General features: G+C 40.3%; 2 protein-coding genes and 1 long non-coding RNA gene across 5 annotated transcripts in view; 1 reads left to right on the top strand and 2 right to left on the bottom strand.

Annotated features, from left to right (window-relative positions):
* cUnh11orf24 (chromosome Un C11orf24 homolog) overlaps nt 1–14,069 on the bottom strand; it is a 20,862-nt gene extending 6,793 nt beyond the window's left edge. The window contains exons 1-4 of one of the 3 annotated variants that reach the window (XM_084061120.1): nt 13,910–14,069; nt 13,267–13,348; nt 11,882–12,320; nt 998–1,066 (exon numbers count right to left, since the gene is read on the bottom strand). In XM_084061120.1, coding sequence (XP_083917246.1) covers nt 998–1,066; nt 11,882–12,062 — 250 coding nt within the window. In that variant the 5' untranslated portion in view covers nt 12,063–12,320; nt 13,267–13,348; nt 13,910–14,069. The remainder of the gene's footprint in view (nt 1–997; nt 1,067–11,881; nt 12,321–13,266; nt 13,349–13,909) is intronic. The other 2 variants (XM_084061121.1, XM_084061122.1) reach the window with 2 other exon arrangements.
* A 9,814-nt stretch (nt 14,070–23,883) lies between these two features.
* Nucleotides 23,884–25,875, top strand: LOC311047685. The gene is made up of 2 exons (XR_014601032.1): nt 23,884–24,289; nt 25,556–25,875. It is a non-coding gene; the product is annotated as an uncharacterized lncRNA (long non-coding RNA).
* Nucleotides 25,876–29,934: 4,059 nt separating this feature from the next.
* On the bottom strand, nt 29,935–49,175 carry ric8a (RIC8 guanine nucleotide exchange factor A; the record flags this gene model as incomplete). The annotated part of the gene is made up of 15 exons (XM_084059504.1): nt 29,935–30,076; nt 30,494–30,613; nt 31,620–31,764; nt 31,984–32,128; nt 32,631–32,726; nt 33,617–33,767; nt 33,983–34,077; nt 34,732–34,919; nt 35,158–35,257; nt 35,630–35,710; nt 35,854–35,969; nt 39,881–40,091; nt 45,827–45,844; nt 46,459–46,506; nt 49,086–49,175. 15 exons carry the CDS (start codon nt 49,173–49,175, stop codon nt 29,935–29,937), a joined length of 1,746 nt encoding a protein of 581 aa, XP_083915630.1.
* Between the last annotated feature and the right edge of the window lie 22,914 nt (nt 49,176–72,089).

Here is a 72,089-nt window from a genome sequence, read left to right as displayed (position 1 = left end):
GCAGGGGTGGGTAGGTACTGGAACTCTTTTAAATGACACTTATGGGCAGCTGGGACAGGTTATATTCTTGTTCAATTGAGTGAATCATTTTCTTAAACATTTAACAAACATAAATAAATTATGGTTGTACTAACTGATCTTTCAATACTGAGTTTAATCTATGATTACCAAAAACATTTCTGTAACCATTAGAATGTATTACATTGGCAGTGAATAGACTCCAGACCTACAAATGATTGGCTATCTTTCGAATTAATTGTATATTTTTAGCACAAACATTTACAAAAGTATGCAAAACTTCACTTCTTGAAAGATCACCAAAATTGGAAGTAAGGAATATTTAAACAACAATAGAATGATTAAAGAGTTAACCCCACATATTTGCCAGTAAGCAGTGGTGCAGCGCTCATTGCACGCGGTACCACGGCGTCCCGCCAGTCTTTTGAGCAGGAGCACACGCACACACATGTACAGATGTGCACGTGCATACCCGTGAGAGTGCGTCTACCTCGCGCATGGATCAAAAACAACCCTTCATTTCACACCTCTTACCAAAGCTTACAAAAGCTGCCGAGTGTCAACAGCGTGAAATAACATAGGAATGACCCTGGCTGGGTGCATATCAATGGTCTATTGTGTGACCTATGTACTGTCGGTGTAGGCATACTGTCAGATGTTCTGAGGCAGTCCAAAGAGAACGTTTGGATAACAATGGCTGATGGATTCATTAACTAAATTACAGAGGTGATGTCTGCAAGGTAAAAACTAGTCATTACTATACAAACATGTTTCCTACTATTTATGCACTCGTACAGTAAAATTAATGACACATTAATAAAGTAAAATGCATGCGCGTGCGATGTGCGTGTGACATCATTAAAATAGCGTCCCGCCAGTTTAAAAAAAAGTCACCACAACACTACCAGTAAGTAGTATAGTACAACCATAGTATGCACTTTAGAAAACGCATGTGTTCCTCTCCTCATCGTCCACTTACCTGGCTGTGCGGGGATGTCTGTCACAGGAATGTCTTGACATGGATCTTTGCACCCTTCTTTGGTTTTACCTGTGGTGAGGAAGGGAAAGTAAAGATATCAAAAGGTGGTTCCCATAATTATTTGTGATTTATGACACGTACCCTCTATATGGAACCAAGTTTTACTCACTATTTCACAACTATTCTGAATACATTTGAATCATTTAGCAAAATAAGTGGTCTGAAAACACATGCAGCCAATGCTGCTGACACTTGATTTTCTAATTACTAGCAAACATTTCCTGCTACTACTCTAAACAGGGTTTTCTTTTTCTTTTTTTAATCAACATCTGCCAATGTAACGCTGCGTGAAAGCTACTTGTTTAAACCCGGTTTACTGTTCCAAAACCTGCAGTGGGAAAGGAGTACATCCAACAGCAAAATTATAACGTTTCCTTGACAACAGCATATAATTTACGCAACAGGATCAACACCGAGAGGATGCTGGTCTCATGTCAGCCCGCAACTTCAGATTCAAATGTATATGTACTGTATGTAATATATTGAGATTCACAAAAGAATCTGTATTGTCAATTTATTTTCTGCATGCTCTGAAGAAGGCCATAAAGGCCAAAACATGTTGGCTTGTTTCTATAATTATTCAAAGATGAGCTAGCCTTTTAAACTTTTTTTTTTGCAAGATGTGCTTTATTTATTTTATTTTTTTAACACATTTTGAGACCTATTCATATTTTGTATGTGACAATATGTTCTTTACGCAGACAAACAGGCCTCTTTATGATCCCTTTTATATACAGTATATACTGTAGGGGTGCAACAGTTAATTGAACGAATCAATTTAATCAATTATGAAAAATGATCAATAATCAAACATTTACTAAAATAATCTATATCCATTTTAGTCATCAGGCTATAGGGCGAAAAGTAAATAGCCTTTTACTTTTCGCCTTAAAAAAAAGTAAATAGCCGAACTACAGGTTCACAACGTGTCGCTTGTGATCATATTATTGCATGACACAGTTGTACGACAAAGTATAAAATAACGCTTAAGTGGTTCATCCATTCGTTGATATATAAAACATTTTACAATACGTGTACACACACACACACACACACAAGTAGACGTTCTCACTCATGTATACGGCAGCGTGAATGGGCCAAAGGGAGGCATCTTGAAGCAGCAAACGAAACCTCACTCATAACATCCGGATCTGAACGCTTCATGATGTCTGCCTTGCTCTCCTTTATTTTGCTAGTATCTCTCAGTTAAGCCCTCCAGCTCTCCCTCATGCTTTCTGATGAGGAGACCAGGTGTGGTAAAAAAAACAGCAGAGGAGAGCAGATCTTCTCTGGAGACCAAGATGCTTAGAAAATCAGCATCCAAGTGAATAATTTACACTAGCGTTAGATACTTCTCTCTCTTAAACCTCACACTGACACTAGTCCTACTCTGCAGTCTGCACAAGGTTATGTTTGGTGTAGCTCCTATGTCTGCACAAAGGTTAAGGGAACACTTACTGTATAACTGAAATGATACCTTTGAATAATTATTAGATATTGGGATCTAATCAAGGGGACAGATAAAGGCCAATGCAGTCCTTATTTTATGTACAGTATTACATTTACAACTAGAAAAAGTGCTCCTCGGAGCACAAGTCTCCGCCAGGTAGGTTATTATGGCCTCCTGGTGGCGCTATAATAGGCCAATGTGAAAAGGATGCCATTTCTTCTTAGGCTTTTCACAGCAATCGGACACTGCATTGATGATTTTGTTCCCAAAATGTGGTTTGCTAAATTAGACCTGCTGGTGGCGCTATAACAGGCCAATGTGAAAAGGGGGGCATTTCTTCCTCGGCCTAGTGGGAATGTGCGTACAAAATTTCACGGAAATCGCACACTGCGTTCATGATTTGAGGATTTTTTTCAAAACGGACCTATTCTGCAAACTTTGAAAGCCAATGTTAGGCAAATAGGATGGAATATGAAATATCGGACAAATCCATCTTGATCACATGACTATAGAGACACTGTGTACCGATTTGCGTGTTTTTTGGATTGAATCTGAAGGAGTAAGAGGAAAACATTTGTTTTACAAAAGTCAGCCTCATGGTGGCGCTCTAACAGGCAGATGTGAAAAAGGCAGGGCAAAGGTTTTACCTTGGCCTCCAGGGAGTGTGCGTGCAAAGTTTCACGCAGATCGGTGCAGTTATAGGTAAAAAACGTGAATCGGCCTGTTATAGCGCCACCATGAGGCTGATGTGAACGTTTTCAAGTGGCATTTCTTCCTGGGCCAAGTGGGAATCTACGTGGATAATTTCACGGAAATCGCATGCTGCGTTCATGATTTGAGGCATTTTGTTCAAAACAAACCAATCCTGCAAACTTTAGAAGCCAATCTTAGCCAATCAGGATGGAATATGGAAAATCGGACAGATCCGTGTTGATCACATGACTATAGAGATACTGTGTACTGATGTGTGTGTTGTTTGGACAAGATCTGTAGGAGTAATATCCAAAAATGTGTTTTGCAAAAGTCGGCCTCATGGTGGCGCTATGACAGGCTGATCTGAAAAATCTGGGGAAAAAAACTTTTTTTTTTTTACATTAATAATAATCAGGCATGCAAACAGCCCCGAGGTGAAAAGGGTGACAACATGTTGGTTTTTCTTCGGGTCAGGTGTCACACTAGCCTGGCACCAGCCCGTGAATCGCTAGCCACGCCCATTAAAAAAATATGTTCAGGCGATTCTGGTCTGGTGACGCTCTCATAGGAGGTCTCAGCCTCGGTTGAAAATCTGTACGACGAATCGGGATCGGGATAATCCAGTATGAACCAATCGCCAAAGAGTCTTTGAAAAAAAAAACTTTGGCCATGCCCCCATCTCAGCAATCGGCTGCATTGAGAGGGCTTTCAGACTGAATAATGGAGTGAAACGAAATGAAAATTCAGGCTGAGTGTCAGGCTAGTGTCACACTATTGCCCTATTTGGATTCAAAACGGCTATTGTAGCTGAAAAGCTACAAGTTTGCATGTCTGAATAATGCAAAACATAAATATTTGTTTGCATTTGCTCCCTCCCGACCCCATATATTTTCATAATAAAAAAGTGCCATATATCGTATCGTATCGATGTCGTGAGCCCAATATCGTATCGTATCGTTTCATGAAATGAGTGTATCGGCATACCCCTACAAACCATGCATTGAAATCTAATGCTGGAGAAATGTTACATTATCCCGTTTTAGCATGGCGTTGGCCTAACGTCCACTACCAGAAGTCACATGGGAATATTGCTCATGCCTGCCACATCTGTATTGCAGCACATTTTCAAGGGTTCGTTTAAATGGCATGATTCATAAGCAGGGATTTCAGGTTTAACTCGACAGCCAATTTAACTAGATTTTTTTTAAGCATAACTTTCCCTGGTGTTAATCTCCCATATCAGATGATCCCACTGGTCCCATAAATTAGCTTGAGCCGCCTTGCTTTCTGCTCCCAGCCTTGTTCAGCAAAACTGAAAAGAGCCCTGCTGAGGTGAACTGAGCTTTCCCGGAATACAGCGAGGTTATGAGGTTATTTCACACAATACTGAAGAAACTAAACCCAGCGAAGGAAAACTGATAACAAGGACTTGGTTGTTACATTTACAAGCACATGATTATTAGAATCCTTAGAGTAAGATCATAATTGTTGTATATGCCTGGTGACTAGCTCTGTGCTCGCTCCTTCAACCATTTGGCCGTGTAAACTTAATTTAGTCAATTTAGTCTGGTTTTACTCGGGTTTTCAAAAGCCTCACATCTTCAATAAAAGTCACATCGGCAGTAGACCTGGAAGCAATGGTGTGGCCTGTCTGTTTATATAAATGAAACGATTGTCACTGGTGGTGTGAACAGCTGATGAAATTATGCAGAGGGAAAGAAACAACACTAAACTCAAAACTGCACCAAGGTTATTATAGTTAACTAAAACTGAAAATATAATTTGAAAATAAATAACTATAATGGACAATCCAAAACCATGTAAAATCTGCTCAGTTTTAGTTTCTCCCCTCAATTTGCACTGTGGTCGCTATACCTGGCTTTTCTCAATATGGGACCTTTAACCTAGATAACACGTCTTGTAAATCATCTCATGTCATGCATTCTTTCATCCTGCACCTTTCAGCTTCTATAGATCAAGGCTTTCCTCATGATACCTGAAAAACTGAAACTAAGAATAAAACGAAATAAAAAAACGATGCTAAAACTATTCAATTTCTAAAACGAATGAATATTTCAAAAACTATAACAACTCGGCAATGCACTAATGGATAGTGAGACCAAATTTAATACAGAGAGGATGCAATCTGAATCAGTCGTTTTCGGCAAGTGACACCGCTGTGCAACAAACGTATAAATTAGGCTTAATACCGAGAAGAAGCTGTATAGTACTAAATGGAGTGTGAGAAATAAATAGCTCATCTGCAAGCTCACAACACGTCGTGAGGTTGTAAATCGGCTCATTTCGAAGTGCAACACCATTGTACGACGAAATATAAATCAGGTTTTATAGCCTCATGCTGGTTAGGAGGAGGAGGAAGCACCGCTGATGAAGAGGAGGACAGAAATTACAGTAAGTTACACCATGTCTGTTTGTCTCTCTCAACCGGTATCTCTTTCGCACTTCCTCTCTTTGGGTCTCCCTTTCCCCGTCTGTCTCTGTATTTCCCATCCCCTCTCCCCCCATCTGCCTGTTTCTCTGTCTGTGTGTCCTATCGCTCTATTCCTAGTGAGCTGTCGTGGGCTAATTAGACAGACAGCTGGCTGGTTTAACTGTTTCTGCAGCTGCTCTCTGCTAATGGGCCTGAGAGAGAGAGAGAGAGAGAGAGAGAGAGAGAGAGAGAGAGAGAGAGAGAGAGCGAGCAAGAGCGAGAGAGAGACAGAGAGACAGAGAGACAGAGAGAGAGAGAGAGAGACAGAGAGAGAGAGAGACAGAGAGACAGAGAGACAGAGACAGAGAGACAAGGAGGGAGAAAGTGAGACAGAGAGATGGGTTTAAACTACTCAGAAAGAGACAGTAGGGGGTTGAAGGCCTGGGGTTAACACATAGTAAGACTTTGCCATATCATTGTTTCATCCTCTACTGCACAACTTAGCCTGGCTGTCTCCATGTTGTCACTCATAAACACACGCACGCGCGCACACACACGGCCAAGTTCTCTTCACCAACCCTCCATCTCTAAACTTACCTCGGCTGTCACTCACTCTCACAGTCTCTTTCTCACATCCTCTCTACGCACGCACACACACACACACACACACACACACACACACACACACACACACACACACACACACACACACACACACACACACACACACACACACACACACACACACACACACACACACACACACACACACACACACACACACACACACACACACACACACACACACACACAGGAATGCCAAATGAGATAGTATTTATAGCTGCGTCATACCACACATATGACAGATGGCTAAATCAACCTATGGAAGTGGTTTTCTCATAATAACTATATTGCTATAAATAAAGAGTGTTAGGACTGCATAATGATAGAACTGCTTGTGTAACCTGCTTAATCATGCTGCAGATGTGCGTATGAGAATGCTAAACACACATATTGTACAGAGTGATATACGAAAGGCCCAACAACCCTTGATACTGTCTGACTTGATGACTACACTCATTTTGGGTGTATTATTGAATCATCAGTGCCTTGAAAATGAAATTGACCTGAAATTCTCTGAAACCTGAATGAGTTGACATAGTCCAGTTCGAACCACGGGATTAGTTTGTAGTTTTACATGGATAAAGGAATCAAGAAAGCCACCATAAGACAGAATTAAAAGGGGAAAAACAGATATTGTTAGAGAGACGGACGAGAGACAGAGAGAGAGAGAGAGAGGGGGGGAGGCCTGGCCAGCGAAAGCACCGCCTGGATCATGGATCATAAACACACACAAACACACACGCGCGTGCACACACACCAGCGGCACCCTTTCATCCTCAATTAGAAACACATGGCTGCTTTGAAATTATACCTCCACCAAGAGGGAGATGCGATTTAGGAAACAGACCAACAGGGACATATGGCTTTAGTTCTTCTTAAAAGAGCGTGATACTAAGCCGCCAGACAACTCCCATATCTTCTAACATCTCTTCACTTTCTCCCCCATCTGCCCCACTCTCACCATCTCCCACCTTCTGTCATTTTAAGGTCCATCTCTGCCTGTAGCGTGTAGCCCCCCCACCACACAGAGGAAAACCAAACATGCAGGTATGCACATTCCCAAAAGTTGTGGTCCAGTGCGTTACACCCAAGTTTCCAATAAAACGATTTTGGTGCTCATCGGTAGAGGACAGTATATCGTTGTCATCGGACAGAAACCTTGTATGTCCAAAACTGTAAAGTTTCAGGATATACAAAAAACTAGAAAAAGCACAGAAGGAGCACAGGTCTCCGCCAGGTCAGGAAGGTTATTGTGCCTCCTGGTGGCGCTATAATAGGCAGATGTGAAAAGGGTGCCATTTCTTCTTATACCTTTCACGGCAATCGGACACTGCATTCATGATTTGAGGCATTTTGTTCCAAAAATGTGGTTTGCTAAATTAGCCCAGCTGGTGGCGCTATAACAGGCCAATGTGAGAAGGGTGGCATTTCTTCCTCGGGCCAAGTGGGAATGTACAGTACGTGTACAATTTCACGGAAATCGCACGCTGCGTTCATGATTTGAGGCATTTTGTTCAAAACTAACCAATCCTGCACACTTTGGAAGCCAATCAGGATGGAATATGGAAAATCGGACAGATCCACGTTGATCACATGACTATAGAGATACTGTGTACCGATTTGCGTGTTTTTTGGAGAAAATCTGTAGGAGTAATATCAAAAAATTGTTTTGCAAAAGTTGGCCTCATGGTGGCGCTATGACAGGCTGATCTGAAAAAGGTGGGGCAGAGGTTTTGCTGTGGCATCCAGGGAGTGTGTGTGCGCAGTTTGACACAGACCGGGCCAACGGTTGCGGAGATGACGGTCGCAGACAGAAGGACGGACGGGCGGACGGACGGACAGGGGGCAAAACATACTCTCTCGCCATGCCTTTCGGCCTGGCGGAGACAATAACCTGTGTTCCAATGGATCCAATGAGGTTATTTAGTCACAAGCTGTTGTTAATACTGTTCATTGGTTCAATATTGATAATACCCACACACACTAAACGACTTTCACTCACTTCAAAGCTTTTGTACCTGGGCACTTCAAACAACTACGTGAAGCCTAGGCTGGCTCAGGGTGGAAGACAGGGTTAAACAACTAAAAATGGGACTGGTCTTCTAAATCGTAAATGTAGATTTGCCCGAAATGCCCCCTATACCCGCATATCTGTCTAAATACCTCCAAAAAGTTAGTGACACCCAAAGTCACGAAACTAGAGGGAGCGTAAACAACAATCTGGTACCACCCACCCATAAAACAAACATGGGCAAATTCTCCTTCTACAGCAAGGCCACCAAGGTATGGAATAGTCTAACCCCATCCCTAAAAAAATGCAGTTCGCTGGGCTCATTTAAAACAGCCCTAAAAACTGTTCTGGAGGCCATAAGAGGAGGTAGTACCAGTTTCCCGGTAGACAGACGACCCCCCTCCCCTTTTTTTTTGTACATATTTTTTAATTTTTCATGCTTTTTTTTTGTACATAGTGGTATTTTTTCTCTGTATTTTTATGTTGATTTTTAAACTGTTTGGTTGCTACTATATGTCTATGAAATTAATTCAAGGACCCCAACGGAAACAAGTCCGCAAGGACTTTTTTGGTCGGACCTTTTAGACAAAAGTATTATAAATATAACTGTGTTGTTTTACATTCTTTTGCCGGATACAAATTTCAATCAATCAATCAAAGTAAAACACTGGAGCACCCTTTCAACAGTAAGATTTCGCAGTTAATTTATCCATGTGTAACTGAAAGAGTGCACACATTTATAATGGTTACATTATGTTTGGTTAAATTAACCACTTAAACCCCAGTAATCGCATTCTGGGGAAAACCTTTGTAGAAAATAGCCGATGTACGAGCTCACAACTTGTTGCGCTGAGGGACTTGGTCAACCAAGTAAGGTTTAAGTGGTTAACACTCAGGATGTTGCAGTGTAAAATCTACATTAGTTTATTGCAGAGGATGACTGACATTTTGTCAAGCGATTTTAGGACAATAAATGTGCACACTTGATGAGTACTCCAATATTCTACTCCAGAGTTTTAATTCGGGTAGTCTATTTGAAGTGCTCAGGTTAAAAGCTTTGCCTATATGTGCAGGTATGCAGGTTCCAGTAAATCAAAGTTTACTGGAGTACCTTAAGCTTAAATGATGTGATGATCTCTGAAATGCAAAGACATCACTTTGGCTTTCACTTGGAATTTTGTGTAAGGGCTACTTCATCAGCATGTAAGCATGCTTATCAACCACAAAGGATTACATTGGCCAAGAGTGACTTCATTCTTGAATTACATTATTTCATGATAACGTGGTGGTAATAAATTAATCGCTATGGGAGCATTGCTGTGTGGATTTACTTCTTGCTTTTCATGATAAGCCAACAAAATGTATTACAGAAAGGTATGTAAAGGTTATTCTGTCCACTCAAGATGTGCATGGATTTGTCTTGCTCTCCTAAAGTAATATGTTACATAAGCACATGAACTGGCAACTGCATTTTATCCTGCACACCAGCTAAATCCGAGACTGGGTTTGCATGTTCAAATTGTGTACCCTAGGTAATAATTTCCATATTAAACCTTTGTTATAAAAACAACAGGTATTAGCAACTATTTTATAAAGCCTGCCACAGTGTAAAATTGTTAAGTATAGCATCGTAATGAAGCAGAACTGACAATTCCTGTAAAAGTACTATGCATTTACCAACACCTCAATATTAACCCATTTAAACCTGTTGCAACCTATACGTCTTTATGCCTTTCAATTCAGGAAAGCATCTGTGTCATTTCATGTTTCCATCTGCTACAGAGGCTGAGAAATGATTTCTTTAGTGAACATTGACAATTCTGTTTTTCAGGAAAAAAATGGGATTTAGAAGGAGTTTTTAGAAATCGGCCTCAGGTCTATTTTTGAAAGATTTAAATGAACACTTAAAGAGTTTTACTGAGTACCACTCAGAATGCTGGCAGACATGTGATGAGGGAAAATGAGTTCTGTATTTCATTAAAGACCGTCACCAAGTCCTCCTTTTGAAAGCCAATATGGTGAAAATGGAGTTCCAAGAAAAACTCCTAATCAAATCTGAATGACTGCAATATGTCAGATCTTTTTAGAAGTGTGAAAAACGATCAGCAGCAGCCTTTGTATTGTAGAGAGACGCAACAGTATGAAGTCCTCAAGCCTGCCATAGAGTCTGCCGTTTTCGCCAATAGATTAGTCTGCCCAGGGTTAACCTTTAAAATAAACTTCACAACTGAAATGAATTTATAGGTGGAAGCGTTTTTGGGAAAGCGTCAACCATTTCAACCAGCCACTGGTAGTTATCTAGCCAAGATCTTCTCCATTGTAAAATACAATTTTTCTGATAAGTTATGACATTTGGAATCCAGTAGGCATTTCTAGTTTCTTTCCCTTGTTCTGTCCTGGTTCAAACCACCTCACTTGTCGCTGCATTCATGTGTGCATTTAGATTGGATATTCTCTGTGAAGAGATATGGTGTGTAGAGGGGGGGAAAGTTTCAGACCAAATATAGTCCCTGGGGGTCAACTAAGTATAGGGTTTAAGTGCTTAAGCTCTATTTTGTACTTTACTGAACCTTGATTGTCGTGTGGCGAAAATAGCCAATCTACAAGCTCACAGCGCACTGCATGTGAGATTTAGATGTGCTTGTTTTCAACGTTTTTTCCTGTAATAATGACATAGTCTCTCTGTCAACTGATAAGTCTGTTGAAATCTAAAATCAATGTATCGGCTAGCGTAGAAAACCTACGCTGACAAACCTACTCTAACGGCTTTGAAAACAAATCATATCACCACCCCAATATGAAGAACCGCCCTAACGTTTTTTATTTAATTTAATTTTTAGGGGCTAAAACTACTGTTTCTACGTAGTTTTAGCCCCGACAGTGAATTTAGATATCACCAGGCATTATCAGTAGGCAGAGATCTGATCGTCTGGCTACATGAGACTAAAGTTAGCTCTCCACCAAACAGACTACTACAGATTACTACAGACTGGTGTCAAAGAGGAATCTGTACTGGGTGCTCAAAAACATAAATACATAATGAGGCAAAGACAACAGATCAGGCGGTTGGAAGGTGTGAATTATTTTTGCTGAATGCACCTGAGCTCTCAGGCAACACTGACAGACGGCTACTATGGTAGTAAAAATAGCTTATGGCTTGATGTCTTTTTCAACAACAAGCCCACTGCTATACGACAGTTCCCTACAACTTGCGACCCGACACGACAGTGAACCGACAGTGAAATTCAACAGCAGATTTTCGGCGACAGACGCTTTCCAAAACGTAATGCTGCCAACACCGGTGCGGTGGAGAGCTACCTTAAAAAGGGATAGTTCACCCCAAAAAATACTTTTTTTGCATTCCTAAGCCAATAATTTGACCAGTAGGCAGCGGTTCCGGTAGGAAACACAAAGGAGACTCTTTGTGTCTCCTACCGGAACTGCTGTCGGTCATCAAATTATTGGCTTAAGAAAAACTAAAATATATCCATTAATTCAAGTCTCCATGGGGTGACTAATCAATACAAAAAATAACATTTTGGGGTGTGCCCAAAATAGGGATGCCAGGTTTGAAGTGGTTTAAATGCACAAGTGAATGCCATTCCATGAACTTACATGCATTGGGACAATCAACGTCCCCTGTTACGTTGACTCCGCCTGTGATGCCGAGGTTGCCTGGGTCTTTCTTGGACACAGTCAGGCACAGTGAGGTGTCTGGGAGCAGCATCAGCGTCAGGAAGAGGAGGTGGAGACCAAACAAGGGACACAGCCGGAGCCAGGAGGGACACAGATACATGGTGGGCAGGGGGACGGCATGCACACAAACTCTCACAAAGACGACCTTGCAGGCACGCACACTCACATACGCACTGATCCACGCGTATTCAGATGGTCCACCACAGACATCACACACTCACAAGCATGTACACTGGCAGGCAACATACACAGATGCATACACGCATCCAATCAACACACACTTATGTGAGGCTGAGATGGAGGATCAAGGAAGAATGAAGACCAGTGAAGTGGCAGGGAGGTCAGCCCAGTTCTGGTCCTGCACAAAACAAAGGAGACACACAATGGATGACATTTACAATGAGAAAGTACTGAAGATTTAATGATACTACTTTTTGAGGTCCATTTACTTTAACTGGACATTACAGGCATATTTAGCGGTACCAAGATTAAAGTTACAGAGCTATATCATCCGGAACAAGTGATGTGCAGTTGTGTCTGTGATTGTGGGTCTAAATACTATGAGTCATTCAGTAGTTCAGGGATGCTGAAAATGGACCTAATTGAACCACACATTTAATAGGCAGCGACACTTGATAACATCAATGGCATACTCTCCAGTCCATGCTTACTAGAGCAGATCATCATTAAGAAAAGTAACCCAACAAGAAGCCAAATATGTCTCACCATCACCCTCTACTGTCTTTACCACATAACTGCAACAGATGGGGACTGTGCTGAGTTGTAGTAGCACACAGTGGGTGTTGTGTTCATACTATAAGTAACTTAGTTTGTTCAAAATGTCCTGTCAGTGTTGTTTTGGTGTCAAACATGATCATTACTGACTTACAAATCAAGAGTTCATCTACCACCATTCCTCCAGTTAGTCAGTTCAGCAGTGATGCATCATGCACCTCCAATCGCTTATTCATGTGTTCTTGGCAACACATTTTTATAAGCCTTGGTCCACATTTCTAATGATAAATCTCCACAAGCCATTGCAACTTCCAAGCTACAGTATTATTATTCTGGTTGATTTTGTCTTATTTGCCAACACTGATTGTCTCAAAGTGTTAAAGGCCAGACAGCACCAATGCAACTAGTCACAACTGCTTGCAACAAAACAGTTTTAAGGCCAGTCCACACCAATGCAAATCCTTGCAACTGCCATGGGGATAATGGTTGCAAGTAGTTGCATGTTGCAAGGAGTTGCATTGGTGTGGACTGGCCTTTAACCTCAGATTTAGACAGACAGACAGACAAACCTTTATTGATCCCAAGGGGAATTCAGTTGCCAGACCAGTACATTTCATATTGTGGTACGTTTATCCAGATGCCATTGAGGTCCTGTAAGCAGAAGTCGTTGTCAATAGAAGGGAGGTGATAGTCATGTGTGCACAACCGATCGTTAAGTGACCTGCCTCAAAGGTAAACAGGATTCTAAAGGTAGTAAATGCCACATGCCAACGTGGAGAACTTGAGCGTAACACAAAAAAACGTTACATTAGCTCGCATTGTCTATAACGGACCTGGGAGTAAACCAGCCTAGTATTGTCTGGTTTATCTATCCTTTTATAACAGTAATGTTAACTGGTCAGGTCAGGTGACCTTTCACCTTACCAGTGACAAGCTAAGGAAGTATGAAACAAGACCATAGTGATTCCATGCTAAGCTAATAATGAAGGCTAGCCGTGCGAAGCTAAACTGAAAGTGGTGAAAGCATACTTTCTTGTAACGGTAACTAAGCCACAGACGATGACATTTAACTTCGTCTGGCCAAGGCCACTGAAGCGGTCTTGTGAGGATGGGATAGTTGGGATAGTTTGTTAACCGTAGCCACTGCTAACAGTTACCGTTACAATTACATACAAATGCTAGCTAAAGCTTTCTAATATTCTGATTACTTACCACCAGTAGTCCTCAATTGGCTGTCTCGGTCACAACAAACGCTGGTTGCCCCGTTGGTATCTCTAAACACTTTATTATGCTACTGTTATCTTGGCTGGGCTTGTGACCACTATGTGTTCAGTTATTGCAGAGCCACTGTCAGAGACTGAGTAATGATGAGAGCCCTGCCTGACTGCGACTTCACGTGATTACGCTGCAGTTACTCTAAACTCCACCAGGTGGCACCATCAGTCCACGCTTTCAACTCCATCGTGCAATACGCATTTGAATTCATTATGCTAATCATGACAACATTTCTCACACATGTCTAATAGGGTACAATGATGACATTTTATATCTCAAAGGTCATTAGGTCATCTTTATGGCCATTATTTAGCACCATCAACAGAAGGGGAGATTGCAGTGGTGGAAAGTAACTAGGTAAGTACTGTATTTAAGTACAATTCTTAGGTACTTTTACTTAACTGGAGTATTACACATTTTTTTATACTTTTACTTTTACTCTACTACATCTCAGAGTCAAATATTATACTTTTTACTCCGCTACAATTATTAGAAAACTTTGGTTACCAGTACTTTTGATTATTATTACAAAACATACATTAACCACTTCAGCCCTATTTAAACTTTAAACGTTTTAAGATTGTTACCTGTGAAATGGAATATTCTGCATAATGGGTACTTTTACTTTTGGTACTTTAAGTATATTTTGATGCCAATACTTTTGTATTTTTACTCAAGTACATTTTGAATCTTGGACTTTTACTTAACAGAGTATTTCTACATTGCAGTATTGATACTGATATCTGTACTTTACGTGTATTTTATAAATTTCACCTCACTACATTTTAAAGACAAAGTATATTATGATTATTATTTACCACTTAAGCTCTATTTAAAATATAGTGAAAATAGTAGATATACAAGCTCATAATGTGTTGCAACATGACACTTTGGTGAGTTGCTATTTTCACTATTGATATTATTGAATATGTCTGGAAAACCTTTTTTTGGGAATATACACACATTTAAATTCAGCAGTGCATTGATATTAAAAAGAAATGTAGGCCTACTTTGTTTTTTGTACTTTTCAATAGCTTGTGCATTGCATTTTAAAAAGCATGTGCTTTTGAATAGCCTATTACATATTTTCAAAAGCAAGTACTCCAAAATTGTAACTCAAGTACAATCTTGGCAATGGCAGAGCAACTTTCACTTGGAGTTGAGTAATTTGTAATCCCTAGTATCTATACTTTGACACAAGTAGCCAACTGCAGTTGAGCACTTTGTCCACAACAGGTTATTTCCATTGTCGTGAAAATAAATGTCGTCGTCCCTGGGTGGACTCGAACCACCAACCTTTCGGTTAACAGCCGAACGCGCTAACCGGTTGCGCCACAGAGACTTGCAATATTGAATAATGGGTTTGTATTTAATGATCTGACCGTCACCTTCAGACAATGACATTTGATAGGTTTTTTATGACATTTGTCTGTAGGCTACTGTCTGTGTTGTGCAAAAATAATAATTTCACACGTCAGCTCATTCATGACATAATATGTATTTTATTATAATCATGATTGTTGTTATTATGTTATTCTGGCTGGGGCAATGTCTGAGGAGAGGTACACATTTTTGTATTTATCTGTAGTACACAAGAGTATAAACAAACCCCTGCACAAGACGTTGCATTGGACCGTGTCAATTTAATTTAGGCCTGCATATATATGCCCCAGAGGCTCTGAGTGATATGCCCTGTATGAATCAAAATTGTGCCTCTTACCTTGGAGAAACATTGTTTACTACTACTGTTATGGGTTAATTCTAGTGTCAATGGCATGAAAATGGGGCCTTCCAGGTAAGTTTTCAATAAACATATTGTCCATCTGATCTGTCTGTCTGGACATTTTGGACAACCCGCCAGCCAGAGGCATAAAAATGTATGTGTATAGGCTACGTATGTGTGTCTGATTGATTGAATACTTAAAGGCATTGTAGGGAACATTAAGCCTAAATTTAAAAAATATTTATATATATATTTTTTGCATTTTTTCCCCTCTATCAGCCACTATATAATGATGCTGGGGTGTTTTCCTGCACTGAAACACAGGCCTCTTTCTGAAAACCCTATTTTCCCTATTGTTGTTGTTGTTGTTATATTTGTCCGGTACGTAAGGAAGTCTATGGAAGTCTATGGAGGCATCACCCCCTGGTGGCCGGGAAACAAACTGCACAAACAATAACAATGAGGGAAAATAGGGTTTTCAGAAAGAGTACTGTGTTTCAAAACACCCCAGCATCATTATATAGTGGCTGATAGAGGGGAAAAAATGCCAAAAATATATATATAAATATTTTTTAAATTTAGGCTTAATGTTCCCTACAATGCCTTTAATAAGCAGTTCCTGTGCTAAAAAATAGCACAGGAAAGTACAGTTCAATTACAAGGTCTGCTAAGAGGATTTTAAACCCAAGAAAGCTTATGGCTTGTTTCCATTGGGGTCCTCAATTCATCGAAACATTAATGACACAAATATACACTTCTATTCAAAACATCATATAAACAGTTTGAAAATAAAAACAAAAATATGTAGGCTACAGTTAACAGTTCAAGGGGGGGGGGTGCTAGGCTTTGACTTTTACAGGGGAATTGCAGGCACCTGTAGGTGGTTTTGCGGGAGAGTCGGAATTCGCACTCCTTTACAACTGCCACATTTTTGTGGCATAGCAGGAGAATGAATGTAACCCTTTGTTAGAGCCAAATCTGGGTTGGACGTGATTAGTGGAGCTCCCTCTGGTGTTGTGATTGTGGACTTGATTGACGTTTTTGAAGAAGTTTGACAGGTACATGGGTGTCTTTGTGGTGTAGTGTGGTGTAATCTTGTAGACCAGGCCCATTGCAAGTTGCTGTACTCTGTCCTCTACCCTGAGCCATCCGACCCGAGCAGGGGTTAGATGAGTTGTAGATGTAAGGTCAAGAAGTAGCCTTAACAGTTTGTTTTGGGATGTCTGGAGCCTTGTTTTTAAGGCCTTTGTGGTGTTGTGGTACCATGAGGTGCAAGCATGCATAGTCGAAGTAACCTTGGATGAGTGCTCCTGTTAGAGTCCTCAGACTATTCTTACTGACCAGATTTTACTGAGTTCAGAGCTAAGTGGTTTTTCAACCTTGTCCCTGTCTGAGACCAGCAGAGCCGAGTCATCCGTGAACAGGAACAAGTTGCAGTCACAAGCTGATGTCATGTCGTTTACATATATTAGGAACAGTAGTATGCTTCCTTGCGGAACGCCACAGCTCACTGGCAGGGGGCAGGGTTCCGTTCACCTCCACCACCTGTTCTCTCCCCTCCAGATAGGATTGCATTCAGCTCACTGATGTGCTATAAAAAACGATTGCTTTTAGTTTGTGTGTGGTTGTTTTTTTGTCAGATTTTGCCTGCACTGGCCAATTTATACTACGTGACAGTTATTGTGATGATAGGCTACAAGCTGTTTAGTGAAATAAAATAAAATGTGGTCCAGTCAATGTCAAGTCCTAGTCAAGATTGAGTCAAAATCAAGACAAATTAGATTACATACGACAATGAGACACAGGACAAATTGATATAAATAAACAAACAAACAAACAATCTTATATGAGAGATGTGTGAGACTGAAATTAGACTCCATTCATGGGATGGGTCAACTACTTTACCTTTCTATAAATCTTTGTTGCCAAATAAAGCCCCCCTTTTTTAACTTCGGTTTTCGGAATCAGTGGGGTCAAATAGTGCTGGCATCAGTGGCATGTCTTTGGGGCTGTTTGAAGTTACCATAGCCAATTTCATGCATGCAACTCACCTGGTCCGGGCATTTCCTGGCAGGGAAATCTGTAGGTTTTTTTGTGGAAACGTGAAATCCAGACGTTCCAGCCTGGCGACTGGGTTGTCACAATACATGGTTGACGATACGATACATGGACAATGTTCGTTCATTTATGGCGATACAATACGATTCAATGATTTAAAATAGATCAACTATTTAGCCAAAACATTAAATCTGTGTGAAACATGTGTGGATATTGCTGGACTTTCTTTTAAGGGAAAAATGTATTATTATGGATATAAAGAAGTAAACAGTGCATTCTATGGCAAATAGACATGGTTTTTGAACACATACTGTATGGACTTGCAACTTGACATGAACACAGAGATTACACAGATGTATCGATAGAATGGAATGGAAAATAATGAAACCCCTCTTTCTTTACAAAGGGTAAGTTCTTAGTATCGATACAATCGATTATTTGCATTGCAAAACGATGTTCGGTTGATACAAGTCACATGATACGCTATGTTGCTGTGTACATATTGATGTACTGTAGTTGTATCGTTGGAATTCAAAATCGATACAACTACTGATGTAAATGGTGAATTGTGGTTATTACAGTTTATGTGAAATTTCAATGAGTTTCCATGATTAATTCTAGCAAGAATGAAAAATGTAGCTGCAGCTACTGTATTTTGTCTGGAGATAAAACAAAACCTTTAAAAATGTATCCGACGTCCAATCTCCCTTTTTTGTTATTTCACATTTGGAAGACAAATTTAATTAACGTTACAATGATGACTGTATGACGGTCATACTACCAGTCAGTGAGATTAATCAGAAGTTGTTATTAAATGAGCAGTGCACTGATGCCATATGATAAAAATATTTTGATTATTAATCATAATTTGTCTAATGTCCTAAACCTGCTTTAAATGTCAAATTAATGTAATAGCTGTCATATTGGCCTAAATTCCATCATGTCTATTCTCCCTATTTTCTCATGTCTCTGTCTATGCAAGGTCAAATTAGTTACAGGCCTTTCTGTGGTTATCTATTGTTTTAAGAACACCATATCTCGGTGTTCTCCTCCAATGCATAACCCTTCTCACAGTTTCACGAAGTTACCTCTGACCAGTGACAGGTCAGAGCCGAGGCCAACGTGTTGTTCGAGACATGTGGACGCTGTTTGTTCAAAGATAAACTGTCACACCATCATCATCATCTACCATCATCATCCTCATCTGACGATGACGTACTCATACTATCCACCAATGGCAGGACTACACCTCCGAGGGCTGGACGCTTGATGTATCTTCAATGATGTCATATGTTTATGTTACTGGACGCTGTTAAAGACCAGTGCTTTCTCTGTTTAATGGGAGAGAGACGACGACCGATGATGCCTACCATACCTGTGATACTGTAACCTTCCACTCTCTCTGTCTGAATACAAGATCTTTCATTACATCCAATGGCTGCCTGTGTTCTGAGTCTGGTTTTTCTTTATCGCCTTTTATGAAAATGTTCTAATACTTATATGAATATCGATGTGATGTTTCGCCCTGCATCGATATTTATACATGGTTGATAGGGAAAATACCTACTTTATCACCATAGGTAGCAGTTCTCATGATTCAAGATAAGACATTAAAGAAAATGAACACCCTTCTCCTGGGCCCATTCCCTGTCACAGACCATGGGAACCGCTATCATCACAATGGATTACTTCACTAAGTGGCCAGAGGCGGCCGTCCAGATGAGAGCATGGTGACCATGGCGGATAAACTGGTCACAGAGGTATTCTGCAGGTTCAGGCCCCCGAAGAGCTCCACAGTGACCAGGGGTGCAACTTCAAATTCAAGATGTTCCAGGAAGTCTGCCTGTGGCTCTGATTGAGGACAATGAGGACCACACCCGTACATCCCCAGAATAAACATTTCAACCGGATTGGCTCATTGGCTCTTATGTTTAGTAGAGAGCTGCAAACCCCAGTGGACCTAATGTTCAGACCACCACCTCAGCTGGACCTAAGGGCGGAGGCATGGTTGGATTACTTTGCACAGCTGTGAGAGAGGTTGCAAGCAATACACAAATTGACCCAGGGATCGCTTGCCAAGGCTGGGGCTCGTCAGAAGTGGGCCTACAATCCCCAATGTGCGTAATTCGACTTTGCTCAAGAGGCCCGGGGCCCGTGTGTGGGTGTTCAACCACTCCAGGGAAAAGGGTGTGTCACCAAAACTTTGCAGTAAGTGGACTGCCACGTGTTGGCGTGTACTGTGGACAAACTGTTGGATGTGGTCTACCTGGTGCAGATAGTGGTCCTCCACCAGGACATGCTTTACACACCAACAATCCTACTCCTTTGTCCTGTTCTCTGACACCCCAAACATGGAAACAACTTTTTTGGTGTTATCCTTTTAGACAAAGTGTTTGACTGTACTCGTGCTGTTTTACATTTCTGTCTAACAAAATATTCAATCAATCAATCAATAGAGCCAAAAAGCAAAAAGACCAGATACTTTTTGTAGCACACAGGGCTGCTAAACTGCCCTTAAATGGTCATATTCTATATGTAGGCATGTTACACTAATAGACATTATAACAGGAGTCAAACTGAGAGGTTAAGTTGAGAATAGAAATTATTTCTTTGCACCAAATCAGCTTTCCACACAATGGGGGAGTCTGTTACTGGCCCCATGCAAAGGGACATTCATTTTACATTAAAAGTAGGGCTGCAACAGTTAATCGAACTATCAATTTAACCGATTATTTTGTGTTGATAATCAATGATTTAATCAAATAATAGATTATTAATCGATCCCTATTTTGGGCATGTCATTGTAGGCTACTTCTTTTGCTTGTAAAAATAGATGATCAACAAGCTATAAGCTTGTAGAATTCCATTAAGTACAAACCACTATTGAAAGAGGTCTGACATTTGCCACATTTGGGAACTATGGAACAGCAGTAGGCAGCATATTGTATCCCTCGCAAACTGAAAGTTGACCTACAGAGTGTCAAAGATATTTGTGTACAGACATGCATGAACACACACAAGCCTACTTCTGGCCCATATTCCTTTGTTAGGGGTTAAATGAGGTATAGGCCTATATTTAGTGCTGTACCATACATTTCCATGCAGGCAAGCTTTCACCCGTATACTTTGTGGATGACCCTGTATGTCCTGAGTCAATGACCTGGGTTAAACTTGACAACTCAGTAATATGCACACTGTACTACTACTGTACAGTCTATAGTGATTCTCAAACTGTGGGCCACCAAATGCAAAATAACTTTAATATAATTTAAATGTTTATAAAAATGTCATGGTATTTTTTCTTTCAAACAGTGGGAAAAAAAGTTTTCATTGTGATACAGACAAGTAAGACGCGCGAACGCTGGAAGCGAACGCAGCTCGAAAATAACAATAAGAAGAATAGAAAGGAATGAGCAATTACTTGCCATCCGGCCTGAAATATGCACAAATGACATGGAATTCTTAGATATCCCAATAGATGAACTCGTGTAGATGCTTGTAGATGTGTTATTTTTGACTGTCGCTGCTATATTTTTCTCAGAGGAGTGCAATTAGTCGCCCAGGGGCACAGGCGAATTTCAGCCACACGTAGTGCATGCAGACAATGAGAGCGTGACTCACATGGGGGCAGCCAATGAGAGCGTGAGTGACATGGGGGCGCGGCTGCACACATACTGCACACAGACAGACACACAAGCCGAGCCGAGTGTCATAGTATGCTCTATGAGTATGCTCCACTTGGTCGGAGGCGCCTCCTTCCGCGTTCGCAATAAATAGGAACTTAAAGTATACTATGTTAGTTCCATTAATCTAGGCCGGAAATCAATCTATTGATTGATCATTAAAATAACATGCTCTGAAAATGCATGCAGCCCACCTTCGAGATTTTCAAGTGTGTCCTGATCCAGGTTGAGAACCACTGGTCTAGACTCTATATGATATTGGCAAGTGCTGTTCCAATAACTACACTCCTAAACCACCAACTGCACTAATGGCCATTGTCAAGTCAATTAAATTAAGCCAAACCTTTAAAATAAAATTATGACACTACAAAGATTATTCGTTCACATACTTGGAATAGCATATTGATCTGTACAGTTGTGGAAAAGGAGTTAGAATCAACTCGTGGTAGGGGGAAAAGGGTAAGTGCAATAGTATGGATGACACCCAATGGATATAGATATCCACATTATACAAACCACAGTGATGGGAGGTAGCTGACACATAACAAGCTATTTTCACTATTTGTGCATGGCACCATTGTGTGACGAAGTATAAAATAATGCTTAAGCAATCGATTCATATACAAAATTAAATATATATATATAGAAAACGTGCATATTGATTATTTAATCCATTACAAAAAATATCGACAGAATAATCCCTAATAAAATAATCGATAGTTGCAGCCCTATATCTCTTATTAAGAGAGTAGTAGAGTAGTAGTCGTAATTTCTTATCTATCACAGAAGTGATGGAGATGTCCTGTATGTTGTCATGTATTCTTACCATTTTTGTGTTACACACTTAGGCCTATAAATGATAGGGCATGATAGGGATATGTTTGTGGTGGGGCTCACCCATCCATTGTTTTACCCAGCCAAGTGAGTCACAGTGGTGTGTAAACAAAAGTGTTCCTATAAAAAGTAGTTATGGTTTTGATTGAGTGATTGATTGATTTAATTGATTGAATACTTTATTAACAGTTTGCAAATAGTACAGTGGTACGAGATTATACAATGATGCTAAAAAGATAACACAAAAAGCCCTGAGGGCTTGTTTCCATTGTGGTTCTATAGGCTATTCAATTCATCAAGACATTTAAAGAAATACAATAACATACAAGAAATCATCAACACTAGTAGCAATGAAAGTATGTACAGAAAATATGGGGGAGGGGGGGGCAAGCAGGCAGGTGCTCTGTTATGGCAGTTTTGAAGGAGGGTAAGGAGAGGAGACACACTTTGATGGCTGTTGGTAGGTTACTGCTACGGCTACCTGGTATGGTTCTTCCTTCAAAGAAACAACCCACCGACGGCGACCGGTCATTGCAATATATTGCGCCAGAGCTTGCTTCTTGTCCGACTCCTACAACTAAAGGCAGAAACGTGACGACCCTGGCTTGGAACTTCAACGATTTGCTATACGTTTCGTTTCGTGTATTTTCATGATGAATATAACAGTAGCTAAAACCAGACGGTCCAACATTCCTCTGTGTGTGCAGCGCAGTCGAGTGTGACTGTGCACTAGTGTGCACTGCAGTGCAGGCGCCGCCACACGACGGTCGTCAGGGGATGAACTTCAACCTGTTTTTTTTTGCACTTTCTTCATTTTTGGACTGTACATTTACATAAACGTTCAAATTTCAAATATAAAGTAGTAACCCCATGGCCATGGATGTTAAAAATATGTACGGGGTCTCAAAAAGTACCCGTATTTTCCGTATTGTTGAATACAAATACATTGAATCCGATTGGTGGCCATTTTCTCATAGAGTTATAATGCATCAGAGTGAGGTACACCTCCCAACCGATAGGGTCGCGTAGTTGAAAGCAAGGAAATATGGAGAAAATGGCCATCGATCAGATTATAATGCTTTTTATTGAACTATGCGGAAGATACGGGTACTTCTGAGGGCCCGTACATCATTTTAACATCCGTGGCCATGAGGTAAGCACTTTATATTTGAAATCTGAACGTTTGTGTAGATGTACGAGTCAGAAAGGGGAAAATTGCACCTGGTTGAAGTCATACAATATATGACAGTCATGTTTCAGGACTAGCGCCGCCTGCAGCCTGCAGAAGGTAGTGGGGGTGAAGTGAGGACACGCGCCAGGGAGGATGTCTCAGCACTTGTGTGTTTGTGTCGGGCGGATCACGTCGGCGTGTCACGGAGAGAGACGGCCAATTAAATTCCGACATGGTGTAACAGTGACGGGTCGGGGAGGTTTTGTACATAATTCTGACCAGGGATCAGTTCCGTGTTTAAACCGTTTGTGGGAAGTGTAGTAGGCTAACAGCCGAGATAGGCTGGTCTTGAGCTCACCCCCCCCCTTCATTTTGTATTTATTTATCCTACTCACACACACACACACACACACACACACACACACACACACACACACACACACACACTGTCAGTCACAGACACTCTTTGAATTGGATGCATATCACGTCTCTCTCTCTCTCTCTAACCCACACCCCCTCCACACACACAAACACAGCTCTATCTCTCTCTCTCCTCCCCCTCTCTCTCCCCGCCGCTTTATAGGTTGTCCCTGGATGACCTCATGCGCTGCTCTCAAATAAGTAGGTAGTCATTACAATCCTACGGCTGCTCTAGAAGGACACTCTCCATTGTCTTGCAGAGGAATTTCTGTCGTCTTCGACTCCTTTTTGTGTTTTTGAGTGTGAATACCTGCATCATGTCTGCTCTGTCTGCTTCTGCTCGGCTGCTGAGGACCGCAGTGAGGACCCAGATGGTCTCCAGGGCCAACCTAACCTCCAAACCTGCCAAACACCCAGTGTCTCCTGCAGTAAGTTCACTTTCTGTCTGTCTTTGTTGTTGGCAACAATTTAACATTACGTTAAGTATGGCGCACGTTTGGCATAATATTCCTTATCTTGATAGAAAGCATTTTAAGTTTAAGTTCATTGTATGTGGCGTCGAATGTTTAAATGACTTGTGGAAGTAGTGCTTAATTTGGTCGGAAATAATACTACCTACGCCATTAGGCAAACTGCAGGGTTGCGCGGCCACAATGCCAATGCGCCATTAATCCGCTCGATGCCAGACTGAGAAGCAGTCAATAAATAACACATTCACATAGTAGGGTAGGGCTTGTTCATTCCATACCACTTACCACAGACTCTCCTGCCCACATACTGTAGGCTAAACATATTTTACACAAAATGTACTGGAAGTTGTAAGGAGTAAGATAAGATTTTTCATCATGGTCGCTTTCCTCACTGTTGCCCATCTGGACATCTGCCAAATCTCTATGACCTTGTTTTTCACTAGACACTAGCAGAGCAACCCATACACATGCATACTGAGCTCAATTAGTTTTTTACATGAAGCATTGGTTATTGGGGATATAATTGTGATCGGCCTACATAGACCTTAACATTTATAGCTCACCTAATTCCCCCTCTGTATGTATCAATGGCCAGTTCATAATTTAGTTGCCGGGGAGTAGTGGAGGCATGACAAGGCATGATTTTAAAACGACAGTTGCGTCTCTGCTATCACAATACCTTTTGGACACTTAAAGCATTTGTCCTGTTTTACATTACAGTCCCTCTTGCTTTCTCAATGTATATATTGTTTGTATGCCAACTTCACTAAACTGTTATTTGAGTGATAAACAGAGTGAGAAATAGAGCAGGTCATGAGGAAACAAGACAGCAAGGACTTTCATGAACGACCTGTTAAAAGGAATTATCCTATAGACAAAGCTTGTCGAAAAGTGCAGGCAGGTAATCTGTGCCTAGGTGTGATTTAAAACACCTGAGTTGTCCTAATTGGTCTGAAACAACTAGGGTCTACATGAGTAATGCAAGATTGCCCCATATTCTTTTTTTTTTGGCACAAAATAACTAAATTATTATTATCAGACACATTATATAGAAATATACTGTATGTGTCCTACATGCCATTCAGACTGCATGGTCTAGTAGTGCTATATCCCATAGAGCAGCTTTGGGTTCAGAGACATACCAGACATACCATGGCATCTCATTCTCCTCATCTCCCTGGTTTAATTTTAATTATTTTATATTCATATTATTTTCTCTTCCAGGAACAGGCGTTTGTGTTGGGAGTCATGTTCGTCACCATCCTTGGTCCCTCTGGCTACATATTGGCCAACCTGGAGAATTACAAGAAGAAACAGTAACCTGGACAGATACGAGAGGATGGGGTCGGGTTAGATGGAAGACGAGAGAGACTGGAGCATCATGGGGAACTAAAAGCTGTTTAAGATCAAGAATAACTTACCCCCCTAACTTTTAAATGTGAGGAGAAGACCAGTTCCACAGCACTGTTTTTTTTTCCTGTTCAGATGTACACTTGTACAACTATCAACCACTTTCCAATAAACAAATGTACAGTACCAACTTTGCTGTTGTTAAAAGTAGAACTTTGTTTTACTGCATGCTTACAGATACAATTCTTTCAAAGAATTGCATTTTAATCCCAATTCCAGTGAGTACAAACTACTATTAAAAGAGGTCTTGGTATTTTGACATGTGCCACATTTGGGAGCTACAGCATCGAACAGTTGTGAGCAACATTCTATCCCATGCGGACTGAATGGTGACCTACAGAGTGTCAAAGATATAAACACACACACAAGCCTACCTCTGGCCCATATTCCTTCGTAAGGGGTTAGGTGAGGCATAAGCCTATATTTAGTGCTGTATCATACATTTGCATGAAGACATGCATGCACACTTTATGAATGACCCTGTATGTATGTGCTGAGTCAATGACCTCGGCTAAACTTGTCAAGTCAGTGTCATGCAACATATAGTACACACAGTCTATATGATATTAAAAGTGGCATGTGCTGTTCCCATAACTACAAATGTCAGGTCAATCAAATAAGCCAAAACATTGAAATGTATGACACTACAAAAAAATCGTTTTTCACACACTGATCCTGAATGCTGTGGAAGGGAGTTCAACTCCTGGTAGGTGTAAAAAAGGCATGCCGTAGTATGGATGACAATGATGGGAGTTAACTGACATTACTTAGTATATTGGATCCATTTTAAGGTTTATTTAATTTAAAGGCAACTATTTTATGCTAGGGTTAAACTACTTTAAATGATGTGGGCTACTTTAAATGATAGAAAGAAGAAGAAGCTACTTTAAATGAACATTATACTAACACGTACAAAACAATCCTATCTTCTAAGTTAACATGGTTTCAATATACAAACAGCAGGCATTTAAGGCCAAGTTCTGGCCTTAAATGCCTCGCCTTTCCCTTTGCTGTACAGGAATGTGTTCTGGCCTTATATGCCTCCTTGTTTTGTGTGTGTGTGTGAAAGAGAGAAACTGTTTTGGTTTACCAATGAACTGGATCTCTGATAAGATCCTCTGGGTCCTGGCCAAAACACATCTTAAGACTAGATGACTCCCCAGTGAGTCTACTGTAAATGACCATTTGAAGCTATTTTAGTCCTGATACAGTTTGCAGGCAGCACATTGCAATATGTGTTGAGTAGTCTTAACAAGTCTACGCTGTCCACCACAAGTTGCTGAATTAAGATTAGGCTTCAGGGGGATTTCATTAGTGCTTGTGAGCCCATTCCAGAGGCACAGTATTCTCCAGTCAAATCCTGATGTTTCCCATCAGTACATGACATGTATTAAAACACATTTATAAAAGAATAGAGTAAATAAGTCAAATTAAAAACTTGATTACTTTTATTCAAAATAAAATGCCCAGTTAACTATTTTCGTGTTGCACCCTGCTGTAGGAAATAACTGAACAAGTGACTGAATGAAAACCAAAATGACCCCAACAACCACTGCAAAAAAAATAGGTATATTTTCAAATAAATGTTTAAGAAACCACCCAAAATCATATTTAGTGTGGTTGTTTTTGAAGCGTAAAGGGCAAGGCCACTTTGTAGAGGTTTGGGTTGTGTAGTTACCTTGCCATGATGTAACTCTAAAAAATAATTGCTCCATTGATTAGAAATTGATAATTCCAAATATGCTATTCATTGACTTACATTGTACAGTGAAACAGCTCTCAAAGTCACTCTTTTAGCCCGTAAACGAACACAAAACAAAGCTGATTCAGACAATATAGAACAACACCAAACCCTGTTATTTTTTTAAATAAAAATGTCAACTTCCTGTTGATTTTACTATTTGAAGATCCGGATCCAGTAAAAATTCTAATAAAAATAGCAAAATCAACAGGAAGTTAACATTTTTATTTTAGCAGTACTGGGGTTTTCAACAGTACTGGGTTTGGTGATGTTCTATATTGTTACATTCAAGTTTACATGCTAAAAGAGTGACTTTGAGAGCTGTTTGACTGCACAATGTAAGTCAATGAGGAGCATATTTGGAATTATAATCTAATATATGCAATTATTTTTTATTTCTTGTCCACCTTTGGAGTTACATCATGGCAAGGTAACTTCACAACCCAAACCTCTACCAAAGTGGTCTTGCCCTTAAACCACAAAAACCCATTATTTCTTGGACTCTGCATGTCTAAAGCATGTTTTCTTCTTTTTTTTTACAACCAAAATCTAATGCATGACAGGTGTATTATGCTTATCTTTGATGAGGCTTTGCTTGTGTGACATCACAAACTCCCTCTGTTTTGTGTGCCCTGAGACGTTTTTTTTAGTGCCCATCTGAAAACACAATTTTGTTTGTAAAAAAACACCAGGGTTTTCATGGTTAAGCTTCAAGAACACTTTAACCACATAAAAATATGATTTTTGGTGGAGTGGGTCTTTAACCCTGTCCATCATTTGAGCCGTTAAAGGTAGGGCAACAGATAAGGGACAACTTCTGATATTTAACTACTAGTCAACATCAATATCATTTTCATATAATTATAGTTAGGTATAGCAGAATGGAACTGCACAGTGATGACATCACGGGTGGAGGAAGTTGCAACTTGTGCACAGTTGTATTTACTGTGCTTGGTAAAATATTGGCTTTTAAATTAACATTGTAAATGTCTAGCATTCAAAACCAGATATATTTGCAATGCTCTGGAAGCCTCTCTACCGTATAAGGTTAACTTGAATGTCTATTGATGAGAAGTATCCTTGTATTTGTTTATAGGGAGTTTAAGTTAGTTTACCAGGGGAGACTGTTTTTGAACTTAGCCGTTCAAAACCACTTTTTTTCTCCAACATTTATAAAACATATTGTTTAAGAGAATGCCAAATGATACACATTTTTTTCACATTATTTGAATATCCAGCATTTTAAATTGTCTGTTGCCCTGCTTATGCACTTGATGACCTATTTGAATCCCACCTGAAAACCACAGTTTCCCTCTCAGCCTTTCCACTATTTACCTCAATAAAGTTTATTAAGAGGAGCGCACATCCCAGTCCCATTTTTCAAGAACATTTACTTACCTGTCATTCAGGAAATTATTTCAGAGCTGCCACTGGTACATAAATGAAGACAAAGACAAGTATATTTTGGATCAGTTTAACTTTTGAGTTCACATCAGAACTAGTACGTATATACATTCATTATATAAATATTGATACATTAAATATACTGCAAACTCTGTTTTCATACCTGATGACAGCATTTGTGCTGCACAGTTTAAAATATAACATCTCTCCACTGCACTCTTTCATTTCACATAGTCAAGTGTACTGTATCTTCACATCACATTAGCTTAATATATTAACATACAACTGATTCCACCCTTACAAATGTAAGAGACCGTAAGATATTTTCACCTTCGTAATAATAACAATCCATAATTAGTATTCCATCTTCAGGAACCACTTTTATTAGGACATCAGATGAAAAATCCACTGCCAAACTATTAATAAAATATCTCTGTTGGTGTGCCACCAAAATGGAGTTTTTTTTCTCTCATTAAGACTCAATTGGATAAACAAGGGATACACATTACAAGCTCATCATGCTTCGGGTGAGGTATACATGTACTGGGCAGACCCAACTGCCCAATATTTTAACTATTATAACTCAACATTGCCTGAAGGAAAGACATCAACCTGTCAGATCCTTCTCCTAGCTCCTTCACTCCTTCAGCAGTGTCCCTCAGGGAGACCTTATAGGGTCCTCGATTGTAAACGCAACAAATGTGACTCTTTCATTTCCCTGGCCACCCTATCCCTCAACAAGATGTAGCTTTGAACAAGTTGGACCTTGAAAAGTGTTACAAGTCAGACCGTAGCTTATGGAGTTAATGCCACAGCTGCTATTCACAGGACAGCCAACTACAGTGGGTGCTGCCATTTGTTGTACTTTTAAAAAAATATCACAAGGTATCATGTCTAAGCAGTACTCTACTACGGTGTCTAAAACAAATTTCCCCTGTGAGGACAATAAGAGAAGTGTTGAGTCTAACTGAGTTTGCGTATTTTCCCGCACACAGTAAGATCCTGAGTGTTATTTTTAACTCAGAACATTCCGTTTTTTACTGTGCATCTAAAGCTCCTCCTCGCTGTCCGAATGTGGGGGTTCTTCGCGGTTGACAACAGGATTGTGAATCAATTTCTTCAGGTCCTCTGGCTTAAACTCTCTCATCTTTCCATCCATACCAAGCTGCATCGGCTGAATCACATGGTTCCTACAGAGAGAGAGAGAAGGAGAGAGAGGGGGAGAGAGTTTATGATTTTGTTTATTATATCATCATCATTGAATCATTTTATTTATTTCTATTATTACACTCACACATTTTGTAAAGTACGTTCAGTTTGTCTGTGCATCACATGTACTACAGAAATATGATTTGACTTGACCTATTCTTTGACTCCAATATTTGTGTGTGGGAGAAAATAACATTCACTTACTGAAGTGAATAACTTGCATGAGCTTAAAGAAAATATGTTTGTTTGTTTGTTTGTTTGAATAATTGATTGTCACCTGCCTATTTGTCTATCTCTTAGATATGCACATATTATTTGAAGAGTTACTGTGTATACGCTATGTTGCACTCCTTCTGCTAAACACTGTGTGTGTGTGTGTGTGTGTGTGTGTTGTTAACCTGGAGAGTTTGTCAAACATGTTGACCAGCTTCATGGCTTCCAGTTCTTTCTGTTCATCTGTCATTCCCTCCATGGGATTGGGCTGGTCCTCTTCTACAACACCTGTTACTGGGTTTATACTGCAGAGGAACAGTCACACAGAGAGAGAGAGAGAGAGAGAGAGAGAGAGAGAGAGAGAGAGAGAGAAATGGGGGTACTGCAGTACTATTCGAGAGAGCAACTATTCTCAGCCTTTTGAATTTCAAGGATTCTAGTTTGATATACATTAGGCCACAGACCCCCATTTGATAAAAAAAAAAGATCTCTGGGATTCTGGGACCCCAATCTACACTGTAAAATCCTCAGTGTTGGGTCCCGTAAGAGTCAATTTGGTTCCATTTGTACACTCAGAGTTAAGCCAACGCATACTACACCAGAACAACCTGGTCACTTCGGGAGGGCTGCCCGACCCGAAAAAAAAACTGGGGACAGACAAATGTTATTTCATACTTCTGTGTTCTGGAAGATGGGTTCTAGCGATAGGTTGTGTTTCTGAATGGTAACTAGACAGAGATTTCAGAGGTGTTTGTATCTCCTAGAAGTTGGCTCATGCTGAGTGTCTTCCAAACTACCGCTGCTTTTCACTTGCTTCATTACTGACAGAATGAAGCTGGAGTCTAGACAGAATATGGAAACAATGCAGGACGCCTGACCAACGTCTGACCAATCACAGTAACAGAACTAGCTCGGGTAGTCACAGCATCTCGGAGGCACCGAACACCCGGGATTTTCTCATCCTCCTGCCCACCCGAACCTCTGAATGACGTCATATTGCAGTCTGTAGCCAGCTGAACGGAATAAACGTCTGTTGTTGTTCTGGTGTGGTATGCATTGGGCTTTACAGACACATAAAGCCCAACACATACTACACCAGAACAACCGACGTCTGATCGGTTGGGCTGGTCCAAAACTACAATATGACGTCATTATTTAGCCGCGAGCCAAATAAAATCAGCCCTCGTGCCACGATTGGGCTCTGGACCGTACTTTGGACTTCTCTGCTGTATGTATACATTCTCTATGTAACTTTTTTGTGTTTAGTGTGTGTACGCAAGCATGCACGCACACACACACACACACACTTACTGTGGCTTTGCCTCTCTGTACTCTTCAGTCTCTGAGTCTTCATCCTCAGAGTAGATCCCAGTGTGTCTGGCTCCCCCCAGCAGTCCCCTGGCAGCCAACAGGCCTGCAGCGTTCCCATAACCTGTGTACTTAATGAACCTCGAGACTGGAGAGGAGACCAGATCCGAGTTATTATTGTAATGAAACATTAGCAGTTCAATCTCTGGACAATTTTCAATGTAGTTCAACTTGTCACATAATAGTTAGTTCATTTTCCTATTCATAAAAAAAGACTCCAGGAAGAAAAGATGAACAGACAGGCATGCAGGCAGACATACTGTAAATACAGACAGACAGATGGATAGCTAGAAGCTCTTCTTCTCACCACTTTCTTTGCAGAGAACAAAAAGGAATTCAGCTGCACAGTTCTTGACATCAGTGTCAATGTGTGTCATCAGACGGACCAGCTTGTTCCTCAAAGTGTTTCCAATCTCTGGCCTGTTAATTACATCTCGCAGTGGAGGCAAGACCTACAGACACACGCGCACACACATGCGCACACACACGCGCACACACACACACACACACACACACACACACACACACACACACACACACACACACACACACACACACACACACACACACACACACACACACACACACACACACACACACACACACACACACACACACGATCAGCTTTGAATCACCTTGTTCCAGACAGTTTCAACATGGCCATGGATGACTTCATTTGTTAGAATTCTGTCTGCTCACGCTAAATATCTTACAAATATCTAACTATCCCACTGCTGTTGCAGTCGGTTTAAAGAGCATTGTTTTTTATTATTATTGTTGGCTAAAATGCTGATATTGATGATAGCTGATATCATCAATATTTAAAATTGGAGGAGGTTATGAAGTAGCATGTATTTAAGACTTTGTTCTGTCAAACTATATGTTAATATAGCATTTGTTGGGTGCCTGCACTATTGTGAACCAAGTCAACCTTTCGCCTCAACATCAACTGACCTTTGACCGGAGGAACTTCCTGGTTTCTCTGTGGATTCGAGCACTCTCAGTTAACAGGTTCAGAGATGTGAGGATGGTCTCTTTCACTTTGTTCCCCTGGGAGACACAGATTAGGAATATTAAATAGGGAGAGGAGAGAACTCTGTCACCACATTGAGAAAGTACAGTATGTTTGTTGTTCTGTATCATATCATTATGTTGAGACACACAGACACCAGGACATTGTACTGTGTATCTCACTAGAGGGGATATTCAGTGGGCAAATTCTCTGGTTAGGAAATATAGCTGGGTGGGAAAAATCGCTCATCATGAGCAAAGGTTCTTCAGCGGAGCTGCTCAGTGGCCACCAGATGGCAGTAGTTACTCAGGTGATAGTCCAGGTATGAGTGTGTGTAATTAATTATATGAATGTGTCTTTCTTACATAAAATAAAGCATGTAAAGTATCTTTAAAGAAAATCCCTTTCAAAACAACGAGAAGAGAAGAGAAGAGAAGAGAAGAGAAGAGATGAGAAGAGAGAGGTGTCTCAGCTGTGATATTGTTTGTCCTCTGCTGTCCTCCGGAGGCTTGTCTCTGCCTTCATAACAACTGTTCTACAAACAACACCCACAGCACATTAGGCAGAAGCAACCTCTAGAGTAGACCATGGGTCTTCAACAGGGGGTCCGGGACCCCTAGGTGTTCTCAGAGTTACTACAGGGGGCCGCCAAATGTTTATGTGAGAACGTTTTATTTTTTAAATTAAACAATCAGCTAAATATGGTGAGCTAGCTATGAAGGCCTCGCTGAAAAAAACTAAATAAAAAGTTTGATATGGAACATATTTTTTTTTACAATATATGTAGCGGGGGTCCCAGCATCTCACAGCTAAGGGATCCTTGGCCTCAAAAACATAGAAGACATAGACAATAAGTTTGGAGGTGGGCGAAATAGTAGCAGAATCATTGTAATGATAATAATATGGGGTTATACTGTACATCTCTCACCCGGTCAAGTCTTTTCTCCATAAATTCCAACAGCATGTCGACGGCATCCATGTTGACTCCCATGTACTCAATGGAGCCCTGTTGGACCTTGGGCATCAGCAGCACATCCAAACAGACGAGAGGAAGGTTACCTAGCAAGTTGCATGTGTGACTGACAAGAGAGAGAGACATATGAGAGAGTCAGAGAGCTGGACTGGAGCCGGTCAACAATGAATAAATGACTGAAGGAATAGTGTGTGTGTGCGTGTGCGTGTGCGTGTGCGCGCGCGCGCGTGCGTGCGTGCGTGCGTGCGTGTGTGTGTGTGCGTGTATTTGTTTGTGTGCGTGTGTGCGTGTGTGTGTTTGTGTGCGTGTGGGCTCTCCAACCTATGAAATTCTTCCGTACGTTCTTCTCCATCTGCTCTGCTCATCAGACAGTGTCTCAGAATGGCACCCAAATGTCTGTACTCGGCTGCCTCTTCCTGCACGCACACACACACACCTGATTCAGCATATTATAACTTATAGTTATAGTAATATAACTTATAGTTATATTACTATAAGTTAATATTACAGAGAACTTCAGAGCTACAAGGAGCATCTTCTTCTCCACACAACGTGGTTAACTGTTGCCATCTTGGGTCTTTTCCACTATGAAGGGAATACCCTTCCATACCTTCCGTAACCTGATACTTTCAGTTCTTAGTTTTCTCCCCTGAAGGGAGAACAAAAAGCTGATCTACAAGCTTGTAGCTTGTCCAGTATATTGGCTATTTTCGCTATAATTATATATATAATATGAACCTTATCTGAAACGGAGCCGTAACGGGTGGAAATAAATGCAGAACCCGGGAAATACTTTACACAGCAAAGCACGGTTCACTTAGTTCTTGTGGTCAAAAAGAGCCAAGAGATTGAGAATGTTCTTGCAATTGACCTGACTGGCCTTCTCCTTTGAAAGGCCAGCTATTTTCAGCCACTAAGTTTATGGACACCTCCAAGACAGCCAAATAGAATATCAGACAGTACTTTTATAACCACCAAAATATAATACTAATAAATGTATTACTAATATAGTAACGTCCACAGGCAATACTAATAAAATGTAGGAACATTTATGTTATCACAGACAGCACCTCGTCCACTTTGCGTCTGGTTGTGTCGAATGTAATATTGAACAATATTTTGAGTATTTCCATGGCTCGTTCCGTCTGCTGCCTGCTGAGTGGGGGTAGCTCTTCAGGGGACAAACCCTCAGACCCTGCTCTGGCCGTCTCCAGGGTATCAGGCCAACATAGACCCAATGTGGCTTCCAGTTGGTTACCTAGGAGGAAATGGACAGAACATGAAGTGCCACTTTGAAATCTGTTTTTATTTTCTAGCTTGTGAAAAGTTTACTTCACAAAACTGAGCCTGGTTTTTAAGCTGCAAACCTTTTCTTGCAGCCCTTTAAGATTACATTGTACATTCTTATGCTCTTGTAATTTGTTTATTTCTACTAATGATTGCTCAAGTTTATTTTTCAATAATTAGATGTCATCCAGGAGATTGATATTGATTACCTAGGAGATTGATGCCGTGGAGCTCACGGGCCAACTTAGCCCTGACGTCAACTCTCAGAGCGGTCAGTAGAAAGGTGAGACGCAAGTCAAAGAAACGTACCTAGAGAGAGAGAGAGGGGAGGGTGTTGAATATTGTAGTGGCCTTTGGTATGGTCACCATCTTACTGTCTCTTTTGTTAGTTTGTAAACATGACAATTCCTCAATTTAGCATGCGTTGGGTGACCAACTTTCATTGAAATGAATGGCCGGAGATTGTCCATCTGTCCTCTAGATCAGTGGTTCTCAAACCTTTTCATTTCAAAGACCTCCATAACTCTAGTTACAGTTTACAGTATTTGGAACCCCCTCAAGGAACCCTGAGGGCCCTTGGACCCCACTTTCAGAACCACTGCTCTAGATATTACATAGCTCTATGGTCTCTACATCCATCCATCCATCCTTCCACATATCTACCTGTCTCTACATCCATACCTCATGGTTCCATGTGGGGTCATGACACTGTTTCAGCCTCTCTGCCACACCACTCATCAACTGCAGCTCTGCTGCCACCACCTGGAAAACAGTCAGTCAGTCAGTCAGTCAGTCAGTCAATCAAACCATTGATCAGTTATAAGCTAAAAAACTTTCTTTCTATGACATAAATCTTTAGCAGAGCCAGAGCGCGTCCTTCTGGGTGAAATGCTCAGCAGACCAACCTGGCCTGTCTCATTGTGTAGCAGGATGTTACAGATGGACTTTAAGGCCTCCACAATCACTTCCAGGTCAGGGTTTTCCTCCTTCATGTCCTCCCCTTGTCCTTCTTCTCCTTCCCCTAGGAGCAGAAAATAAGAATGGATCAAGAAGCAATCTCCTACTCCTAAAACATTCTGATCTGGGCCATTGATTAATACGGCCCATTGCAGTTTTCAGTGGCAAATATGCATGTAACCACAATTCTGCTTCACAGCCATTACTAAGAAAAGTAATTCTGTACCTCTAGAATTTTGGGTGTATAAATACAGTATGTTTGATATGTTATATAGGGCATTCAATTTGATAACAGTCCTTAGTTCTAGAGACGGGGTGTCAATAGATAGCTCAGAAAGAGTGTCAAAACCTGTTCCATTAATAGCTCCGGATGGGACCAGGCAGCGCAATAGATGATACTTTTGAATATAAAAAGATTGGATTTATGTACAATATGTATATTTAATACAGGCCTAGTTGTTGTTAGTTATTTTACTTTATTCATCCAGGGTATGTTCACTGAGCACAAATATTTTTTTTTTAGCAATGCACTGGTTCACACTCACACAGATACAATTAGGAGATGCCTAGTACAACCAGTTATACTGTTGTGTTGACCACAGAGCAGCTCCACAGTAGCAGTTGGGGGTTAAGTGCCTTAAGGCAGTGGTTCTCAAACTTTTTCATGTCAAGGACCCCCTAATTGACACTTATTACCCCGCGGAACCCCACTTGAAAAGATAAGCCAGGGACCCCCATACGAGAAGGTTTTCACGGCTCTCTAGCAGTGATTCTCAACCATTTTAATTTCAAGGACCCCCAGTTTGACATGCATTAGGCTACGGACCCCCATTTAATGGCATTTATACCTCTGGGACCCCAATTCACATTGTAAAATCATCAATGTTTATGTAACTCTGAGAGTGTACAAATGGAACCAAATGGACCCGTTAGGGTCCATTTGGTTCCATTTGTACACTCTCAGAGTTACAGACCCATAAGGGTCCATTTGGTTCCTGTCCATCATCTAGCTGGGGACCCCCTGGAACCCCCTCAAGTACCCCTGGGGGTCCCCGGACCCCACTTTGAGAACCAATGGCCTAGTATAACCAGTTAATCTGTTGTGTTGACCACAGAGCAGCTCCACTGTAGCATTTGGGGGTTAAGTGCCTTATGGTGGCTCTCCACAAAACAGTAATCAGTCATTTCAAAGGCAGTGTTAGTACAGATTATAGATTAGATTATGCACCTGGTATCCAAGGTAATGGTATCTTGAGTTTAATTAACAGGTTTGATATTTACCTGGTATCCTAGTTTCTTTGAAGCACTTCATTGTTCTCTTTGCACTCTATTATAGTATGTGACTATTTATTTACCCTGTCATTTGTTCAGTAGGGTTCATGCCATTTACTCTGATTTCACACCTAAATCACTCTGGATAAAAGCATCTGCTAAATGCCTAAATTGTGAATTGTAAATGATCTAAATCATAAATTATCTATAACTTGAAAACCACAAACCAAGCCAGAAATCTTGGTGTAGTCATATAATTTATTCCTGCATCACCTGAGCGCCTAATCTTATTTTTATTTTCTCTTTAATAACATTTTCAAATTTGTATTTCAGTCTGGTGGATTTAACCAGCGACCATCCGGCCAAATACACCTCCTCTAACATTTAAGCCACACTAACCTATCATTTATATCTGGCCTTGAATTTGATCCCATGTAGACAATGCTTTCCGAGGAAAACACAAACCACACTTAAAACCTCTCAACCCTATGTACTTTGTTGTACGTCAAATAGTGAAAATATTGCTTTGAGTACTTGTAGATCTGCTATTTTCGCCAAATGTTTGCATATCTTTGCCTAATGTTTATTATGATATGCCCAGAAGAGGGATTTTAGGATTCATGTAGTGAAAACAGTTGGTCAGCTGTGGCTTTATGAGCATTAGCATCAGCATCAAAACCAGTTATTTTTGGTGAGTAACGCCATTGTTTGACTTTAATTATATCATTATTATTACAAGACAATATTGCATAATTATACGAACTAGAGGTTGACAGATTATCTGAAGCTGTCAATCCTTGTCCCTTTTATGCCAATATGGTGATTCCTGATGTCATCAGTACAGTGATGTTGCTAGGTTTTCAATGTAATGGGTCCTGGGATGCAAGGGTGGTCTTTTAGATGGGTCCAGTGGCGTACCCACCATAGAGGCAGGGCAGGCGGCCGCCTGCCCAACTAAAATCTAGCCTCCCCTAGAAAATAAAGTAAAAGACTGAAAAACAGGCAGTGAAAAAAATCCAAAGAGAATAGTGGCCGTCAGACCTCGTCCATTCACGCGGGCAGGCAGCTAATCACTACCGTATCCAAACAGCAGAGCGACGTCGCCATATACTATAGTGATGCAAATGTTTGCCTTTATCTTCATGGGGTGCCAGGAGTGCCAGGTGTGGGGGTCTCTGGGCCATCACCTGTACTCACCAGGCATAAAAGGGGCTCTGAGTATGAGAGCAGCTTGAACCATTAAACTACAACATGAAGAGACCACTGCTGAATAATTGATTGATTGATTATGCATATTGTTTTTTATTAACGTTTTTCAGTTTTGTAGTCAGTGTGTTGCGTAGTTAACTTGTTTCCCCCGAGATTTTTTCCCCGAGTACCCCCCCCCGCCCCTTCGGAGGGGGGGGGGGGGGTAGGTAGAGAAAAAAATCTTGCCTGCCCTAAATGTAATTTCTGGGAACGCCACTGGATGGGTCCCAGGGACATTTTATGGGTCCCACAAAAATGCACAGCGTTTAACTCGTGTTTCATCTTATATGGTTATATTCATGTACATGTATCTGAAAGAAAAGTACACAATTCCAAATCCGACAACTAGTACTTGTAGTACTTGTAGTACTTGATTTTTTTTTTACATTAACCACTTGAATCCTAGTATCCCTTTTCTGAGGAGAACTTTAGCCAAAAATAGCAGATCTACAAGCTCACACTTGTGAGCTTGTAGATCGGCTATTTTTGGAGTTATAGGTGTGTAAAGGGAAAAAAGAGCAGCAAAAGTTTATCTGAAACACAATTTTATACAATATAGAGGGGGTCCCTGCTTCATCTCTCTCTCAACTAGGGGGTCCTTGGCCTGAAAACACTGAAGACCCCTGCTCTACAGGGAATTATTTGATATCTGGCTGCACGGAAAGACACAAGAATCACAGCTGCCATTAATTAGTGCTGTTCAGTGTTGATTGCCTAGTGGTCAAATTGGGGTCAACGAGCCATCGTTAACTTGCTTTGAAGTTGAGCTGTAAGTTGCGCAGCACTCTGACTCTCTCTCTCTAGCAGCACTCGCACTGCCCTGAGACAGAGAGAGAATACTTTTCCATACGGCGGTGTTTTACCGAGATTTTTCTTGTTTTCTGCACTATGTCTTGTAATCCGCGGACGGCTTTGAAATCCACGGATGGCCTTCAAATCCGCGGTAATTTCCGCTAAATTGTAGTGCGTCCCATGGACGCAAGACGGTGCCATGAATGCGTCCTTTTTCAATATGGTGCGTCAGAGACGCAGGACGCAGGCCTATGAGCATCTCTGTCAGTATATACCCATATTTGGGCATGCACCCTTTTGTGCCCATATGGAACTGACTGATTTGTTTGCACCTGATGCCATGACGACACAATGAGGTTAGACAACACACTCCATATGTGGCCGTAGCTGCATTGGGAACTCCTTATAATATGGTTATGGCTGAGTCATAGTGACATGACGACCGTTGTTAGACTGTGGATCGGCTATTTTCGCTATTTGCATGCCACCATTGTCGAAGCATATAAGTGTTAAGTGTTTAATCAGACTAACCAATTTAGTCGATTATAAAAAATCTATAAATGTTTTCATGTCGATTCGTTGATATGTGAGAAATAAAAAAATATTCAGTTAATCTACACACGCCAGATTTAAGTTGGTTAGAGGTTCTAAATGTCGTTTTACCTTGTACTTCTTCTGGCTGATTGTGTGTGGGTAGAGTATTGACCACCGCAATACCAGCGTAGCGGGCAAGGGTGGCCATGGCAGAGCGGGTGATGAATGGATCCAGGGAGTGTTTGTCTCTGGAGAGGATGCGTATAGTCTCTAAACAGGCCAGCTGACAGGAAGGCTGCAGCTCCCTGTTCAGGAAGCCAAGTACCAACTCCCCCAGATGCTGCACAGGATGACAATATCTGATTAGACTCATTAGCACTAGTACAATTAGATATGATCTGAGACACACACACACACACACACACACACACACACACACACACACACACACACACACACACACACACACACACACACACACACACACACACACACACACACACACACACACACACACACACACACACACACACACACACACACACACACACCGCATTTGCAAATGTCCAGCTGTTTAGTAATTTTCACAGAATTTGAGAGGCTTAGAATGGAATGCCATAGTAAACCATCAATAAATACCCTCATCGGGCTATGCAAAATCCTAGACAATTCATTATTATCAATCCAATTAAAAATAAATGGATTGATATAATTAATTAATAAATACATAATATAATCAAAATACAATTAATTTTTGACCAACTGGACCCTAAAGGGTAATCTTAATAATGTTACATATTACTAACACTATTTTCAATTAAAAATAATGCCTGGCATTTATTGCCAGCAGGTATTACTATTTTGGGATAAAACCCTTCTTCAGAGTGCAGTTTACATACGGAGATAGATATGTTGTAAATTCATAAATGTTAATTTAACTCTGAGAATGCAAATTAAACCAAATGGGTAATTTCTTTTTACATTTTGTCTCGATGTGTAGGATTTGAACACTACTGACAAATTAATTCCTGCTTTCTAGTATATGGTTGGATCCTAGGGGGAGCGTGTGTGTGTGTGTGTGTGTGTGTGTGTGTGTGTGTGTGTGTGTGTGTGTGTGTGTGTATATCGGCAGCTAATTTGCAAACCACTGGACTGATCAGCGATGAATTGATTATGCATGCCAGTAGGAAGTAAATCTTGAATATTTTTCACATTAAATCATAATCTCAGATCCATCGTCCCTCCGTTCCCCTGAAAAAGGGAGCGTGTCTGATAAAATGAATATCAAATATCTAAATAATGAATCAAGCAATTTAAAAACTGTCAGTGGTGCACTTAAAAGCCTAAGTAGACTTTAAAATGACCCCAGAAGTATTTTAAAGTGAAAAAACCCTATAAGCACAATTGCTCTAGAAATTATTTTAGAAAAATGTGCAGCATAAAGGAAGGTAAATACTGTACATAACAAGTGTCTGTCTCTCTGTAAGTGTGTGCCTGCCCCATAGAAGTGAACCAGGAAGCCTCCAGATGCCAACTGCTCCAGACTCGTACTTCAGGGTCCCACACATTTTTAGCAATGAATTTCCAAAACTTTTCCAAAACTTTTCCAGAATATTTAGCCCAATTTCCAGGCCTATATAACAATCATTCAGCGCAATAATGTGTCTCTTACTCATATGTACAATGCCCAAAGATAGGCAGTGTAGCAAAATAATAAATAAAAAACAATAAAGAGTGTTTGGGGGTGGGGCACAGCCGCGAAACCTCGCTCAAATAGAGCCTGCGAGCGAAAATAGGAGGGGTGGACGACGTCGTTGCACGGTTCGTTGTCGCTTGCGGTAGGTCAGGACGGTCTCATTCAAAAACATGTATTTTAATGAGATTTCATCGCCCGCTCGCGTCGCGTCACGTCGCATCGCTGGCAGTGCGGATGGGGTGTTACACAGCCTGTTCGGCGAAAAACTACTTATGTTACATATTTCGTGTAATGTTATACATGCTTATGAAAAGGTTTTGTATTAAAAAAAATCAATAGCCAAAAACAATGCATAGCCAAATATTTTTCCAGGACCCTTGATAAATTCCAGGACCTTTGATGAAGTTTGATCAATTCCAAACCTTTTCCAGTACTGGATTATTTCTTTTTTAATTTCAAAACATTTCCAGGAATTTCATGACCGTGGGGACCCTGTCACCATGACAATGACATTTCAACCAGAAATCCGAGCTTAAAGAGCATTAGCCATTACAAATAATCTCTGTGTCACAGGTATAGGACCGAGACAAGACTAATTTATTTTTATCGGAGCAGCTGGTGCACACGCGCATGCAAGCATGCACCCACACACAAATGCCTGCAAACCTGCATTCAGTATAATTCTGTTTTTCACCTTGCTATTTTTAACTGTTTTCTTCTATTAGTAATTTTTTTTTTCTTTATGTAACTTATTTTTCAAAATTTCATTTTGTCAAATTTGTATGGTAGAGTATACAATATAATACAATGTATAACTTATACAATTGGGGTGGTTGTATTTAGAAATGCAAGATATTGAAATTTTGGCCGATATCAGACATCCGATAACATGCGGAGTCAAATCGTCCGATATCGATATATTGCATTATTATATATTATATTTATATTGAGCTCATTGCTGAAATTTCTTATTTTTCCTTTTCAAAGCCATTAACGGTCACATTATTATTGCGTCAATATCGGTGAAATATCGGTCAAAATCTGTGAAATATCGGTCAATATATAGGTGAAAGAATAATGCGATACCGATATAGCATTTTTTTAATGAAATATCGGCCTATATCAATATGCTACCAATAATATCTTTAACCACTGCTTGTATTTTGTCTCCCTGCTCTTCTATTGAGACTTCTATTGAGACTAGACTGTGTCTAGGTGAGACATGACCTTTGACACAATCCTGTTACTGGTTTGACACAAATTTTGACCTGAAGATTAAGATTCAATTTATCTTTGAGCAAGCAGGCAGGCTCTATTAGATCAATGGTACACATTTCAGCACTTGCGCAGGAAACCGGGTTCAAATCCGGGCCACTTTTTTTCATCTAAATAGCCAATCTACAAGCCCACAACACTTTGCCCGTTGTTTAAAGTTTGTAGATCTGCTCCCCTCCAAAGCCACGTGATATGTCTACTTTTAGCATCTTATTCAAATCATTCTGGTTATTATTATGAAGGTGATTTTACTTATTGATTTAACTCTGACTTGATCTAATAAATATATATTTGTGTTTTCCAATTTAGTCATATCTAATGTCATTGATTTCATCTGGTTGAAATTGTGACCATTTGCAGCCCGCAAACTAACACTGATTATCATGTCTTCTAAGCTGTCTTGCATAAGACCTCCCTATAGGCTGTGTACATGTGTGCTCTGTGGGTCAGCGGGTGTGTCTTACATAATGATAGCATGCAGTGACAACTAAGCTGAACCTTTGCCCCTAACTGGGCATGAGACTATCAGCTCTGAATTTGTTGACCTTTTGCCTCTGAAATGAATATTAAGTTGTGATTTAAACTTCATATTGCAGTGTACAAATTAAGCATAAGACACCATCTTTATCCTCCAGTGTATGTGCTTAATAACCCTAACCCTAACCCAACTGGTGTTGACAGCCAAACACATCCACCTAAATCTGAGAAATTTGAGAAAAGAATCCAAGTAAAGTTGCAAATTTGCTAAATCATCTGCTATAATTTGAGGGAACTGCAAACAGGTTGGCAAACATTACATGGTCCATTCCAAAACGGAATAAACACTGAAGACCTTAGATAGATAGAAAACTACAAATTATCACATGCTACAGACAACACTGGCGTGCAACCAGGGGTCATCGTGGCTTGTGGTGGACATTTTTGTCAAAATTCTATTTTTGCCATGGACATACAAATGAGTGGACAATAATCTTAACAGAAACACATAAAGAGCTATAGCCTTAAATGACCTTTACAGGTCTGTACCTCTGAGTGCACAAATGGTTCCATTTGTGCACTCTTAAGGTCCTTACACACCGGGGCGATTTTTCGTGCGAATAATGCGTTTTTTTTAAAAACCTTATAAAGTCAATGGCTCCGTACATGGAGCGAAAAAGCGAAGCGAAAAATCGTCTTTTAATTATTCGGAACGAGTCCGAATTTTGCGTATATTCGCTATATTCGCCGGTATGTAAGGACCTTTAGAGTTAGAGATACCAAATTAGTAATACAAAGTTAGAGAACCACTGTCCTAGTGGACTCCTAATGTGCCATAGTGTAAATCAGTATCATACATATTCTGAGGAAAACCTAGAGACTGACATTCAGTAATTGGGTCTTATGATCAAAATAAGAACATTATAATGTTATGTAAAATAACCAGCCACGGACAAGGCCAAGTCTTGCCACGGACACATTGTCCACGTACAGTATGGACACATTGATGACCCCTGCGTGCAACATAAACAGGAAGGAGCTAAACCTAACTCTAAACTGACTACAAGTCAATACTAGATGTTACTAAACTCAAATTTGAAATGTCCTGTCCCAGTGGGACCAGTACTTATTATGTACAGTAGCTGCTATTCAAATATGAAAACACATCAGACAGACTTACAGAATATGGGGTTTGACCTAGAGATATTTACTTAAATAGAGACATTGAATATATAGAACTAAAACTACAGTTCCACAAAACATTCTCATTTGAACATGTTGCCTATGTGGATGAATATTACTATAATAACTGATTGAATTATCAGTATTGTTTTTGAAGTGATATGTAAAAAAAATATGAAATTAGGCCTAATAATACTGTTTCACTTTTCATCATGAATAATGTATTGAATCAATGCATAGTACATACAATAATATATACTGTATATACATAAATAGATTAAAAGAAATCTAACAACGATAAAGCATTAATGTATTCATGCATTGATCCTTCCATCCATTTGATAAAACATTCTTGGAAAGATGAAGAACATACTATCTTTTAATACTGATGATAGATTACCATCACAAACTGATTCACTTTCTAACCAATATGAAGAATGATTTCTTTGAAATTGAAATGAGTCTAATCCCTAACCCAATAAAGTTGTCCATTTTGAACTGATTGATTAGAAAGTGAATTGGTCCAAGGCCTGTTTCTACTAACAGAAGCCCAGAGTGTATGTCTCCATTTACTTGAATCAAAGTAGAACCAGACAAACCCTTATTGAGAAATACTGTATATAATAATAATAATAATAATAATAATAATAATAATAATAATATTAATAATAATAAATAAAACATCATTATTTTAACTTGAGTTTTGATTGTAGCAGAGGCCACACCAAAATGACCAGCCCCCCCACCTGAACACCGGTCCTAATATTTTGCTATAGCTATTTAGATCATACATAACTCCCCAGTCATCGGATTGCATTGTGTAGTGTACAGTATATTGTTGCTGTCTGGTGGAAACCTGAATGTCCAAAACCATTCCTTTTTTACAATTATACAAAAAAATTACAATGGTGAAAATAGACGATCTACAAGCTCACGCTGCATCGCAACGCGTTGTGAGCTTGTAGATATTCTATTTTTAGTACTTTTGTGCGATGCTGTATGATAAAGTAGGGCATTAGTTTACAACAAAAACATAAAAAGTTGAAATAGATACAAGGTTTCTGCCTGACAACAGTTTTTGGTCCTGTTCTTTTCTCCCTGGGTTCCATTATCTGACCTACATACAGTAGTACATACTGTATATCCTCATACTGTGCATTTCTCCACAACACTTCCACATTTTGCCGAGAAATACACAGAATACAATTTTTTTCTCCCCCTCACCATATGATCTCCTCACATCAGAACAATGGGATTTATTTTCAAAATCAGCAAGGTGTACCTTTAACATTTGTAAAACCTCATTGCTTTATTCATTGTGGTGTGGTCTCTTACTCGTGAGTTAGCCAAATAACTAATAAGGAAAACCATGTGTTGGGTGGTTAAGATAGACTGTGGGCTCTGTTTCTCTACAACACAGGACTGACAGCCAGTCAAACTGATACCTCTTGCAATTTCCCTTCCTAAAGCCCCAAGCATGCAGACACACACAGGGAGAGAAAGAGAATAAAGAGAGAGAAAAGTTGTTAAATAAGAGAGCATTATATTTCATTATGTTATGTGTAAAGTTATTGCAGGGAAGACTTGTAGGTCAATGTTAACTGACATCCAAGCCTCCTCACATACTGTTGTCAATATCAGTAACAAATGTTTTAAAAATTCCACCAATCTACATCAAAATTGTCATGGTACAGTACGTGAAACACAGACTTCAGCATGTTGCTAGATGAAAATAATTGTAGTATCTTTTATACCCATTCCTTTTGCAGTTACAACAAATCATACTAAGAATTGTATAATAAAACTGTTTGGACGTAGGTTTCGTAAAAAATAACCCACTTCTGTGTGTCTTATCAATGCTGCACTAACACTGACAACACAACATTAATGGTGAATAATAATGGTGGTCCTTTACGGAATAATAAAACATCAGTTTTTTGATCAATCAACAGTCTGACCGACATACCGACCATCCATCCATCCATCCACCCACCCACCCACCCACCCATCCATCCATCCATCCATCCATCAATCCATCCATCATTAAATGTCTGGAAGTGAAGAACGTTATCAATACCTGTCTGTTAGCCGACTGGTCTGTGCTGAATGTGAAGCATTGGCTCTTCTGCAGAGAGGAAAGTGAAGGGTGGGGGGTGGGGGTGGATGTGGAGGTGGGGGTGGATGGGTGACAAAATAAGAGGAGCAAGAAAGGGAAGGGAGAAGCGAGGAAAAGGATAGGAAGGAGGAGTAGATAAGAGGGGAGAAGAGGAACATAGGTACATTGTTAGAAACCAGGAGGATGTGACAATGACAGTGGTCATAAAGTAATACTACAGGTCACCTAATAGCATATAATACATTGTTGTTCCAGAATTATGCCACCATGCTTTTGTCATCTGCAAAGGGAGATTTGACCATATATACATGGCAGCCATTTTTGCTCTTATGTCAAACTTGGGGGGTTATCACCTCTCAAAAGATATTCAAAACAGGGTCACGGTTCTAATGGAAAATGGAGAAGGGGCATATAATAATCGGAGACTCAACATATTGATAATTAATATAATATATGCACTGCAGTCTATTAGACAGGACTATGTTGATTGATTTATTGAATACTTTATTAACAGTTTGCAAATAGCACAGTGATACGATTTTACAATGATTGCTAAAAGGATAACACAAAAAGCCCTGAGGGCTTGTTTCCATTGTGGTCCTCAATTCATTGAGACACTTAAAGACATACAATAACATACATTAATAAACAAGACATCATCAACACTAGTAGCAATAAACGTATATGTACAGTAAACAGTTGTCATGCCACGCTTATAGTCTCTGGGACCTGCTGGGAGCTCTTTAGAAAAAGCTTTGAGTGAGCCATGACAACGCTATTTGTGCATCAAAGTATATCTAATCCTATTGCCTCCAGGCTCAATTCTCACCCAGCTAAAGGTTGTTCCCACTCATCCTTTTCTCTCCTACACCAGCACAGACCTGGGATCAGTAGGCAGCTCTGCAATAGTGTAGTTATACTGTACATAACCACCACTTTGACTGGATATTTGGACAGGAATACTGAACAAACTTCTGTGGTATTGGCCTAATATTCTTTTAACTTGATTTGTTCTGTTAAGCTCATGGAATTATACTTTTTCTATACTTATTGAAGCACATTTTAATCACAGTTGTTCACTAATTCATTTGTCAGTTATCCATCTGTTATCAATGCCATGCTACTGTAATAAAGGATTAAATGTGTCTGGAGATCCAGAAAACAATAGAGGTCCTTGTTTCCCACACGTTGGATGTTTATCAAAAGTTGGATATTAATGGAAGATATTTTCAAGTGCTTTTAAGTGCTAATAGCCAGATAACGTGAGGCCCATGAGCAGGTTTCCAAAGCCCAATCTCAGCCACACAGACCTCTACAAAAGACAACAGTCTAAAGTATAACAAAAGTATAAAATATAACCAAACTGATTGTTGAACCATTGAATGGAAAACACTTCACAAACTATGAGAGTGAATGGGATACTGTTACATGTCTTTGTATCGATTTATAGGCTATATGATCTAGCTGCTAGGCTACTTGTCACAATGTTAGAAAATGTTCAGTTTACCCATCAGTTTCATCAACTTTCATGGAAAGTTTGCATGCACATACAGTGTGTGTGTGTGGGTGTGGGTGTGTGTGTGTGTGTGTGTGTGTGTGTGTGTGTGTGTGTGTGTGTGTGTGTGTGTGTGTGTGTGTGTGTGTGTGTGTGTGTGTGTGTGTGGGGGTGTGCGTGTGTGTGTGTGTGTGTGTGTGTGTGTGTGTGTGTGTGTGTGTGTGTGTGTGTGTGTGTGTGTGTGTGTGTGTGTAGTGCACACTGTATGTGTTCTTGTGTATGCGTTTCCCTGCCAGCCTACCTTTGGAAGAAAGGAATGTATGATTTTATGATATGATATGATATGATATGATATGATATGATATGATATGATATGATATGATATGGGGTAAATGTAAAACAGTTATTAATAACAATGAGCCTCGCCCATAATCTCGATTCCAATCAAATATATAGGCTGTTTATGTTAAAAACCTACTATAGGGATTGGACTATTTATTTGTATTGCCACAATTCAGTGTAATGAGCGAAAATTAGGGAGTATAGCATAGGCCAGTGGTTCTCATAGTGGGGTGCAAGGAGGGGCCCACAGGGATCCTTGAGGGAGTTCCAGGGGGTCCCCAGCTAAATGACTTAAGTTGCAACCAAACACTTACAGTTAGCCCATGTAAGTCTTCTCTAAAAGTGTACAAATGGAAGTTGGAGAACGCAGAGAGTGCAGGCCTTTTTGACACCAAATGCAACAATGGACATGAGCCCGTGTTAGACAAATAATAGGTTTAGTTTGCAAAGATGGCCAACATGCAAACAGCCAGGTCATATTTTGTTTTGTGATTAATCTACTGAAGCATTGTGAAAAACAGCATAATAAATGATCAAATTAATTATTCTTAATTAAATAGAATGGAAAATGTGTACCTATTCCTCCTAAAATCAGGCCTAAAGGAACATACACTACAATGATTTGGTATTATAGCTATATTTCAGACTTCATAATACAATTGTGTACGATACTGATTTTGCAATATATTTGACATGTATTTGAAATGTAAACTCATCTACGTGATCATGACACAGTGATGATGGTGTTTACCTCCTTGTTATAAGACTGTAGAGCGACCAAAGCAGCGTCCTGGTCCCCTGTCTCCATTTGCTCTATGATGGCATTTAAATCCATTTTCATCGCTGTTCTGCTCAATAGCCCCTCTCTCTCTCCTTAATAATGTGTACACCACGGCACAGGCGATGGAGATGTTCACATATGACTGTCAGTGTATGCTCTCCTCCTGTGTGATCCTTGAAACTCTCCTCACAAGCCGTAGGGATGATGCGATTAGCGGAGAGGATTTGTGCAGGCTTACCTACCGAGCCGCAAAGCACTCTGGGACATGTAGTTCTTATTACCACGCTGCTTCATCACAAATGCATTCAGTGGTGGAAAAAAGTACAACAATGTTTCACTTAAGTAAAGTATCAATACTTCAATGTAGAAATATTCTATTACAAGTAAAAGTCCGGTTATCAAAATTGGCTTACTTGAGTAAATATACTTAGTTACACTTTACACCACTGCATCCGTTCACATATCCAACCTGAAACCAACTTCACCGCGGTACGAAACCCGAGGGCGCCATCCCAACTTCCTGGCTACAACCTACACGAAACGAAAGGTAAACATGAATGTTTTATATACTGGACTAATACACTTTTAAGCATTAAAATGTGTTGTTGTGTTATGTTTAGTGATGTAAATGTCTCCCTAGAAGGTGAGCCTGTCTGCATGCCAGCTTCAACAGGTGTTGAAGATTACCTATAGCCGTGTAATTTACGCAAATGAATGTTATGTCGTCAATGGTTCACGAGAGTTCCTGGTTTTCGATTTACATTAAATTAGTTACATTGACAATTCTCACATGTACATAAACGTTCAGATTTCAAATATAAAGTGCTTACCCATGAGCCACGGATGTTACAAGTTGATCCGACCCGCGATAAGTACCCGAATCTCCCGTATTGTTCAATAAAAAGCATTTTAAGCCGATCGCCGGCCATTTTCTCCAAACGTTCTCCGTTGCTTTCAACTATGCGACACTAATGGTTGGGAGGCGTATTGCACTCTGATACATTACCCAAAAAAAAGTCTGGCGATGGGATTAAAATGCGTTTTATTGAACAATACGGGAGATACGGGTACTTATCGCTGTACGGATCGCCTTGTAACATCCGTAGCACTTGGGTAAGCACTTTATATTTGAAACCTGAACGTTTATGTACATGTGAGAGTTGGCAATGTCAAAAAATTGAAAACCAGGAACTCTGGGCTCCATGACTGTCATGGTATGACAGTCATGTTTCAGGGCTGGGCTAGTACTCAATATAAGTATATAAATATATACTTATATCCTACTATCCTACTATAATCCTACTATAATTCTAGTAACCTCTGTAGTGGTACGTGAGTGAAGTGGTACGTGAGTGAAGATACCCGGTTCTCCTCACTGGCTGGACCAATTGCTCTGATTTTGCACACAGCCATTGACCATTACCATCTGAACGCAACTGTGAAGCCCGTTTTTCAATTTCATCAAATCTCAGCTTCTTATTAGCGTTTTAGTGTAAAACTCCCGGGTTGCCAGATCATGTGCGCATATCCCCCCACGGATGCGCTGCGCCGACCGGGTATGGTCTAGTTAGTATATATAAATATAATATTTCGAAATTGTTGGAATACAATTGTGATGGCCATTTATGATGGACAGTATGGGAAACAGTGGAGTAAAGAAACTAAGTACATTTACTCAAGTACTCTACTTATAACATTTTGAGGTATTTTTTACTTCACTGGAGTATATCCAATTTTCAGTACTTTTACATCTACTCCACTGATTCTCAGAGGCAAATATTATACTTTTACTCCACTACAATTTTTTGAAAACTTTAGTTAGGCTAGTTACTTTGTAGATTTGGTTTAATATTACAAAACATAGCCCCTGCTTTTGGTACTTTAAGCAGGCTACATTTTGATACCAATACTTTTGTACTTTTACTTGTAACTGAGTGTTTCTACATTGCAGTATTGATACTTTTACTAAGGTAAAAAAAAAAACACTGCGTTGTACGAGGCGAGGTGAGGAGATTATATGGATACACAATACAGCTGTACAATACAACTCACATTTCTTATCCTGAGGGAAGAAATATAATTTTTAATAGTGAAACTTTTGACTTCAAAATAATTTATTCTGCAAGATTTATATGGGTCCAGGAATGAGGGGGACTAATAAAGGTATAAGACTAATAAAGGATAAGAAATGTGAGTTGTATTGTACAGCTGTATTGTGTATCCATATAATGTTACCTCAGACTTTGTAACAGGGTTCTCAAAGTCTCTTCTGCATCAAATATGATATACTGCCTCTTCTGCCACCAGGCGACCAGCGACTTCAAGTCCCCAGTCATCACCTCGTCGCTTTGCTCTCTGCATCAAACTCCTTTTCAGTCGGTCCTGGTAGACATTATCAGGTGCACGATACAACTGCCGAGCTCTGTCTGGATAAAAGGTAGCCACATAGGTACAGTATGTGCATGATTAAATTATTTGACTTTGAGTGGAAGCCTACAATGAGGAGCAAGAAAAACAGAATTCATTTGAATCTTACATACAAAAGACTTACCATGGTTTCTTTTCAATGTGCCAACATTGATACCTTCATTGCAAAGGATGCAAGTATTATGGTAGATCAAGTGTGCCAGGTAGATCAAGTGTGCCAGCTACTGTAGCACTTGAACTACTTGACCCAGACAATGCCCTGCGTCTTTTCTTCCTGTCTGGCCGTTGGTCTTGCTCATCTTGCTCTAAAGAATAGATTATGTTTAAAGTTTTTATTAAATTATGATGTCACTCACAACATAGAATAGGATTGAAATCTGCAAGTGGCAACTTTCATCACAATAAAAAAAACGTACAATATCCAGTGGATATACTTCTTGCACGACTGTATAGCTTGGTTTTGCATTCCAAATGGTATCTTAGTTTGGGGTCATCTGAGTTTTTCCAGTCCTCATGTAGTCTTCTGATTAATGCTGCATCATCCACACTCTCAGAATAAGACGAAATCTGTGCATAGCCTTTTTGGGTGACTTTTGAGAGCTTTTGAATCTCAGTCTCAGGACCACCACAGATGAAGCACCTTAAGCCACAAGCTACAGAATCCTCTTCCATGTTGTCTAATAAAAGACAAGTGTCATGCTTGTTTAACTAATTGTTCAATGTAAGCAATAGGCTAGAGAAAATTGATATTCTAAATTCACAGTAATCAAAAGTTTTGCCAGCAGAGGAAAATAAATGCCAAAAAGTAGATAAACTACCGTACCTTAAAATCGTCCAGACATATTTGCCAGGATGCAACACTCCCGCTCCTTCCCCACATGCAGACAGTGTACCCCACTGAGCATGTGCACAGTAGGTGTACACTCTTATCAAGTGTTTAGCAAAATTTTCTTATTTTATTTTTCAGAATAGAATCAATTCAACAACACCCCAATCCCCTACCATTGATTATACACTAACAATAACCAATATACCAATATTAGATGGCCAGGGAGACATTTTTACTCAAAAATAATGGTTGGAATGGATTCAGCACCCCTGAAAACCCCTAGTTAGACACCTCACAAGTTCATTTTAGACTTTAATTTAAGCCCTCTGGGCTCCTTAACTTTGATTGGCTCTCCAGGATTTTCCACAAGGATTTGGGTTTAAATTAATTGAGAGGTGATTCTAGACACCTATAAGAACACATTGGTGAAGAAAGCTATTGGTAGTACATTTTTCACAGATGGTCCAAACATCTTGTTAAAATTCCCTAACTATAACCCATTTAGACCTGAGGCTGATTCTAAAAACTTTTCTGAAAAACTTCAAATATTTATTCAAGAATTACCAAAACATTATGTTGCTACATACTGTACATAGCAACAACAACCCCAAAAGGTGTTCCCAGATTGAAAGGTATAGTTACTTACGTATAGGGGTTCCCGGTCTATTTGGGATAAGACATAATATAAACAATGTAGATAAATAACGCACTACTGCAATGTTTTTGACCCCTGAGACCTCCAGGGGTCAAAATTAGGGCTTGTCCGGGATTTGAACCCGGGACCTCTCGCACCCTAAGCGAGAATCATACCCCTAGACCAACAAGCCTGTTTCTTCTTGTTGCAGTTCTAGTGTTTTCTCCCTGGTCCTTTCTGCAAATGAGCTCCTACAACAGATGATGTGGCAGGTTGGAGGTTAACATATAATTTGGTCAAACAGCACCATCTTGTGGTTATAAGAATTGTTTCTTCCAGGTAGGCCTATTAAAATGGTCATCCCTGTAGAACTCCATTGGCAGTTGTGATCATCCTAGTGATGAAAATCAGGGCATAGTGTCTTAACACTTAAAAATAATGTTATTTTTATTTATTTGTGTATAGGCATTATAGTACTTTGTCAAGTGTGCAATAAGTCATACCTTTTTTAGTCAAATAATATACTACTTTAATGTTTTTGACCCCCTGAGTCAACATCTTTGACCCCCTGGGTCAAAATAGGGCTCGTCCGGGATTTGAACCCGGGACCTCTCGCACCCTAAGCGAGAATCATACCCCTAGACCAACGAGCCTGGTTTCACTGCTACTTTTGAAGGGCTTCCTCCCTTATCCTTTCTGCAAATAAAATGAGCTCCTACAACAGATGATGTGGCAGGTTAGGAAGCCATACTTTGGTCAAACAGCACCATCTGGGGGTTATAAGAAGTGGTTCTTCCAAAAAAAGTTGTCATCCCTGTAGCACTCTTTTGGCAGTTGTGATCATCGTAGTGATGAAAATCAGGGCATAGTGTCTTCACACTTGAAAATGTTTGTGTTGCAATAAGCAATGTAGTTAAATAATGTAACTGCTGTAATGTTTTTGACCCCTGAGACCTCCAGGAGTCAAAATTAGGGCTTGTCCAGGATTTGAACCCAGGACCTCTCGCACGTTAAGTGAGAATCATACCCCAAGAGAGAGCAACATACTTGATAGGAGGTTTCGTTTGAGTATATTTTATTCTTTATTTTATCTAGGAGTTACCTTTATTCAAGGTAAATCCCACTGAGATACAATATATACTATTCAGGGTAGCCCTGTCCAAGATAGCAGCAGTAGAAAAAGTTACAAGAACATAAAAACAAGACAATAAAAGCAACAAATTACAGTGTAGCAAATAAAGCAATACTTCAAAAGTACCTATTGAAACATACAATAAAGAGTCATAATACATTAGTTAGGGGAGCAGTTGCAGTTGTCTGTCGGTCGGTTTTCGATGGCTTCCGCTGCTTAAATGAAGAGGGGTCCCATCGAAACAGGCAAATACATACATACTAAAACAATAAAATGCCACTAGACGCTTCCTGACCCGACATGACAGCGTCGGCACGGCACCATCTACAAAAGACTTTCGGCCACAGACACTTTACAACGCCTTCCGCTGCCGACATCGGTGTGGTGGAGAGCTACCTTATAAGAGCATCTTCTAAATGCCTAAATTGTAAATTATAAGCTAAAAGTACACATGTTACAATCTGAAAACCAAAACCATAAGCCAGTGTATATTTCTTTGTACCTCTTTGTCTTTTTTTTACACAAAAATGGTAGGTTTGTTGGTCAGGAGCCAAAATGTGTGTCTCTCTATAGTCTGCAAGATATAGCAGTCACTGGAGATAGGGAGTCTTACACAATGATATGAGAAAGGCATAGGTCAAGCTATTAATACACCACAGATGACTCACCCTCTCTTAGCTTCTTGAAAATGTTTTCTTTTACTTGGGTTGCAGCCACCAAACCAAATATTTGTATACAAATTTTCAGTATTGGTCAATATTACCTTTATACCAGATTAACAGAGATATATGTTTCGGCTTGCAGTTACCACCAGAGGGCACTGTTTAAACAAATCAGCCCAGAACTTCAAACATGCTACATCACCAGTTCTAGGAACTTAACTATAGACCAGGATTTGACAGGGGAGTGTAGTTAACACCTCAATAACAATGTACCCAGCAGGCTCGTTGGTCTAGGGGTATGATTCTCGCTTAGGGTGCGAGAGGTCCCGGGTTCAAATCCCGGACGAGCCCTAGTTTTGATCCCCAGGGTTTTAGGAATCCAATGATGTTGAAGAGAAAACAGAGCCACTGGTTTTAAATGATATGATGGGTAAATACAACTGTTGGCTGACATACAACTACTCACAGGATCAACTTCTTCTGATGTGTGTTTTCAATCATGACAAACTGAATCATACTGCTAAACCAGTTACCACACTACTATTGGGATCAAGCAACCGGATGAAGTCCAACAAAAGTCAAAATGATCTTATCTAATCTTGAAGCTTGTATCTAATGTAATATTTTGTATGTGTAAATACATTAGCATATTTTGCTAAAAAAATATATTATGAATTTGCACTTGCAATCTATATAATTCCTCCCTCTGTTATGTTTTATACATTAGTATCATATGCAATATTTGGTCAATTATGTCAATTATGTATTTTCTTGTAATAGACAAAAATATTCTGTTAGTATTCTTAATTAATAGCAACCACAGATGCTCCTCAGTGTAATTACAAATGTGTTTGTATTATTTTTTGTTTCCTTACTATTACTACTATTTCTTTATTACCTGTTTGTTATTACCTTATGATGTTAGTTTGACATGCTTCATTTCACAATCATTTGCTTTTAGCCTAGTTTAGTTTAGTGTTTTCTCTTGCCAATAAAGCTCCTTTTGTATGTTTGTATGTAAACTGGCCAGTCTCCCAGGAGGCGGAGGATTGGGTTATTATTGGTCTTGCTGTAGTTTTCATTGATATTGAATGTGGTCATTGCTTTCTTGCTGTTGATTGATGAAAACGTAATAAAACCATTTGAATATTAATATATTATGTCTTATGGCACACTTGGAAAAGTTGTACTATAATGCCTACTGTATACACAAAAAAAGCAATACAAATATTTTCAAGTGTGAAGAGACCCCATGCAAGATAATCTCCACAGATCTCCCCACTTTAGGACCTATTCATCCTACTTTTTATTCTGTACACTTTATATTGCTGCTAAAGGTTTTACCTTTACTTGTCTACATTTGTCTTCAAGGGAAAAAGGAACATCTTGGAAGGAAGCAGAGAAGATCGCCCAACACCGAACTAGCTGGAGGAAATTCATAAATGACCTATGCTCCCCAAAGAGCAAAAGGGTTTAAGTCAAGTAAGTCAAGTGTCTACATTTTAATCTGTATTATCTTTTATACCCAGTATTACATCTTATATATTGTTGACTTGTTAGCACAGTCTGTGGAACATGTTACACCACCATTTATCAATGTACTTCTATAAGTGAGTATACTACATCAGTACCTTAAGCTGCAGATCTGTCTGCAAGTGTGGTACCAACCCTGTGTCTACATAATAAAATTATATGTATATGTATATGTATATGTATAAATGCCATCATTCCCCTCTATACCAGCAGTATCAGCCACTGGAGCAGTGTGGTGGTGTTTACCTGCAGAAACACACTGCCCTCTCGCTATAGTTTGTCTTAGTAGCCCAAAAACATCCCCATTTACCAAAACACATCTACACACATTGAATACAGAAAACAACAACATCTAACTCTAGTATACAAATACAGATATATAAAAAAAAAGAAAGAAGAAGAAAAATTTTGACAAATATTATGAATATGTGCTCTGTCTCTGTGAGGACCTTTCTAATTACACTGAGGAGCATCTGTGGTTGCTATTATTTAAGAATATAACAGAATATCCACTTTGTCTATTACAAGAAAATACATAATTGACATAATTGACCAAATATTGCATATGATACTAATGTATAAAACATAACAGAGGGAGAAATTACATAGATTGCAAGTGCAAATTCATAATATATATTTTTTAGCAAAATATGCTAATGTATTTACACATACAAAATATTACATTAGATACAAGCTTCAAGATTAGATAATAATAGATAGTTTTGACTTTTGTTGGACTTCATCCGGTTGCTTGATCCCAATAGTAGTGTAATAATGTATATTGGTGTAGTGTGGTAACTGGTTTAGCAGTATGATTCAGTTTGTTATGATTGAAAACACACATGAGAAGAAGTTGATCCTGTGAGTAGTTGTATGTCAGCCAACAGTTGTATTTACCCATCATATCATTTAAAACCAGTGGCTCTGTTTTCTCTTCAACATCATTGGATTCCTAAAACCCTGGGGATCAAAACTAGGGCTCGTCCGGGATTTGAACCCGGGACCTCTCGCACCCTAAGCGAGAATCATACCCCTAGACCAACGAGCCTGTTGGGTACATTGTTATTCAGGTGTTAACTACACTCCCCTGTCGAATCCTGGTCTATAGTTAAGTTCCTAGAACTGGTGATGTAGCATGTTTGAAGTTCTGGGCTGATTTGTTTAAACAGTGCCCTCTGGTGGTAACTGCAAGCCGAAACATATATCTCTGTTAAACTGAAATAAAGATAATATTGACCAATACTGAAAATTTGTATACAAATATTTGGTTTGGTGGCTGCAACCCAAGTAAAAGAAAACATTTTCAAGAAGCTAAGAGAGGGGAGTCATCTGTGGTGTATTAATAGCTTGACCTATGCCATATCATTGTGTAAGACTCCCTATCTCCAGTGACTGCTATATCTTGAAGACTATCCACCTGTTTCTTGGCTGTGTGTTTTCCACTTCCTGTCGGATTTCATTGGATATCATTAGTCATCTGACCGGTTTCATTGGATTTCATTGGATCAAAAGACAGGAAGTGGAACACAGTGAAAAGCCTAGGAAACAGGTGGATAGAGAGACCCACATTTTGGCTCCTGACCAACAAACCTACCATTTTTGTGTTAAAAAAAAGAAAAAGAGGTACAAAGAAATATACACTGGCTTATGGTTTTGGTTTTCAGATTGTAACATGTGTACTTTTAGCTTATAATTTACAATTTAGGCATTTAGAAGATGCTCTTATAAGGTAGCTCTCCACCACACCGAGGTCAGCAGCGGAAGGCATTGGAAAGCGTCTGTGGCCGAAAGTCTTTTGTAGATGGTGCCGTGCCGACGCTGTCATGTCGGGTCAGGAAGCGTCTAGTGGCATTTTATTGTTTTAGTATGTATTTGCCTGTTTCGATGGGACCCCTCTTCATTTAAGCATCGAAAACCGACCGACAGACAATTTGAAAAAAAACGTCTTCTAACCATTTTATTCGGTGACCACGCACGCAAGCATGTTGTACGTGTGCAGGGAATAATTATGGTATACCTCCCGAGAAAACCTAGAACACACCACTGCATACTATGGTCATTGGTCTCACATTGCTACTACTGTACTAGCCTACCCGATACCGCTGTTGTAGCATAGCACGCAGATTAGTTGTTTGTAGTGTAGCTACTTTAGGAAAACAATAGCCAGCAGTAGGCACTTCACACCCCATCGCAACCCAACCCCCGTCTGGTCTCTCCACTCAGTAGAATGCGTTTCAGTGCCAGGGCAAAGGAGTTCTTTTCTCTATGATCTATGTGTTCATGGGAATAATTACCGCTGAACATAGACAGGTATAGCTACAATGACAAAATACTGCTGAAAAGTGAGTTTAAGAATCTTTTGTGAAAGATCAAACGCATTTCAGAAACCATAGGAGCATACTTAGCCTAACTGACACACACTCAAATATGTATGTAAAAAAATGAAAAACTAACTACAATTGCATATAAAACTATCATAATTTTTGATTTCCCACCATCACTTCGTCCTCTACTGATAGCCTATATGCATTCTACTATGCCACCTTTCTTTAGCTTCTGTAAATCAAGGCACCTTGGAAAAGTTACAACGACAAAAACTAAACGAAAATGTGTACATTTCTAACTAAAACTACTTATGCACAATTACACATGTAGACCTAACTAAAATGAATCAAACTGAAAATAAATATGTCATAATGCTAGTCAGAGCGTGTCTGCAGGCCCGGTGGGCAGGTATGGCGGAGAGGTGCGCTGCGACGTCGTCAGTCTAAAGCCGCCACTCCCCCCTCGGCAGCTCAACCAGCAGACAGACAGGCAGTATAATTCACCCATGCACACAGTAACTTGACTTCCAAACAAGTGATAGAATATCGATTGCGCAAGTGTAATCATTGCCGGACCCAGGGGGTCTGGCTTACATGAGGCTTTGTACCTGTTTTCTCCATACATGGGCATGGCCACTTTGTCCTTAGGCCCCAGCCATAAAAGTCTGTCCCCCTTTCGTCAATACATGGGCATGTTTTGTACCTGTTTTCTCCATACATGGGCAAAAAACAGGTTTTGGTCACTTTGTCCTTAGGCCCCAGCCATAAAAGTCTGTCCCCCTTTCGTCCATACATGGGCATAGACACAGGCTGACACGTCATGTGAAGTCTGGGTCTGGTAGAACCAGGTCTCCTGGTCTTGTTCAGAATACTACACCACCCCATTTTTTGTGTCTTTCCCCCTATTTCGGCACCCCCCTCTAGATGGCGTCCTAAGTGGCCACCTAGGTTGCCTATAGGGCACGCCGGCCCTGCATGTCTGTGCGTATGTCACGTCAAGAAAATAGCATCAATCCAGTTAAAAAAATCACCATTACACCACTGGATAAGATAGATTGTGAGCAGAGATGACAGAGCCAAGAGATTTAGTGTACAGGGAGAAAAGGAGGGGGCGAAGTACAGATCCCTGGGGCACTTTAGTGCCGTCCCAGCGATGCCTAGGTCAGCAAGGGTGTCCAGGAGCAGCTGGTGGTTCACTGTGTCACTGTCAAATGCTGCAGGTCTTCTAGATTAGAAGAATCAGGACTGCGGGAGTGTGAGGCAGCCTGGGCAGCATGTAGTGCTTCTGTGACTGAAAGCATTTTATGATGACTTGTAAGGTCAAGTATCTTATTCTTAATATTTCATAATTGTTTGACATTGTTAGTGTTTTATAATTGGCATAGTTGTAATACATTACATATACATTACTATACATTATAACCATATAAACAAACCCGATATGCCAGGGAGTTTATTACAACTACGAGAATTGTAATGATGTAGTAGTATGATACTTGACCTTATAAGTCATTATTAAAGGCTTCATAATGTGTTATGATTGCATTATGAGTGCTTATAACTGTAATTATATTGTTATAAGCCGATTACAATGTTGTTATACTTGACCTTACAAGTCATTATGAAAATGAAATGCTTTATAATGTGTAAGGATTATTGCTATGAAGCATTACAAATATGTATAAGTTGTTATAACTCAGTGTTATAACAATTACACAGTGTTATAAGTAGATTATAGTTTAATTTAAGTCACCACAAAGTTTATGTGCCAGACTTAATAACGAGATGTCAGGGACAAAACCATGGTTGTAATAGTCTTCATCAGAGGTACTTGCAGCACTGCCTTGCAAGCTTGTGGCTGAATCTCCCTCCACTCAGGAGGATCTCCTCAAGCACAGGAGGATCTCCTCAAGCACTTACTCTGTCAACTGCATGTTGGCAGAGCAAGGGGAAAGCCCCGGAGAGCTTATTTGAGCTGTGGGACCAAATAAGGGAATTCCTGATGCAAATAAATCCAAAGCAGAAGCAGAAAATCTCTGCATGGTGCAAGAGAAGGCCTTTAAATCCACTTGACTGACTTTTAATGGATATACTTAAAAGTACTGGAGGCTTTTCCAGAATTACTTTTCACCAGGAAAGCTGATCACAGAGCAGATGTATGACTTTCAGAGAGAGAGTCAATGTGAACGTTTTCTTGTAGACTTGCAAATTAAAAGCAGGGCTCGTCCGGGATTTGAACCCGGGACCTCTCGCACCCAAAGCGAGAATCATACCCCTAGACCAACGAGCCGCTTGGAAGTGTTTGCTCTGATTGTTTGTCTAAGTCTCGCTGCCTGCTAGTGGCTGACAGTAGGCTGTCATTCTGGTTTGGCACTGTGGTATCAGGTTACTCTCTGCTATACAGGATATACAACAGAATATTGCCACCTAGTGGCTAAAAGACATACATCAAAATATCACATACATACAGTACAGAACCACAGATAGGGAGAACTGTTCTGACTTGTATGCGCTTCATTTAGTAAGTAATGTTGATTACTTAATAGCTTACTTACTAAAACGAATATGTCCCATCTACACTTCTAAAATGAGATACAAGTGAAAATGGTTAAAAATAGAAAACTGGCAAATGATTTCTTCCAAGTTTAAACGATGCCAACCACCCAGTCACTTCCTAGGCATTCTTAGATGACATTGTTGTTTCCCAGGGAGAACGCCAGAGAGTGTGAGGGTAGAAAATGGGGTAGAGAGGGCATGGTGGATAGGACAACAAGAGTAAAGGGAATAGAGCCATATGAGCCACACTCCAGGAATGCAGCCAGCTATGGAAGACAAAAGCAGTGCCACTCTGGAGCCGCCTTTCACAAAGCTGCCTTAGCTTTGAGTAGTGGTGCCAACGTTTTTTTTTTTTTTTGTCATGGGAAGTCAATTTTCTGTAATTTGACAAGGAAAGAACAGAAGAAAGAACGAAGGGAGGGAGGAAGGAAGGATGGAAGGGAGGGAGGAGGGAAGGAAGGGAAGAAAAAGAAAGATAAAGGACAACATGCAACAAGTGTCCGCCTGGCACTGGTGTGCTGAATGCACAACTTTGTGTCGTGTGTGTGTGTGTGTGTGTGTGTGTGTGTGTGTGTGTGTGTGTGTGTGTGTGTGTGTGTGTGTGTGTGTGTGTGTGCGTGTGCGTGTGTGTGTGCGTGTGAATGGCTGATTTCATGGCTCATGGATCAGAAGGGCTGCCAAGCGGAGTGTTGGCTGACAGCTGCTCTACACACAAAGACACACACACACACACACACACACACGCACACACACGCACACACACACACACACAAGCGCACGTGCACGCTTGCGCACACACACAGGACAGCAGAAGTGGGGTGCATAAGAAGAGGGCAAAAAAAGGAGAGAAGGAGAAAAGGCATGGAGAAAAGATGTCAGTGACAAGTGACATTAAAGTGATAAAGTCTTTAGAACATTTATATAATATTCACTTGTTTCATTCAAAAAATTATTAACTGGTATATCATTTATGCAATACATGAAATTATCTTATGTTAACCCAGACCATATTTACTGCATTAAAAAAAGGAAAGAAAAGAAAAGAAGAAAAAAAATAAAACATTGGAAATCTGGCAAGAATGCCCACTGCATATTCACTTCCATATTTTAGGACTACAAACTTTAGCACAGTACCAGACAGTAGACCAAGGACATTCATTATGATATTGTGTAGATGGAGTTGACCTTGCTAGCATTCCCATCTAATCCCCCCTATGCAGCCATCTTGGTCATACACCCCCCCACCTCAGATTTTTCCCAGGCATGTCAACCACCATACTTCTAACTCCAAGCTGCTTCCCTCACCTTTAGGCTACCACCACCTCTCCATGACTTTGATTTTCCCTTTGCCAAAGAAAGAAAAATGAGAGGGAATTTCCCTTTTACATTGTTAACATGGTTTCCTTGTCTCTAGCATTGTCAGTGAGTACATCTAATGATGCCCCTAGGCCACAGTATGGTGTGTGTGAACCACTTTCATAGCAGTTACACACAGACATACAGATAGGTGGGAGAGAGACAGAGAGAGAGCGCAAGAGAGGGAAAAGGCCTATTACCTTTCTGTGATCCTGTCTTTCTTTGTGTTTATGACATTGAAGCTAAGGGCTATTTCCATTTTCTGATAAAATAACAGACATTACTTGCCTGGTGTCATAACTTTAGACACTGTTACTGGATATGGCCATTGTCCATACAGACACATAAAACCACTTGTGTGATATTGCATGGAATCATCTGTATGTTAAACATGGTATTGTGTGTGCTGCTATTTGTGGCTTGTGAGAGCCATGTGAAGTCCCTGCCTGGGGTTCAAACAATGACTTTAACCACTTAAACCCTGTATACTTCATATTGTACGTCAAATAGCGAAAATAGTCAATATACAAGGTCACAATGCGACACGTTATGACTATGAGCTTGTAGATCGGCTAATTTTTCAGAATAGTTTCCTCTTTTTGTTTGTCAATTTTTGCCTACTATGACCTGTCCACGATAGAGACACTAGACCTAGAGCGGATAGAACCTTGTCTCACCAGGCGGCGCAAACTAGAGGATATCGATATAGCCTGTCAGAGTCCTCATAACTTTAGCGCCTACCCAAAGTACCCATAAACTGATGTGCACGTTAGCCCATCTTTAAAATAAAAAAACAACCGGTAAATATGTGAATGTACTGGTTTGTCCATGTTTTATTCTAACTGGTATAGCGACCGGCAAGACCATGCTACTAGATTTTGCATTCATGTGGGGGAACAATCCAATGCGGATATATAACCGGATATTAGTTGGGGAATAGGTGTGGCCCAATAGACAGATCACACTTGTCAGTTTGGAATGAAAACCAGGCTTCCTGGAACGGAGGGGCGGGCAATGTAGAAAGAGACAAGAAAGAAGATCAAGAGAGTGACAGATACTTGTAAATGTTTTGCTGTGAATAGCAATGTCTACTTTACAAAACGCTGCACAGTAAACACCTCAGTGTTACACTGTGAGCTGAATGAACTCTGTGTATTTTACTGTGTGGTAACCACGCATAAGATTCTGAAAAAAATGTCTGTTCTCTTGGTAAATCGCTTAACCTTAAAGTTATTTGAAGCAGAGGGCGCACTGGATTGGACACTGGATGCGGCGCCATCTTTATTGTCGTTCAAAGACACCATTACAATTACTGCATTTACCGCCTTCCATTGGGAGAGGGAGTTTTTTGTATTGATTGATTGATTGAATACTTGGTACAGTCAAAGGTTATGCTTAACACATTTTTTACCCCCCTTGCCATGACGTCACATCCGTCTATTGCTTCTCTGAGTGACGAGGGATCATTCCTAAGCTGTGTTAGAGCTCTTGTGGAATTTTCAAAAAATAGAACGCTTCCCCGTTCTTGGCGGGCAAGTGATGCATTTAATGGAACGCATATCCGCGTCCTTGGCAGTTAATGTGTTAAAGGATAGCCCCTGGGGCTTGTTTCCATTGTGGTCCATTGTAATCACTCAATTGATCAGTACTACATATAATACATACAACAAAATACAATACAAATATACTACAAAACATATTGGAATAAAGGTCAGTGGAATCATATGGTATATTTACAGAGAAAGGGTGGGAGGGGGCGGGTCAGAGAATTCTACTATCAAGGTGTTCAAGGAGTTAAGCTAGGTTCACTTGTATTTTGAGGACAGGAATTATTTTAGGTTAGTTTTGAGTTTGGGTAGGGAGTCGAGAACCATTATGTCTTTTGGTAGGTCATAGGAGACAACGGACATAAAACGTAAGGATTCTAGCTTAAACTGTAGCGCTGTGTAGATTCACCGCAACCAAGGCTCCATTGCATTCAGGTTAAACAGAACCACATTCCATTGCAATATTCAAATTTCTCCCTGCTCGCCACCTCCGTCCTCCACATGTCATGTTGTATTGGACACTGTATTTCTCTCTAATACACTTTGCAATTGAGTTGTTTGCATTCTCCCGCACCCATGCACAACAAACAGCATGATTGTGTAAATAAAGATCTAACCATCACTTAATTTGTTGCTTCAGTAGCTATGATTACTGTGGTGTTATCTGCATAGATACACAGTGTAATGGTATATAAGTATCATTTATAGTCGGACGTAAGGAGACGTAACGAGCGCCGCCGCCGCCGCCGCTCCTTACGTTGTTTGTTTTGTCTCCCCCTCCGTTACCTGCGGCTACAGTATTTCCTTCCGTGCAATCAACATTCACCGTCAGGCCGACGTGTACGTTGCCTGTAGTACCCTTGGCGCCCGTTGGCAGTATAATGAAAAAAAAGTTTTCCTCTGGCTTTCTCCAAAAAAAGACCCACGTTGGTGGAAGTACTTGAGTAAATGACTGTACTTAATTACTTAGACCAATACCCGACCCGTCGATCCACGGTCCGTGACAAAATGAATGCAGTCATTCCCTAAACACACACACACAAATAATATAGCTGCAGTGCAGTAGGGGTCGAAACTCACGTTTTGTAGACAACCATTGTTTTTGTCTAGTTTGTGGACTAGTTTGTGTCTTTTATTGCGTTGTTTTGGCGAGATGCTACAATGCTAGCTTCATGTTAGCGCTGTTGCCAGGTTTTGTGAGAGAAATAAGCAACTATGAAAACAAGCCCAAAAGAATCGACTAGGCCACATCACATGAAAATAGCAGATCTACAATATATTTTTGAGAATCACTGGTTTAAATAATAATTGGCCCAAATAAGCAACTTACTACACTTAGAAACAAGCCCAAATAAAACCGCAACCACCAATGTTTGTTTACAAGCAACTTTACAGAAAAATAAGCCCAAAGTCGCTTATAATAAGCAGACATGGCAACACTTTCCCCAACACTTAATAGCTCGCAACTGCCATCTAGTGGATTAATAGGTGTACGACGCCTCAACGTCATAATTCCAACGGATTTAACGTGAGTGACCTTGCATGTGTCCATAAAGAACGCAAGACATCCCTCGCCCCCTGACGCACGTTAAAGACCCATCTAGGGACTTTGAACGTCCCTTTAGGCTGCACACCCCTGTAATTGGTATCGCCCTTACGCGGGAATTTGTCGGTACGGAAGTAACATGGTATTTTCTGTGAAAAACATTCTTGAGAGCCGGTGAAACAAGTTACTGTTCCTTCTATACATTAACGACATGAATGCTGCCTGTAACTGCAAACTGTTCCTGTTCGCTGATGACTCGGCACTCCTGATCTGATCTCGGGTGAGGAGAAGTTGCAAGTTGAGGAAGCTCTCAGCTCTGAACTCTCCAAAATCCGTACCTGGCTTACCGATAACAAACTGTCACTACACCTCGGGAAAACTGAATCCATTCTCTTTGGGACCAAACATTCCCTCAGTACGATGAAGGTAAATGACTTCAAGGTCAAAGTCGATGACACAATCATCTCTAGCAAAGAAGAGATGTATTCTTGACAAATATCTGTACCTGACAGGTGAAAGCATGGCAACAAAGGTGGTCAAAAGAGTAAACCAGAGAACCAGATTTATGGGCAGAGTTTCCTCTTTTGTCAACCCTCAGGCCCTCAGGACCCTCTCGGGGGCCCTGATTCAGCCCCCTTTTTGACTATGCTTGCTCCTCTTGGTACTCCAACACCTCAGTGTCACTGAAGACTAAGCTTCAAACCTCCCAAAACAAACTGATTCGACTACTTCTCGGACTGGGGCCCATGACCCACCTCTCCCCCACTCACTTTACCAGCCTAGGCTGGCTCAGGGTGGAAGACAGGGTTAAACAACAAAAATGGGACTGGTCTTCAAAATTGTAATTTGCCCGAAATGCCCCCTATACCCGCATATCTGTCTAAATGCCTCCAAAAGGTTAGTGACACCCACAGTCACGAAACTAGAGGGAGCGTAAACAACAATCTGGTACCACCCACCCATAAAACAAACATGGGCAAATTCTCCTTCTACAGCACGGCCACCAAGGTATGGAATAGTCTAACCCCATCCCTCAAAAAATGCAGTTCGCTGGGCTAATTTAAAAAAACAGGCCTAAAAACTCATCTTTCTGGGGGCCAAAAGAGGAGATAGTACCAGTTTCCCGGTAGACAGAGACCCCCCTCTCCTTTTTTGTATATATATTTTTTTTCATGCTTTTTATTGTACATAGTGGTATTTTTTCTCTGTATTTTTATGTTGACATTTGAACTGTTTGGTTGCTACTATATATGTCTATGAAATTAATACCAAGGACCCCAACGGAAACAAGTTTTGGTCGGACCTTTTAGACAAAAGTATTATAAATGTAACTGTGTTGTTTTACATTCTTTTTGCCTAATAAAAATTAAAATTTCAATCAATCAATCAAAAAAGTCTGTGAATAAAGCCAACAGTTGGTTATTGTACCTCGTTGTAGCAGAACTCATGCTTATGATTGCATTACACGACAATTACAGTTATTCAACTTATTCATATATATATAAATGCACTTCAGTACCTCTTCCAGTTTAATCAAGTGGGAGGGGTCATCAATGTGTCCGTATGTGGCAAGATTTGGCAAATTTTAGATTTTTAGTTTTTTACATATAAAATAATGTCATTTTGATCATAAGACGACCCAATTACTGAATGCCAGTCTCCAAGTTTTCTTCAGAATATGTATGACTCTGATTAACTCTGCATGATTCTATGGCACATTAGGAGTCCACTAGGACAGTAGTTCTCTGACTTTTCATTTTCAAGAACCCCATAACTCTGAGAGGGGTGCACTCTCAGAAAACGTTTGGTTCAAAAAAGTGAACCAAATGGAACCGTAGAGTCCATTTGTGCACTCTCAGAGTTATAGACCTGTAAAGGTAATTTAAGGCTATAGCTCTTTATGTGTTTCTGGTAATATTATTGTCCACTCATTTGTATGTCCATGGCAAAAATAGAATTTTGACACTGTTGCCTCATTACGCCACTGCACATGAGCAGATCGAACATTTAGTCGGTTCTAAATCATCTCTTTGAAGTCAAGGTATAGCTTTTATACCCCATTTCCCAGACAACGTAGTTTTTTCCACCCATAGCCCGAGGAGACGGTCCGCTGCACTATCCAGTAACAAAACAGATCAGTCAACACTTACGCAAAACTTGCTAAAGTGAACACTTAACGAAGTGTTCATTTCATGTACAGTCAGATCTGATCCTTGCTGCAAGTGACTTGGGGAGCCTCCTCTTGATTTACTCCCAGCTCCTCGAAAATAAAGTAACACTTGGGACATGAACGATATCCCGGTCACGCTACACTATGAACTTTCTACAAACTGAACCATCCACTGCAATGTTTGTCATAGAAATTACGGTTTCAGAGCTGTAAACAGACAGAATTCAGTCAGCTTCACACATCTGTTTAACTTAAATTTCATCAAATTGTTAGATCTTCCCTATAAAACATTCTTAAATCTACATTCCTTCAAATGCAAACGATTCATTTGACCGTTGTGATGTTGAGATGTAGTGACAGGGTCACAGACAAACAACAACTTCAACAGAGGAATATGGTATTATTCAATACTGGGTCGTGACTAGGGATGTCCGATATTATCTTCCTCCCGATATTAGCCTAAAAATGTTATATCGAAAAATATCGGTATCGCTTTTTGAAAAAAAGTTACAGGAGTTCTGTTCTTACTGTTCTTACTGTGTGATATGAAATGTGAGCTTACCATAATCACAGTAATCCTTAAGCATATTCCATAATATTCAAGGGCTTTTGGAGAGAAATGAGACAGACTTCAGTCACTTTCAAATTAGAGCACTGCAGAGGGCAGGTGTGTGTGTCTGTGTCCAGCTGACGCTCGTTGACGTTAATGTTATAGGCATCAAGGCAATTATGCTTCTGCACTGTCAAATAGGCCAACATCTAATCTAAGATTAGTGGGACTCATTCAAATGACCACCATTGAGTTTGGGACTCACTTCATTCAAAACATCTCTGTATTATATTAGATTTATTGTCTCCGCCAGGAGACTATGTTTTCGTTCTCGTCCTTCCGTGTGTCCACCAAGCTAACATTGGTCAAGCTTCACGTGACACGTGACAATATGTTGAAAGGGTGTGCTTTGATTGGCTAGCGAGACGCATGATGAAATAGAGTCCTATAAATAGGTGTGTCACTTCAAAAGATCATTTATATCTTTAGATATTATATTGATATTATAACTATTTTATTTTATTAGATATGTGATGTTACCTGACAATTAGTTGACTTTTGGTGACCGCATCGGTATCGGTTGATATCGGTATCTGAAATTAGGAGTTGGACAATATCGGAATATCGGATATCGGCAAAAAAGTCAATATTGAACATCCCTAGTCGTGACTGATCATCTACTAAGTCAGAAAACTATCACTGTTATAGCTACTATTTGACTGTTTGCTAGCAGTTCTCTTTATTTGAACTGGGAGCTCCCTGGAATGGGGATGATGTACAGTAAACATGTCCAGGTAAAGTGGGAAACTTTACTTGGGGAAGTCTGTCCAGGTGGCAGACAGGTGCAGAGGGCAGAACCAGCCCCGCTCTGAGGAAAGACAAATGACAAAAAGAAGGGAGAGGTGGAGAGAACTATGATAACTTTTACAACTTTCGTTTTTTTTTCTCTCTTTCCCTGCTCAGCGCTCTATAATTACACCAGCTGCCTGGAATTGGTGGGGCTTTCTTCTCTCTCTCTCGTTCTCTCCTCCTCCCTCTGTCTCTCTCAACTCTCTCTCTCACTCTCTCGATCTCTACTCCTTCATCTCTGCTTTTCTTCTTTTTACCCTCCCTAAATTCTTTTCATTCTCTTTCTCTGGAACTCCTCCCTCACCGCTGTTCCTTGTCGTGGAAGTGCTGCACCTGCCTGTTGACCACACCTACAAGTCTGTGTTGCGTGTATGTGTGTGTGTGTGTGTGTGTGTGTGTGTGTGTGTGTGCGCGTGCAACCGTGTGTGCGTGTGTCTGTGTGTCTGTGTATTTGTGATTAAATATTGAAAACTTCGTTTCAAAGACCTGTTGCTTGTCCCTCCAATTTATTTCTCCTTTCTCTTCCCTCCTGTTTTGTTCCCTTTCCCTTATTACAAAATGAAGCAACTCTCATTATCCCAGTATATACTGTATATAAGTAGATTAAAGGTTTGTGAAAGTGTGTAATATTGTGACAGCTACATTTGTACATTTGTCAACAAATATATTTATTTATGTATTAATTGTGTGAAAACAATACTTAATTCAGCCTTGTTACTGTGACTATTGCTCTACAGCAAAATCACACCTGAAAGCTTCAACTGACTGCCCCATTCAAGCCTTTTCCTACACTGCAGGCAGGGCCTATCAGGGCATAAAATTAGTATCTTGAGGAGTTGGCAGGAAAAGTGTGTACGTTTGCCTTTATGCTTCCCAAGGGGGTTCTTTGGATGGTGTGTTGTGCAATAATGGCACTACTCTGCAGTGCAGAGTAAATCCGTAATACCATCGTGACAATGTAATTAGCCTGGTGAGTCAAAGCCTGTGTCAGACTGTGGTCAAAGTCAAGTTCAAACACTTGTACAGACTTGCAATTGAAGCTATGTCATGTGCAATTATAGTTAAAGTTAATGATGTGAGACATAAGTCTTAAGATTGCTCACATGGAAAACCACAAAGGACATCACCCCAGTAGTAAGGAAGTTTTCCACACTCATCTAAAACATTTGTCTTTAATTTCGTGCAATCAGTAAACTAACTTTTCACAGACAGAGAAAGTACTGAGCAATGTGCTCACATTACAGTATTGGTGATGAGCTTGCGTCTCCTCTTCTACCCCAGTAACCATATCTGTAGTGGTCTATTCCCGAGGGTTCCACTCCCTTTGAATCCACTTCAACAGAGAGAATGGTGACCAGGTAATTTAGAAGAGGTTAAATCTGGAAGGTGGGACATGGATTCCTGCCAGTGAAAGGGCAGCGGGGGACAGAGGGAGGGAAAGGGCAGGTCACGCACATTTCCTCCTACAAGAAGACCATATGGAGAGACGTGTTTTAAACTCATCATTAAGGCCTGGGAACATGAAGAGAAGACAAGAAGGCTGGAGAAGTTCAATGTGACTCTCAAGTTTCGCTGTCGGAGGGCAGTACTTATGATACCATGTCATTTACACACAAGATGCTCAGGTTTCCGTATTAAAAGTTTTAGTGGGCAATCTTAGTGAGGCATGCTATTTGTGACAAAGAGAGACAGCTGTAATACTCGGTTCCATATTTTCAGTTTCTCAGTGGAAAAGACAACTGCTGTTGTCCTCTAATGGTACAACACATGTGGCATAACTCTAAGGAAGCCAAAGAGTATATAGGCCAGATTGTTTTAAGTATTGATAAGAAAATGACGTTTAATTACAAAAAGTGAATTACTAAGAGATAACTCCTGCCTAGTATAGACCGATATGAGCAGACCCCTAGAACTCAAGCGGTACCCGGTTTGTCACTCAGGCTTTAATATGGCACCCTACTGAGGGTGTTAAAGCTGGGGACCAGCAGGTCACACACACACACACACACACACACACACACACACACACACACACACACACACACACACACACACACACACACACACACACACACACACACACACACACACACCAGCCAAAGCCTGTTGTAACCCCTGCTGTCCGTGACACTGTTAATGATGTCTGACAGACACTTTACCCTAGTAGCTACCACCTACACACTTTACTGTTAAAGATTACCGTAGCTACTTCACCTAATTCAGTGTCAGTTGCAGAGCAGGGGGAAGAAGGCAGGAGGAGGAAGATGATGAGGGTTGGACCCATTGTTGGAATGATGATTAGCAGCTGTGGGTGAAGCAATGGAGAAAGAGAGCGAGAGAGAGAGACAGACAGACAGAGAGAGAGAGAGATAGACAGACAGAGAGAGAGAGAGAGAGAGAGCGAGAGAGAGAGAGAGAGAGAGAGCGAGAGAGAACAGGATGACATGTATCAAAATGCCATAAGAATTCACCCCATCCTCACTGCCAGGTACGTGCGAGTGATGATAAGTCATTAAATGACGTGTGTCCCCCCCAAAACTATTTTAATTGGGTGAGATCTGCACGCTGCTTTGCACCCGTTATTGGAATACAGCTATCTTGATTGTCGTAAGTTTAAGTAAGAGTGGAAAGGAGGAAATTGGATGTTCAAATTGCATAGTAGACGGACAACACAGTAGCCTCTTTAGCTGCACCCTCACTTCCTCACTGTTCCTGGCGTACTTCATATATATATTTGAGGATTGTTCAAGGTAAAGTGAGAAGACCCTAGTTACTTAATACTTGCTAGAAAAAAAACACCCTTTGAGTGTTTGGCCCCTTCCTACCTTAACTGGCCCCCGCCCCCGGCCTGACCTGTAC

This window comes from Gymnoscopelus microlampas (genome assembly GCF_963454915.1).
Source record: "Gymnoscopelus microlampas genome assembly, chromosome: 6".
NCBI classification, from domain to species: domain Eukaryota; kingdom Metazoa; phylum Chordata; class Actinopteri; order Myctophiformes; family Myctophidae; genus Gymnoscopelus; species Gymnoscopelus microlampas.
The sequence above is the reverse complement of the archived record's forward strand: the minus strand, read 5'-3'. Positions and strand labels throughout refer to the sequence as shown.